Source organism: Meleagris gallopavo, chromosome Z, assembly GCF_000146605.3.
Source record: "Meleagris gallopavo isolate NT-WF06-2002-E0010 breed Aviagen turkey brand Nicholas breeding stock chromosome Z, Turkey_5.1, whole genome shotgun sequence".
NCBI lineage: Eukaryota > Metazoa > Chordata > Aves > Galliformes > Phasianidae > Meleagris > Meleagris gallopavo.
This window is the reverse complement of record NC_015041.2, coordinates 43,486,785-43,540,585: the sequence shown is the minus strand read 5'-3', so window position 1 is coordinate 43,540,585 and position 53,801 is coordinate 43,486,785. Positions and strand designations below refer to the sequence as shown.

The following is a 53,801-nucleotide window of genomic DNA, read 5'->3' as shown; positions in this document are numbered from 1 at the left end:
AACCAGTTGAACAACATTTTAAAAAGACAGGAAAAAGCTATAAAGTGTGTTACTTTAGCAGTAGTAAAAATGCAACACAGTGCCACACAAAGATAAGGAAAAATAAAGTGATAATATCAAGAACTGCAGTAGATATACTCCGAAACTCTAAGGTTTGAACATCCTGCTACTGATGCCTTTTTATAGGCAGGATAGATCTGGAGAAGAGCCTGTAGTACGTAATGCTGCAACTATTCAAAGTTTTTTCATAAGACTTAATCAACTTCTGGATTTATAAATGCACACAAATTACACAGTAAACAAATATTTATGTACCATTTTTGCCTGAAGACCCTAAGAACTGCCATTGTGTTGTAAGTATCAAGAACAACAGAGTAAGAGAAAAACAAATGGCAAGTGAATGACGAAGTGAGAAACAATGCATAGGCCTAGATCCATCACCAGGTCAAATATTTATATTTATGTATTTCAGCAGCATTACATGTTTAAGTTGACATACAGAAGAGCTGGGCTTAACTTTTCTGCACTAGTTTTATACATCAGCAATGCTATTACTCTAAATATAAAAAATCAACTTGAATATTTGCACTACCGATACATGCCAATGAAAGTCTATCAAATTTATTTTAAACTATATATATGTTCAGAATTTCTTTTTCACAACAGGATTATTGCTACCCTAAAGAGCTTGCAAACTAGAGTTCTTTACATTCTTACAAGCTGAAGTCAGATACTCAAGGTCTATCTTCTAAACTCTCTATACCACTCTACTGCATCTAGAGCAGAAAAGTATCAGGCTCAGTCCGTCCAATCATAAGAACCTTATGTTCAATTCTCTTTGATATCTCTCACTGTGAGGGCCACTCTGCTCTGCATTACTTGCCAGCAGAAAGAAGCTCAGTGCTCTCCCAGAAGCCTAGCACTGGGTGGCTTGGTCTCTGCCTATAACTGCAAACATCATGCCAAGAGCTTCCATGAAATGTACCAGAAGAAAAAAAAAAAAAAGATTACATGGGAAAAACACTATCAGTGCTGTTTTGAGAAAAGTTCAGAGCAGAGAAAGGACCCAGGGAGATGTAACAGAGGACCAGAATCAGCCTGATGCTGCATCTGTCCTCCATTAGGAGCCTGGCTTTGCATAGGAATGAGAGGAGATGATCTGAAGAATCAGGACTGGTGTAATAGTATGTTTGAGTGTGCTTGCACAGCATTTGGGTGGAAATTTTACATAAGCTACTGCAAATTTTAATTAGTTTATTCAGATAAGTCATCATTTACAGACCTGGATTTTAAAGTCCATTGACAAAACACCCATGGTCATTCAAATACTATCAACAGTACTGCTGCTAACATCTTTGGGTATAAAATCCTGTGACTAATTTGTAGAGGAAGGATAAGTCTTCACTACAGACTGAAACACAATGGAAATATTTCTCATTAATCATGTTGGTTTTGATAACATACACATCTTTATATATATGAATATATAGTCTACACAGTAAGCAAAGAAACCATGCCGATTGTCAGGAGAATAAGACTTACACTGTAGCTTTTGGGTTATTAGAAAAAGTGTCAGAAAGGTTAATCCAATTCCACAGTATAGGATTCCCTCAAGACTCAAAAGCAAAACTTAAAAATGTATAATCTGGTCTCCTGTGTCTGTTAATCCTTTGCTCCAATGATTAGTTCCTGTTTAGGTTAGCAAATAAAAAAAGATTAAATGAAGGTTAAAGGTTCTCTAAGCTTGTTTCTTTTTTTTCTTTTCTTTTTTTTTCTTTTTTAAATAACTCATTATGCTAACAAAACTTAAGTAGGGTTTTAGAGTAGCTACTGGAAGTCTCTATCTTATGATAGAATGATGTGTTCCTTGGATATATAAAATGCATTAGGCACAGTCTCAAATAAAATCAAAGCTGTTAGGTTACTAGGGTCAAACAAATTAAGCTTTCTTTTAGATTTCCATCAGCATCTGAGCCCAATAACACGCTACTTAATTGAATAGTAAGCACTGTCAGTCAATTCCAGACAAAGCAGCTCTGGTTATGTAATGGTTTTCAATTGTGATTATTTCAGTCTAACATATGGAATATTTCACATCACACTTTGCTAGTTTTGCTTCTACTGACATCTTAGTCTGAAGTGGAAACTGTTTAAAGTCTTATGATCTCTAAAGTGTTCTACAATATAAGCTATTTAAAAATGTATTTCTCAGCAATTAATGCCTGTCAATAAAAATAGCTAAATGTTTTAAATACCACCTCCGAATTGATGGGAAGTAGTTCTGCTGAGGTGGTAAAGAGAAGGTCTAAGAATATACTTTTATTATTTTTTTCATAGAATAATATGATTGTTGAATTGGAAGGCACCTCGAAGGTCATCTAGTCCAACTCCCCTGAAATGACATCTACAGCTAAATCAGAATCATAGAATGGCCTGGGTTGAAAAGGATCACAATGATCATCTCGTTCCAACCCCAGTGCTACATGCAGGGTTGCCAACCACCAGACCAGGCTGCCCAGAGCCACATCCAGCCTGGCCTTGAATGCCTCTAGGGATAGGGCATCCACAACCTCCATGGGGATGTGCATCATTACACTCTGAATGAAAAACTTCCTCCTGATATCTAACCTAAACCTCCCATCTTAATTTAAAACCATTCTCCCTTGTCCTACCACTATCCACCCTTGTAAACAGCCATTACCCCTCCTGTTTATATGATCCCTTCAAGTACTGGAAGGCCATAATGAAGTCTCCCCAGAGTCTTCTTTTCTCCAAGGTAAATAAGCCCAGTTTCCTTTCTTCATAGGAGAGGTGCTGCAGCCCTATGATCATCTTAGCAGCACTCCTCTGGATCCTCTCCAAGAGCTCTGCATCTTTCTTGTACTGGAGGCCCCAGGCCTGGACGCAGTACTCCAGATGAGGCTTCACAAGAGCTGAGTAGAGGGGGACAATCACCTCCCTGTTCCTTCTGGCCACTCTTCTTTTAATGCACCCTGAGTTAGCTATCCAGGCTGCAAGCTGGTTCATGCTCAGCTTCTAGTCCACCAGGACCTCCAAATCCTGGGTTACTTAATCAAGTTGCTTAGAGCCCAGTAGAGTCTGATCTTGAATGCCTCCGGGTATGAGGCATTCACTATCTCTTTGGGCAATCTGTTCCTTTATAGCAAAAAAAAACTTTTTTCTTATCTCCACTCTAAATTTTCCCTTTTAATTTGAAACCTTTTGTCCTCCTGCTAAAGAGTGTGTTCCTTTCTTTCTCATAGCCCCCCTTTGGAGACTGAAAAGCACTACCTGATTTCCCCAGAGCCTTTTCTTCCCCTGGCTGAGCAGCCTCAGCTCACTCAGCCTGTCTTCTTAGGGGAGATATTTCATCCCTTGGATCATTTTTTCTGATCTTCCTCTGGAAATGCTTCAACAAATACTTGCCTCTCCTGTACTGAGAACTTCACATCTTGATGCAGTACTCCAAATGAGATCTCATTAGAGCAGAGCAGAAGGGCTGGATCACCTCCCTCAACTGCTGGCCATGCTTTGGATGCAGCCCACAATAAATTTGGCTCAATAGGCTGAGGGCACATTACTGGCTCACATCTAGCTTGCCATCCAATAGTGCCCCCAGGTCCTTTTCAGTAGGGCTGTCCTCCATGCTTACATCTCCCAGCTTGTATTAACAGTGGATGTTGCCACAACCCACATTCAAGGCCACTGTCAATGTCAGTGATGAAGATATTGAAGAGTATCAGTCCCAGGACTGATTCCTGAGAGACACTACTCATCAGTGATCTCCATCCAGATAAAGAGCCATCTACTACCATTTTCTGGGTACGATCTCACAATCATCCATCTAGCAGTCCACCCATGAATTCCACATCTTTCCAGTTTGGAGAGAAGGTTGTTACGGGAGACAATGTCAGTGACCTTACTGACATCCAAATAGATGACATCAGTGGCTCTTCTCTTGTCCACTGACGCAGTTGCCACCATCGTAGAAGGCCACGAGGTTGCTCAGGCAAGACTTGCCATCAGTGAAGCCACGCTGGTTGTCCTGTATCACCTCCACTCCCTCTCTTCTATGTATCTTAGAATACCTTCCAAGAGGATTTGCTCTATGATCTTCCTCAGGCTGATATGTCAGTAGTTCTCTGGCACATTCTTTCTATCCCTCTTAAAAATGGATGTGGCATTATCTTTTTTTCCAGTCACCAGAAACTCCACCATGGCTTCTCAAATATCATTGGGAGTAACTTCCAGCAGAATCTGTTCAATAGGTGAGCTACCTTTTTTTTTTTTTTTTTTTCCCAAATATTCCCTAAGCCACTCACGTCCTCCAAAAGATCTGAAAGAGCTAAGGTACTTATGAAAATTTTTTTGTAGTGTATATTGGTTTATGGGGCTACTGAATCATGGCCTGAAGCTCTGATTGATCAATTGAGCTGAGCAGTGAGTCAGCCATGGGAGCACAGGTGAAGGCAATTCACCTGTGCTGCAGGAAGGGGTGGAGCCTGGCTCCGCTTCTCCTAGACCCATTTAAGAGCTGACTGCCTGTGGGGAAGGATCTCTTCTGGAGATCCACTCCACTGTAGTCTATTTTGTGAGCTTAGGATAGGGTGAGTGTCTTTCTTTTCCTGCTCCAATATAATAATTACATCAGTCAAACTCCTGGATATACTATACCAGCTGTATGTTCATTGGTTGTACAATTGGTCTGCCTGTCTTTCTGCATAAATATAAAGTTGAAACTTCATGAAGCTATATATTAAAGAAATGAGAAGTTGTAAACTAATAGCATCATTATTGAGAGATCACCCTTTTAATTATATTCTTCTTCCTCTCCCAGTCTTCGTATTTCTGTCTGCAGGAGGTGGGGGAATTTGCTTTTATATTGCACAGTACCTGATACATTGTAAGCAATAAAAGCAAATAAAAGGTAATAGAGATTACAGTAATAATTTCCCTAGAAAAGAAAACAGCATGCCAGGCCTGCTGCATCAGTACATTATAATTCCTAGCAGGAGAAACAGGATAATTTCTCTCCTAAGGGAAAAAAAAAAAAAAAAAAGAAGAAGAAATGCTAGAACAAGCCAAGGCAAGATCTGTTTTAGCACTTAATATCTGCAGGTCATCTGACCACACCTGACAAATTTCAGGTCTGACAAAACATCCAGCATCCATGAAGTGGAATATGTAATAGTACATTCTAAACTACACAAACATCATGCATCGCTCTTTTTTGGGAATATTCTATTGTTTCAGTGCAGCGGCTCTTTTTTCTAGTGTAGGTACATGATCATTGTGACACAGAATGAAGCACTTGCCACTGCATGTGAAGGATTACTGAAATGATAACCATATCTCTCTCTTAGAGATCTTCATAAAACATAAACACTCCCTCGCTGTTTTTTTCTTTGGATTTGCTTTTAAACTGTGCTTTCCTGCACAGAGCAACAGGGAAGCACATTCTACTACATTGGAAAGCCTTTGATGTAAACACTCCAGTCAAAATACATGCACACACAAGGAACTATGAGCTGCTAAAAACATGATCCACAGTATACAAGTGTTTAAGTTTACCCATATATTTTGTGGAACTGGAAATTGGCCTACTCTTCTTTCTGAAAGGGAGAAACAATACCATTCTCACTGTAATTTCCTTCCCTTAACTCATTCTAGCAGACTCTTTAAAAAAAAAAAAAAAAAAGCAATCTGTTAAGGGCATAATGTTCACAAATCAATCAAAAAAATCAGATACTGGTCTCATTTCATTCAACAGACGTTTTGCCAATGGCAGCAGTTGAAGCTGGGTAAGAGTCAAAGATTGTAAAATGCTAATCTGCCATGCAGTCTACTCCATCTTCTTACGGAAAAGCCGCTGTTCCCAAAAGGGATAATACTATGGCTGGAAGGAATACAAAAAAAGCATATGACCATTGCTGCAGTTTGCAAGAAATACCATTTTGTGGGTGTCGTTGAAAAAAGTGTTACCAGTTCTTTTCTACAAAGGCAAGATAAAACCATTTGCTAAAGCAAAATGCTGATTTAACTTGTAAACATCTTTCTGCAGTTACTAATAAAATACATTTTCTGGCTAAAATTGCTAATCGAAAAGAACATGTCTTACATGTTAGCATGCATTAATAAGCAACATATTTGAGTTGCTTCCTGATTCCTGTCTGACTGTGCTTAAAGTCCCATTTCCTTTCTTTAACTTAGCTCTAACATTACTTAAGCATTGCAAATTAACATGAAATTCCAATCTTTTGATCAAATTTCCCAGAAAGTACTCTTCAAAAAGTCTATCTTCATTTCTCAAATTAGGACAGAATGCCAATCTTTTGTTCTAGTGCTGTCAGAGCAGCAATGTACATTGTCCTTTTAAGCTGAAATTTTTATCTGAGATGCGTCACATCCCACAGAACATTGGCAAAGCTCTATCTTCTGTTTCAAATAATATTTATGCTTATCTAGACATTTACGTGTGCTCTTTGATAAAAATTTCATCTGCTTACCCTCCAAAAAAAAAATTTCTTTATCAATAAGTAAACATATTTAATTGATTTTCTTTGTTTTGTTCTATTTTAATTATTCAGCCAATAGTCATTCAGCCATAGTAAATGGCAAGGATGACTCTTTGGCTAGTGCATTTTAATGCAAATCTGACCTGTACTAACGAATGAGGTGTAAGTGTCCCAGTTCTGGCTGAGTGGTGCCAGGCTCCTTAGAGAGCTGAGGCCTACCCTGCACTATGTTGGACACAACCAGTTTCGGATGGCTCCAACAGCTCCACTGCAGAGCACAGTTGATTTAAGAAAGTACTACCAGGCAGTGTGTGATAGCACTGAGAGGAAAAAGGTGTGAAAAACAGACCTGCAGACACCAAGGTCAGAGGAAAAGGACAGCAAGTGTTCCAGAGCAGAAATTCCATTGCTCATGGAATCACAGAACCTCACAATCATAAAATCATTAAGGTTGGAAGAAGCCCCTGAGATCATTTAGTCCAGCCATCAATCCATCACCACCGTGCCCACTAAACTATATTCCCCAGTACCACATCTACATATTTCTTTAACACTTCCAAGGGATGGTGACTCCACTACCTCCCTGGGCAGACTTACCACTCTTTCTGAGAAGAAATGTTTCTTTGTATCTGACCTGAACATCCCCTGGCACAACTTAAGGCCATTTTGGTCCTATCACTAGTTACCTGGGAGAAGAGGTTGACACCTACCTCATAAAAACTTCCTTTTAGGCAGAGGTAGAGTGCCTGGGATTCTCGAGCCTCTTCTCCACACAAAAAAATTCCAGTTCCTTCAGCCACTCCTCATAAGACACCTGCTCCAGGCCCTTTAGCAGCTTGATTGCCTTTATCTGGACATGCTCCCATGCCTCAATGTCTTTTTTGCAGTGAGGGACCCAAATCTAAAAACTACATTTGAAGTGCAGACTCACCAGTGCTGAAAATGGGGAGTTCAAGGTTCTGAGTCTGCTGTTTGCCAGGCCCATATTCCTCAGCATCATGAACTCAATCAGAGAATAGTCACAACAGCCCAGACTGCTTCCATTCTCAAGCTCTTTAATGATGTCCTCTGCACTTGTGAGCAACTGATCCAGTTATACCTTATTTCTGGCTTTTCTGTCCAATATATGAACCAAGAAGTTATTCTCAGCAGACTCCAGGAGTTTCTTGGGCTGCTTGCAGTCCACCATGCTTCTTTCCCAGCAGACATCTGGGTGATTCCCAGTCTCATCAGGTGGTCTCTAACCTGCTCTTTGCCGTAAGGGTTCTACTCCCTCAACTCCCAACTAGAAGTTCAGGGACTTGAGAGACATGAAAATCCTGACTGCCAGTGAAGACTGAGGCAAAATGCTTGCTGAGTAGCTCAGACTGCTGTCACTTCTTCCTTCTCAGTTCTCAGAGGGGGTACTCTCCTTCTCTTTTCTGACTAACATATCTATGTAAGACAACATTCCTCATCCACCTAGCACTGCTCTAGGGAAGGAGGCAGAGTAGTCAGAACCAAATGAATTAATTTGAGCCTAGAAGGAGAAGTTGGGAGGAAGATGTTTTAATTTTTGTCTTCAAGTTTTAGTACCCAATTCTATTCTAGTTGGCAATATATTAAACTTGCCTTCCCTGGGTCAAGTCTGTTTTTCCCATGGTGGTAATTGATGAGTGATCTTCCTGGCTTTACCTTGACCCACGAGGTTTTCATCTTATTTCCTCCCCCTGTCCTGCCAAGGTGAAGGAGAAAGAGTGGGAGTGTGGCAGTCAGTCAATGTCTAACCACCATGATTCCATTTCACTAAAACCAGATGTGAAAAAAATGTAAGCATCCAAACTGACCTTCATATTGATTTTATTTATGTATTTAATTGATTTCTCTGAGAATCTCTGAGAATATGCCACTTAAACCAAACTACAAAAAGAAATTTTGACAAATCATTTTCCTCCAAGGAAATTTTGTAAAACCAACAAATAGTAGGCAATTGATTTTTCTTCCTACCTTCCTCTTCTGCAAAGATTTATGAAGACACACATGCATCATGATAGTCTAGTATTAAACTCGCACTATTTCAGAGCAGGGATAGAGGACACTAAGAGGTCCTGTGGCACTGGTGCCAGCAGTCCTTTGTTACTTATATCATGAGAGAGTCAGCATCAGTCTCTCTGACTGTGGCATATGCAGCAAGAAAGGAAATTTATACACACATGCCCTCCCAGCCATCTGGTAGCAGTACAGGCCCAGAGCATAGATATTCTGTGGTATCTGTGGATTACCCTCCTTAGAATGCTGCAGCCACTATTCAGTTCTGAAACTAATTAAAGATGCAGGTCATGAAGAGTTGAGAGACAACCTGGTAACTACTACTGCTTAGAGAAGCTCTTTGCAGAAGACTAAGTTGAGAGTTTTGACTACAAAGCAATTAAGGTAGATGTCTTCAGATATGAAAATATTGTTGAATCTTACATAACACCCATTTGTACTACTAAAAATTGTTTCAATCCACTTGCAAATAGAGATATGACTACCTGTAGCATTCAAGCTGACAACAACAGCACGCATTTTCACATTGGATTACTCAGAGTTTGCATCTCAGCCTCTATGGCAGAGAATATTAATGAATCTTTTCAAGTATTATTATTATATCTCTAAGTGTCAGATACAGAGAGGTATTTTCACATTTTCTAATCCATCATTTTGCAAGCAAGGTTTTTTTAACTGGCGTCCAATTACACATCTGGGACTTACCAATAACAGAAATCTTCCTCACTGTGCAGCAGAGGAGTCATTAACAAACCCTACTATGCATGGGGCACTCTGATATTCAATCACATGGATGAGCAGTTCAAAAAGTTCACAAGAAAGATAGATAGTAGTCAGCTAAGATTGCTTTATCACAGTGCACTCCCACTAACATGGCTGTTGTACTCTGCCAGTGTACAGCTTGCTGCAGAGTTTAAAATGAAATCTTGTTTTCAGCATAAAGCTCTTCCTGTTTTTGCAGTGGATTCCTTACTTAATTTGAAAACACACAACAAAATCTGTTTTCATTTTCTGCAATTTCATTTTTGTTTCTTCACTTCTTTTTTCAGGTTTTAGTTACCCTTTTCCCTATCTGCTTTTAAAATGGAAAAAATAAATGGAGTGAATTCCAAAAAAAAAAGCAGAGAAAAAGTCAACAAAAGAAAAGGCCATGATAGTGAAAGTACATTCCATTTTTTTATCTAAAAGGCAAAAAAATGAGTTATTTTGATAGTTTGTATTTCTCCCCCCTCCTCTTTCCAGATTTCCAGATTCCCCAAACCATAATTCAAGCTGATTCTCCACTTAATGTGTATTCTGTCAATTGAATGTGACAGCTGCTAAACACATCTTAGATCAAGCAGATATTGTCAGTTATATAACTGTGGGAAGGTCAGACATTGGTTAGAGGTGAATTCAGTTTTCAGTTTTCAGAATTGAATATATAGTATCAACATATGCCTAGGCTTTTTTATTATTATTATTATTTTAGGTAAGAGCATAATGGAACTAAAATAAGAAAAACACTTTAAGGCTTTATGCTTTGGGGAGATATGTTATTATTTTCATACTCTTAAGTTTCTATCTGTATTCCTTTAAGGAATAAAATTGTCAACATATAACAGAATGCTTCTCATAGGCACCAAAACAGACACATTGTCAACAGCTGTGCTAGAAAACAGGTTTAGAGAAGGGCCAGGGGGAAGGGAAAACAGAAAAAGAGGAAAATATGCCTTTTTCTTTTAATATCAGACTAAGAAAGCACTGTCCATCAGTTATTACAGGTGAATACACAGATTTCAATTTTTGTTCTGCTCATTCTGTCCTGCTCTTTATTTGAGAAACATTTCAGCAAAAAGTTTACATCTACAATTAGACTGAGTTAAATAAACATTTTGTCCTCTTCCAGATTTTAAAAGAATTAAAGCTTAACATTTTCTAAAATATAGGCGGATGCTTTTTCATTTATTTTTTTCACAGACTCTTTCTCGTACATGTCCCAAATATTTAAATAAATTTGTACCTTTCTATCAGTTATCAAAGAAATATCATTTTTCGTTGTTCAAACTTTATTATTATAGAGAATAGCTTGTGTGTACTTGTAATGTATGGAGCCAACTAGTTCTGTGTGTTTTCAGGAGTCAATTGTGATGATCCTTGTGGGTCCATTGTGACATGGGATATTCTGGGATTCTATGAGACACGTGCACACACAAACACAGAGGTATACAAAGGTCTCAGTAGTGAGAGAGATACTGACAGCTAAAGATTCTCTATTATTTTAATGTATCATAATGATCATGCTCAACAATTCTGAGACTGAACAAACATATTTTCACACCATTATCTTTGATGGTGCAGGCAGCATAGGATAGAAGTCTATGACTCTGTGGGCCACAAGTCCCTGTATTACATGCCACTCTGTATTTTAACTTTTGTTGTATTTAAATATGAAATATTTTTGTATATGTGTATTCTTATGTTTTCATACTTCTATGTAAATACGCGCACTTATAAATTAAGAACAAACATGATGTTATTAAAAAGTATAGCCACAACCTCTCATTACTTGCAAAGCCACCATACTATTGCACTAACAATACAATCTTTCTCTCATTTGTGTGAGAGTAAGTCATCTCTCCAAGGAATCAGGAAGACCTTGAAAAGAAATATTTCTTTATTTTCTTCACAAATATAAGAATTTTACAGAGGTACACCTCTGCATTTTTTCCTGGGGAAAAAAAAAACAACCTTCGAATTTGATGCTGATTTTATAGAGTAATCATATTTCTCTTTACTGAGAATATTTTGTACCAAGCATAATATTTTTACCTGCAGTAGTATGAATTCCATTTAAAAATGAAAACAAAAACATTCAGACATTGTAATTCCCATATATTCCAGGCTATTGCTAGCCCTCTAACTTCTTGGTTTTGTTACTTCTTTAGTCTTGCTTTGTTTTTCAAAAAAAGAGAAGCTTCCTCAATGGATAAAAATTTCCATATTTTTTCACATAATATGGTACTCAATTCTTCAGCATACAAAATGATATAGTGCCCACTAACGAAAACAGAATGATTCCAGATTTGAATCAACGTGGTAAGTAATGTATTACCATAATTCTGAATTCAGACATGCTATAAACTCAACAAAGGAAATGCATTAACCAGCTTATCTTCAAAAGAGTTTTTGAAGTACCCAATCTGAAAAGGATGACCTAAAATGCAGTATTTTTTTTAAAGTCAATATAAAATATACAATTTTTCACCAACGAATTTGAGGTTGATATATTGCAAATTTTAAGACATGACACCAAGGCTGTTTTTAATATTAGACAGTGCTAGTTACTTGATTACAAATTATTCCACATTGTTGGGCTTTGCATTCTTGTCTATCACACATTAAAACTTACATGCTTTTATTTCATCAGCATGTAAGGATGTATTTGTAATGTGCTACCTGCCTTCAGACTGTGGGCAGAGAAAGTCTGTATTTCCATATCTCATGTAAACTATAGCTCTCTGGGTCCTCTAGAAATAAAAGGGGGAAATGTAGAATAGAGTTTATGGTTGAGCAGCTCTCTGGTGTGGCTAATAAATCCATACAGGGCAAGGATTATCTGCCTACAGGATGTATGACTGTATAATTCCCTAGCCTCCCCTCTCTTCCCAACCCTCAGACTTCTGCCACAACACAGCCCCATGGTTTTCAAAGGACAACAATGACACTTCCATTTTCAAACTGCCCTTACTAGTTAGGAAAGCTCGTGACTTTCTTGGAGATGTGTAGGGTAGCACCAAGGAGAATGTCAGGCAATCACATCTTTGAAAGCCTTTTCTTCATATAGAAGAACTGTCCACAGAACGTAATTCTGTCCTGCTATGATGTACAGCTCTTGTTGTCTTTACGTTTGAGTTTGTAAATCACCATACCACAGAGACTGTGCATCTGAGCAGAGTAGCAAAATAAGAAATTGTTCCAAAGTTTATGATATGGCAACGATCACTGCAAAAATAAGAGATAACAGATTCCAAAATCAGAGATATTCCTTGTATGTCCAAATAGTAAGTTCAACAATAGAAAATAAATAATCAGTATGTATAGATAACAATCAATTATCTCTCCACACATTCTCCTCTAAGCACAGCGATTCTACATGTACATTCAAATGATTTCCTATCAAAAATCACTGCTGTACTTTATTATACAGCTGGGTGTACACTCAAATGCTCCTTTTGCAGTTTCCCTGGGTTAGTAGAATATATGCCAACAGCATGACAGAAATAGCCTGAAGCAATAGGTGGCTGAAAGTAGCAAATAACATGCTAAAGCTGCCGAAGTATTTTTTTAAATATTCTAGTTCTGAGTTTCTGATGTTTAATTTTTCCTGCCAAAGGCACACAGTAGGTGCCTGAAGTGAGAAATTACATTCTACCTAAATTCCGTTGTCTAGTAACCACAATGCAGAGTATAGCTTTGCAACAGTGCTTTAAAAAGAGATTAAAAAAATAACAATCTCAGTATACAATTCTTCTCCACTGTTTTTCTTCCCCACAGCTGTGACTGTTACTTGTAAAAACCCTGGAGCTAGAGTCAGAGGTCTTGATGTGCCACTAAGAATTTAGACTAAAAAAAATAACTTTCCATTAGCAAAAGAAATGAAGCCTAAAATAAGGTGACAATAAGATCCCTTTTAGATCACACAGATAATTTTTTCCTCTTGTTTCTATGCTAAACTATCTTCTTCCACACATCTCTCCTTTCAGACAAAAGAGCATATTTTAATTTACAGAAAATGCAAAATTCATCCTTATGAAGAAACTAAGCCCAGTACAGGAACCACTTCTGTAAACTATGCTAATTAAAATACTGCCAAGTTATTTCACAAGAGCATGCAAACAAATCACAGTAATGAAAATATTCCAAATTTGGTTCACACTATTTGCTAAAAAAAAGAAATTTCATGTGCATTTCAGCCACCTAGCTTCTTTTGCTAGTGGCTTTCTTCTGGGGCCTATATCTCCTTGTGTAGTTATATTCCTTCCCTGAAACACAAAGAATAAATTGGAGTACAGCCCAAGGGAGATAAATATGTTTGTTATTTGCCCGTCTCTGCCCCTCACTTCCTATTTATCGTAACTATTTAAAACTGAAGTATTATTCTTTCAGTATGAGTGATATGCACCTCTTTAAAGAATTGCGTGATAAGAAGGGTTGTTGTTAACATCGGGGATGCTGACCCTAGCGAAGTTTAGGGAACTGTAATCTATACACTATACTGGCACTGAGACATAACAGGACTTGAATAGTAAAAGTTGATAAGCATAGTAAAATGCCTTATTTTCAAAATACCCTACAACTTAGTGCTAAGAACATTTGCTTATCTCAAGAATTGTCTTGCTTGGAAATTTCAAGATGGAGAGGAAAGTAATTTTATTTTTTTTTCTCTAAGTTCTGCGAAGAAATTAACAAAAAAGTGTTCTCTTTGTTAACAAAAAAAATTTCATGATTGTTCTGTAGTTAAACAGTAGATATGTACTATTAAATATTTGGCACTGTTTGGAAGTATGCAAAGAAAGCAGATTTTGATTTGTTTTAACTGAATCGAAGAGGGAGCCATAACACAAAGTGGAGATTGCAGAGTACCAGTTTCTCAGCATCCAGTCTGAGCAAAGAACTACTGTAGAAAGTGACAATTTTCAGATACCCCATTTCCCAAAGTCACCAGTATGAATCCAAAGGGTTCTTCCAATAATTGTAATTGTAGCAGGAGAAATAGTTAATTCTTTCTGCTTCCAGAACCAGACCGAGACAGCAACAAAAAATATTTTGTTCATTTGTCTTGTTTAAAACTCAGAGCTGATCAAAAACTATGGAAGGGAGACTTTCAGTGATTTTTTTTGTTGTTGTTGTCGGAGATTTTGAGTAAGCACACACGAAACACAGTGTCCAGCAGTACTGGGCAAGCCTATAAGCACAGCAGAGATGCCCAAGCACACAACTCCAGAGCTCCCTGCCTGCCGTCCCTTTGCCCACAGCCAGCTGCTGAAGCCTCCATGGGCATCTTCTCAAGGTGCCTGTCCTGAGTCACTGGGATGCTCTCCTTCACATTTCCTTCTGATGCAGAGAAAAGAGCAACAGAGGCAGAGCAATTTCCCACAAAATGAAATTCCCTTCTTTTATCAGTACTTAAAATCTTTGCTACAGCTTTAGTGGGAAAGGTGAGAAGGGATGATTTTTTTTCCTACTTTGTTATCAGCAGATTTTAATTATTTTCACATTCCCCAGACATCTTTTACCCTAAGTACCGATAAAGTGCAAAATCACGGAATGAGCTCATCAGGAATCTGTTTTGAAGCAATATAAAACAAATGCTGGAAAAAAAACAGGCCCTTAAGGTTTCATCCTAATCTGTCTCGAATGCAGCATCCAAAGTATTCTAATGAAACAGGATAACAATCTTTCACAAAGGAATTGGAAGGTTGAGCAGATCAGTAATACTGATAAAAAAGGTCTTTCTAGATAATACCATATACACAGTGTGACAATTCTACCCTGAATAGCATTCCAGCTGTTTTCTGGAAAAGAATATTGAAAACCTTTGTTCATATTAATAAAGTCTGCACTCCGTCTGATATAAGAGAAATTTTTTAGAATTTGGACTCATTCTTGCTGAAACTACGTATTGGTGTGCACTACAACCTATCATTAGAGATGCTTACAGAGGGCAGTTGACAGAACAATCATAAGAAAAACATCTCCCATCAGGCTTCTTCAAATGCAGATGGGAAATCAATTTCTATATTCACAGGAGAGAATTCCAAAGGGCTCCCAGCGAGAAACTCTCCTGCTGTTGCTTTGCATTGGCCCTTGCAAGAACCAGGGAGAATATTAAATTGACAAACTCTCATTTCAGCTACTGCAAGGAGCTTCTTAATAATCTGAATAAAAATAAAATATAAAACTGATTCCAGTTTTCACTTTTTTTTTTCTATTCATGTGCCTGTAATATTTCTAACCTTAATAATGATTCAAGTTACCTCATTTTCAACTAAATCTCCTATGATTCAGATAATTCTTTATTCTTGGATAACTCATTACTGTCTGCCTTTTGCCCTAATAATAGACAAAGTTTAATGGCAATTTCATGTAAAACATACTGACACAAATTCTTCTAGTTTTAGAAGGGCAGTATAATAGTGTTCCACCAAATATGTATAGACATCAAATATTAGTTATTTAAGACCTAAAAAGTTCTTCTAATAACTGCTCTGCTGAATTTTGAGCTGTATAATTTATTTCCATAGGAATCTGGAGAAGTGGAATCAAGATAAAATATTAAAGAGGAAAAAATTTAAAAAATATATAATTTAATTATGGTAAAAACCCAAAGTAGACACTTACTCAAAAGTCAACTTTCTAGTCTGGACTTAGGCTCCAACACAAGTTTCCTATACCTGGTCATTTTAGCCTATCAACTTAACACAGTACAGCACAATATCTGAGTGCTCAGACAAACACAAAATTTTGCCCAGTTTTTGAAAAGCTCTTTTCTGCTGTAACAGATTGTCTTCAAATGAATGAATAATGATATGAGCCTGGGTACTTAGCTATGACATCTGTTATGTAGTAAATTACATTCCATGCCACATGCATAATGAAGAGGAAAGAGGGATTGTAGTTCCTAAAACATGCCTCATTATGTGATGGTGCACGAATACAGGCAGTGACACCCAGGACAGATGGAAAGGCTGCAGTGACATAAAATGTACAAATAATGTTGTTTTTATCATTTGGAAAATGAATGTGTTAACTCTCATGGGGATAAAAAAAAGCAACTCTGTACTGAATAAAATAATAAGAAGTTGTGAACACTGATAATTAAGATCTCTCTCTTAAAAGTTGCTTAAATTACTTTACTTGTAAGAAGTTTGACTTTCTTTGTAAAGAACATGTTCTGTTTCCTTAATTCTCTCATTTTTTTCTTGGTAGCTTACACTTCAAAAACGGGGTGCACACATATCACAGGTAATCATAATATTCAGATATCAGAAACGCTGCTGGAAAATGATTCAGAAGACCAAGGTATGTTTTCCAGACATTTGATAATTTCCTATCATTATACAGTCAATTAGATTAATTGAACAAAAATTATAGTACACACATTAAAAAAAAAAAAAAAAGAAAAAAAAAGGAAAGAAAAAAAATGCAGCTGAAATTTCAAAACTCCAATTCATTTCCACTGCTAAAAATAACGATGACTATAGAAATACAATCACAGCCCATTTAATTAATACTAGCTTCTGAATGACCTACAAGGACAAGTGCCCTATAGTGTCATTTCTGAACTTAACATTAAAATGCAGCTGCCTGTGTTTAAACATTTGGGCCCACGCTCAATATTTAAACAACTGCTCTGGGCACATGGATGACTCTGCCTAATATAAAGCTCACAGGCTTGAAAATTGTGGCCTAAATTGTGAGAGGAAAAAGTTATAGCTCTCATTGAAAACAGTAAGTGATAAAGTGGGAGAGTCTGTTAAGAAATTGTTTGGATAAGGTTAGGAATGTCTAACTAAGCTGTTTTTTATTGCTCAGGGATCAAGATGGATAGAACAGGACTAGGATATTTATGGTATTCCAAGAATGGAAACTAGTAAAAGGAAATTCTCAATTTAATACAGTAATAGAGCTATTTTCAGACTAGGCTCATGCAGAAAACATAAAGCAGGTATAAGAAAGTAATTAGAATGCAGACAAATGTAGATCATAACAAAAAAAAAAAAGGTATACAAAGCTATTCTAATAAATCATTAATAGCATGAACAACAAACAACAGAAAAAGAAATAACATTACTTATGGTAGTTTCAAAAAATTGTAAAGTTAAGAGTGATAACAAAGAAAACATACCCCTTATCCTTACTCAAGAATGTGCATGTATTGGCAGGTATTGTCTTAAATGATGTGAAAACGTCATTCTTCAGGACAAAGAAAAGAAGTGTCTATTAAAGCAGATTTATTATTACCATTAGTTGGCTGGAAAAATTTTTGGAAGTACTAACATCCAGAACTGAAAAAAAATAAAAAAAGAAGGCATTAAAATATTTCTAAAATAACAATACTGTTGTATCCAGCTTTATTTTGCTATTTCCTTCCTCATTGTATTAATACTGCTGGAAGAGCTGCAAAATACGAACAAACTTAAAAGTGATTTAACTTCTTTATTTTAAGTTCTGTAATTCATGCAGCCAAGGAAGTGTATCCTAAATAAAATTTAAGAAATCTGGAGAAACAATGACCCTACTTTCTGCCTGAGTGTTATACTGACAAACATGTATTGCTGCTAAGTTAGTTGCGTTTGTATATCACTGAAGAAAAGAACAACCTATATTCTGTTTTCAATATATTAACGTGGCAAATCAGGAGAAAATTTTTGAGTGCTCACATGAAAGCAACATTGCACAAATCAGAGAAATCAACTCCAGTCCATCACCCCAGCACTGTAGAAGGTGGGGGATACAAGTGGAAAAGAACAGCAAGTAAATCTAAGTTACTCACAATGCTCTCCTTTGCCAGCTTGGTCCTTAGAGAGTGTAAGTGTAGCATCCCAGGAGACTATGAACAGCAATACATAAAAGAAATGTAAAGCTATTTTTACTCTACTTTTCTTGTATGGATTATTTTCACGGAATCACAGATACATAGGGATTGGAAGAGACCTCTGGAGATCAGCTAGTCCAAACTCTCATTTAAACAGGTTCTTTGCAGTAGGTTATATGGAAAAACATCGAGGCAGGTTTAGGATATCTCTAGAGAAGGAGACTTCACCACCTCTCTGAGCAGCTTGTTCCAGAGCTCTGTCATCTTCAAAGTAAAGAAGTTTTTCCTCATAGAACTTTCAGAACTTCAAGATGGAACTTCCTACGTTCCAGATTGTGGCCGTTGCCCCTTTTTCTGTCATGGGGTGGAACTGAGATAAGCCTAGCCTCATTCTCTTGATGTCTAATCTTTAAATACTTATAAGTACTGATAAATCCCCTCTGTCTTTTCCTTCATCAAGTTGAACAGCCTCAGGCCTCTCAGCTAATCCTCCAGGATCCTCACCATCTTTTTTGTATGCCCCTGGACTCTCTCCAGTAGTTCCCAGTCATTCTTGACCTGGGAAGCCTAGAACTGAATGCTGTACTCCAGATGTGGCCTCATCAGGGCAGAGCAGAGAGGGAGAACTTCCCTTGACCTGCTGGCCACCTTCTTTTTAGTGCACCTGAGGATACCATTGGCCTTCTTGGCCACAAGAACATACTGGTGTCTCATGGCCAACCTTTCATACATCAAGACACCCCAGGTGCTTCTCTGCAGAGCTCCTTTCCAGCAAAACAGCTCCTAACCAGTACTGATGGATGTGGTTATTCGTTCTTCCTCTACTCCTGCCTTTGTTGAACCCAAAGAGGTTCCTTTTACATCTTGCACTGCAGCCTAACCAGGTCTCATTGATTAGCAACACAGCCTTCCGGTATGTCAGTCTCTGCTCCTAGCTTTGTATCTTCATCAAACTTGTTGAGGGTGTGTTCTATCCCTTTGTCCACATCATTGATGAAGATGCTAGAGAAGACTGGACCCAGCACAGACCCTTGAAGAATATCACTAGCTACAGGCTAGACTCTGTGCTGCTTACCACAACTCTCTAAGCTCTGCTAGCCAGACAATTCTCAATCCACCTCACTGTCCACACATCCATCTCACACTTCCTAAGCTTACCTGCAAGGATGCTATGGAAGACAGCGTCAAAAACCTTCCTGAAGACAACATCCACTGCTCTCCCCTCATCTATCTCACTTAACAGTTATGTACCATTTTAATCCAAGTCCTTCTCCAGGAAGCCCAGGAAGGTCAGGAAACTTTTCACTTGAGTGGTTTCAAACCAAGACTTTGATCTCTTTGGCAGATGTTCAGCAATCATCTCCATGTTACTGTGCTTCAGTGTGTAGGTCCTAAACTGCTTTTTCTTTAGCACAGGAAAGCCGGCTTTTTAAAAGCCAGGATTAAACACATAAAATTACTTTGTTTTGGAGACAATTGCCCAGTAACTATCACTGCAGCTGGGAAATCAAAAGACTGCAGGAAAGAGGTATATGCAAATGGCTTGACTAACTACTGAAGTGGTTGAATATTTCAGTAATAACTGTGTTTAGAGCCAAACTAAATTTTCAGACATAAGATTACCTCACAGGACTATCTGGAAAAGACCATGAACGTAATGTCAGGCATTAACTGGCCATATGTGTGAATTGAATGTGAGTTAGATCAAACAACAAAAAGAATTAAATAGGCTAAATGAACAGAATTGTACTATCAGAAGTCTATATTTGTTAACCAAAAATAATCATTAAGGACACAGACAAAGCAAGAGTACAGACTAATATTGTCTGTGAGGTCGATGATGGAATAAAAGTCCAAGAAAGAAAATGAACAAAATTTTAATAACTCTGTGGAGAAGTATTATGAGTATATGGTGAGAAATAGCTATCAGATATAATATTACAATAAGTGGCAAAACTATTTCATAATTCAGAATGAACCTGGAGGAAAGTATCAGTATTCTTTCCAACCTGCAAACAGTAAGTACAGTGGAAATAACTATTGTAGAACATACACATATCTGGGAAAAAAACAGTTCCTATTCATGTGAAATTGCTGCTTACTTAACAGTGGGTCATTAACTTATAGATGAAGTTGCTGAGATAAATAGAATTAAACCAAAAATAATCTTTCCAAATGGCAACAGCATTAGACTTTCAGTGAAAAAATGTAAAAACAGAAGGCAAGAAAAAAGAATATGTGTATTTCAGCTTGCACTTTTCTTATAATATCAGGTTTTGAATACGTGGGATGCTGTAAACAAAATCACTTAATTCATCACTACCTCAATACTGAGGATACTTCCAGATGCTAATGTCTTAGCAGATCTGCTAGCCTTAGATTATTCTACTTGCAATGACACCGAAGCCTGGCCGATGTTCCTGATGTCTATGAGCATGCATCCTGAATGCTATTCTCATAGACACAGTTCAGTTCCTTATTATTGTCCAGCATGCTGAATGATCAGTGTACAGCATAACTGGTTACCGTTTCTTAAAACCAAAAAATGCCTGGCTGTGGGAGACGAAAGGAAGACAATGTAGGAAAAGAAGGCACTTTGCTAAAGAACAGTGGAAATATCTTGCCCAAATAAACAAAATAATGACAAAAAAGGTTCTCATTCTTTTCTCTGTCACTTACATCTTCAAATAAGTAGAAAATACACGCATCATGTCTGTAAGAGATTTCAAGATAGAGAATATTTGAGGTCAATTACTGATATTTCATTCTAGTGTGAATTTTTACCAACTGCTTGTTTTCCTCATTCTTTTAAAGTAAAAGTAATACAGATGAAAATACATGTTTTCCTAGTAGTATACCAGAAAGCATAATGAGTGAAGCATGGGCTTCATAGTGTCTGTTCAGTTTCTCCTGAGTGAAAAAGCAAACTGCATTATGCTGTCTAACATTAAATTCAGAGCTTCTACATCTTTAAGGAAGCAATCACATGGTAAAGCACTATTTTTAGCACATTAGCTAATCAATCTATGCCAAACCTTTATAACTTCTTATGGGCTTTTTTTACCACTCTTATATATATCCTTTACATTTATTCCTTTCTAATCCTTTTTAATATATTGTATGTGTTTCACACCATCCTCACACTAATGCTGTGCAAGTTAAAACACTAAAAATTTAATGTTACACAAACTTTATAAGCAGCCATTTCTCTTAGATAAATACACTACTGCTTGTGTTTCAAAGAGATTTTAATAAAATGCCTATTGGGGCACTGTTGCTTCTCTGCCATGTGCATTAATGTTGTTCTTCTCTAGAAGGCAATCCTGCATTTATAAATCATATATCCAACAGCCATTCTCAATTTCATAGCACCTGCGACATAACCACATCCTTGGACACATGCTAAAAAAAAATTATTAAAAATGCATGAAAATGGTCTCTTTTAAAGATATTCATTGGATTTTACTTTAAGTTTAATTTGTAAAGTACTATTATTTCAAAATTCAAATTGAAGCATTCATCCTACTGTCAAATTCTACTACATTAATCAACTGGCAAGAAGTGGGTATGGAACAGTTTTCGACTGTTAGCAAATCAAAAGACCTACTGCTATCTTCTTACAGGAAACCAGTGAAAGAGCAGGAAAGATAAATCATGGTTCCAGGATTACCACTATAACCAACAGTAGTAACAGGGTCTTCATAGAAAAGGAAATGGGCAGTAGTAGGCAACTGGACACAAGTAAGGAATTAGACAGTCAAACAAATTGGACAATATTAGATTGGGTTTCAGGAGTGTCACTTACAGACACGAAAGCACTGCATTTTCTTCAAGAGAAGACAATACCATTACTAAGAATTAATAGTTGATTTTTTAAGACAGAAGTATGCCACTACATCTGATGGAAAGTAAGATTTGTTATGAGTACAACACACCTCTACCAACTGGCCATGATGCTGCTTTAATGTATGCTGCTAGCTTGAAAATGTTCTTTTCATCACAATAAAAATATTTTTACACTCATAAAAAAGGGTATGTTTAGAATGCTGGGATCTAACTTCAAACATGTTGTAAAATGCATTGCTATGAATATGTTACATGTTTCTATGTTTCATGTCTATCTGTCCAGGAAAAAATAATAATATTAATGGTTTGGATTTTTTGTGCACTCCCAGAAAACTATCTCACAGTCACATGAAGTTTGAATTCAAACACCCTGGGCAGGAAAAGAAGGGAGGAAGTACAGGATTGTTCCTAACAAGAGAAGGAAGAACAAGAAGAGGAACCAATAAAACCAAAACCAGAAAAGCCTACCCCCTGTACCAAGGCTACATGCAAAAAAAAGATAAAACAATTATTAACTGTAGATGATCCCTCCCTGCAGGGAACTGAATTTCCAGTTGCTGGACAGACCTTCCTCTTAGAGAAGTCTGTTGCCTCCCTAGATTTTAGGTCACCAAAAAAAACTGCATAGCCAGGTACAGTCAACAAATTACTGCTTTTCCATGTACAGAATGATCAAGGGCTATCAGAAGGGATTTCAGAAACTTAGGATCTCTTTTGAAGGAATCAAGGACACAGTTAATATCTAAATCCCACTGCCTATAGTGAGTAAGGACACTGAAAGAAACAGAAGGATTCGATCCACAAATGTAGTTTCATGGCTAGTGCCACCACCATTGTTTTGGGGTTTTTTACAATAAGATTAACTACAGGCACCAGGCTCACAGTCACCAAATGGATTTTCACCTATCTCAAAGGGGTGAAACTAACACAAGTGACATCAAGATTGGAGGATGCCTGGGCTGTGGTGTCCATGAAATGGTGAAGTTCACACTGCTGAGGAGTATCAAACAAAGTGTAAAATCAGGAAGCTTAATTTTAGGAAAGCCAGTTTCTAGCTCTTCAGAGAATTAGTCAACAAAATCCTGGGGAAACTGCCCTCAAGGACAAGAGAGTGGAGCAGAGCTGGCACATCTTCAAGAAAGTTTTCCTTAGTGCACGAGAGCTCTCCATTGCCAGGTGTCAGGAAATAAAGGCAGAGGATGATCATGGCTGAACCAGTATCTGTTGGTCAAACTGGAGAGCAAAAAGAAATGCACAGACAATGGAAGAATTGACAGGTACACTGGGAAGAGTGTAAGGATACTGCTAAGTTGTGCGGAGACAGTGTCAGCAAGGCCAAGACCCAAATTGAACTGGACTTGGCAAGGAATGCAAAGAACAAGAAAGGCTTCTACAGGTATATCAACAAGGAAAAGGAAGTCAGAGGGTGAATCCTCCCTAGTAACCAATACAAGCAGGTTGATAACAACAAAAGAGCAGAGGGCTGAGGTACTCAACAAAGTTTTTGTCTCATCTTCACTGGCAACTGCTCTACACACACAGTTTGGGTGGATGGACTGGGATAATAATGTCTCTATGTAAGGATCAAGTTCGCAACCACCTGAGGAACCTGAACATCCATAAGTCTATGGATCCAAATGAGATGCATCCCAGAGTCCTGAGGTAACTAACTGATGTAGTTGCCAAGCCAAATTCAATGACATATAGTCATGGTGGTCAGGTAAAGTCTCATGTGTCCTCACCCATTTTTAAGAAGAGTAGAAAGAATGAGCCAGAGAACTACTGACATGTCAGCCTCACCTCTCTGCTGGGAAGATCATAGAGTAAATCCTCCTGGAAGCTCTGCTTAGATACATGGAAGATGAGACAGGACGACCAGCACAGCTTCCCCTGGGGCAAACTGTCCCTGACCAACCTCATGGCCTTCTATGATGATGACAACTGTGTCAGTGCACGAGAGAAGAGCCACTGATGTCATAGAATCATAGAACAGCTTGGGTTGGAAAGGACCTCAAGGATTACCAAGTTCCAACCCTCCTACCACAGACAGGGCCACCAACCTCCATATGTGATACTAGACCATGTTGCCCAGGGCCCCATCCAACCTGGTCTTGAACACCTCCAGGGACATAGCATTCAGAACCTCTCTGAGCAGCCTGTTACAGCACCTTACCACTCTCTCTGTGAAGAACTTCCCCCTGACATCCAATCTAAACCTTCCCTCCTTGAGCTTAAAACATTCCCCCTTGTCCTCTCACAATCTACCTGAGTAAAAAGTGGATTCCTCTCCTTTTTATAATCCCCTTTTAAATACTGGAAGGCTGCAATGAGGTCTCCTCATAGCCTTTTTTCCAAGCCCAGCTCCCTCAGTCTGTCTTCACAGGGGAGGTGCTCCAGCCTTCTGATCATTTTCGTGGCCCTCTCTCTCCAACAGCTTCCTATCTTTCCCATACTGAGGGACTCAATACTACAGATTAGGCCTCATGCAGAGTAGAGAAGGACAGTCACTCCCAGATGTCACCTATCTGGATGTCAGTAAGGTCTTTGACCTTACAGTCCCCCATAAAATCCAAATCCTTCTCTCCAAACTGGAAAGATATGGAATTGATGAGTAGATTGTTCAATGGATGAGGAGCTGGTTGTGAGATTGTACCTAGAGAATGATGGTCAATGGCTCAGTATCCAGGTGGAGATCAGTGATGAATGCTATCCCTCAGGTATCTGGATGTGGGATCAGTGTTCTTCAATATCCTCATCAGTGGCATTGATAGTGGGAATGAGTTCACCATTAGCAGTTTTGCAGATGACACCAAGTTGTGTGATGCAGTTGGCGCACGTGAAGGACAGGATGCTATTCAAAGGGGTTTAGACAGGCTCAAGCAGTGGACTCAGGAGAACCTCATGAGGTTCAACAAAGCCAACTGTGAGATACAGGTGAATGGCAAGCTGGATGTAAGACCGTAATGTGCCCACACAGCCCAAAAAGCCAACCACATCCTGGGCTACATCAAAAGAAGCATGGTCAGCAGTTGGAGAAGGTGATCATGCCTCTCTACTCTGTTTTGGGTGAGACCTCACCTGGAGTATTGTGTCCAGATGAGGAATTCTCAGTACAGGAGAGATGAGGACTTCCTGGAGTGTATCCAAAGGAGAGCCACAAAAATGATCCAAGGGATGGAACATCTCCTCTACAAGGACAGACTGAGAGAGCTGGAGCTGTTCAGCCTGGAGAAAAGAAGGCTTCTGGGTGATCTGATAGCACATTTCAGTATCTAAAGAAGGGCTGTAAAAAAGAAGGGGACATACATTTTAGCAAGGTCTGTTACGACTGTTGCAGACTGAAAGAAGGAAGATATTGGTTGGATGTGAGAAAAAGAATTATGATGAGGGTAGTGAAGCACTGAAACATACTGTCCAGAGTGGTGGGGGATGCTATGTTCTTGGACACATTCAAGGTCAGGCTGGATGGGGCTCTGAGTAATGTGATCTAGCTGCAGATATCCTCTATTCCTTGCAGAGCTGGTGGACTAGATGACCTTTTGGGTGTCTGTTCCAACTCAAATGATTCTATGATTCTAGAACAGAAGAAAAGAAAAAGTTTGGGGTCAAAGAAAAACAAAACTGGGTTAACTGCATTGTTTTGCAAGTAGACTATCCCACATCAGTCAATTGCCAGCATAGAGAAAAAGAGGCTGAATTTCTCAGATCCTTACCTTTTGTAGAATCGTCATATGAAGAATGAATTTCTATCAGAAGGCTTTTCAATAGGATTGAGGTTTTTTGTCTATTTCCTTATTTGTTTTTAACTATGTTAATCAGCTGCTATAACTAATAAGAGTCCAGCTCAGATTATTTCATCACAGAAAAAGAAAATTGTTTCTCTGGGAACAATTTTTCAGTTGATACATGGGTGTGGGCTTTTTTTAGAAACTGAGAGATCTGAATCTAGCATTCAGTGGTTCTTGAATAATTAAACATCTTAAAAATACCAAAGTGGTGGGTGACAGACTCCTTGTGAGAGCACTCAGAAAGTATTGCTGCTCTTTTAAGGAGGAAAAGAGAGTGGGGGGAAAAAAATGTCAAAAACTCAAGAGCATTTCATTGTTGTGAAAACCTGAAGTGAGAAGTCTTGACAAAGACAGTGTCTGCAATCTGTCATATAAGCATGTGTTTTAGGAATGTTGCTTGCTTCAGTTTTGTGGGGAGAGAAAGTTTCATTAAAAAAATCTAACATTTTAAGTGTCATTTGATTTTTTTTACTTTTCTTTGTTGTCCATCTTCTGGCAAAAATATCCAGGAAAGAAAAGAAAAACAGGAAATTAGGCAAAATGTTTATTCCAAATAAACTACTCAATGAACAAAGTTGTTCAGACACTATTTATTACCTCTTTCATTATTGTGATCTTCAGAGTTTCTGAAATTATGCATGCAGTAGGTGTGCAGGAATAATTTATATCCAGCTAATGTAAACATAAAGTGTAGATAGGATTTTTTTTATTGTACTTTTTTTTTAATTACATAGAATCACAATCTATGTGCCATGTGTCATAATGCAGTAGGTAATAGTAATTCATTTCAGTAAAGCAGCAGATGCAGTTTTGCATAAAACATTATTATAGATCAAGAACCATTATATATCAAAACTAGTAAAAGTCTGAAGTGATAATATATTCCTCTTTATCTAATTAAAGTGAGATAAACTCTTGTAGAGCAAATCAATTCTGATGTGCTGTATTACGATCACTTGCTCAGTACAGTAAGCCAATTTGAAGCAACCAATCCAAGAAGATCAGATCAGATTTACTATCAAAGGACTTTAATTTTTATTTAGAACCAAAATATCTTCACTGAAGTTTTGTCAGAACTTGATACTAACCTACTGATAATATGCCAAATCTTCAAAGAGAAAACCATCCTCTGTAAACACTGCTGGATTATCCTGATATTTCAAAGACTTCATCATGCTAGTCTCATTAGTGAAAAGATGAATCTCAAATGGTTAAAAACTCTTAATCTGCAAAGATACAGAGCACTTCCTAGAGATATATAAATCTATAAAAAAAAAAAATAAGTTTTGGTTATAATTATATGTTATAATTATATGAATGAACAAATTGCCTTTCATTCAGATTTCAGCCCAGCAAGGATGAGACCTTTTTTGCCCATTTCTAACCATCAGAGTTTTTTAGATGGCAATTTCTTTAAGCCATATCTACAAGGACATTAGGCTTTTTCTTTTTCCCCCAGAGAATGCTTATTTCTGCTGATGAATATGTACTTGACCACCTCTGAACTGATCATAAATGCTCGCTTTGGACTCCACTGATAATTCCAGACTTCTCTAAAATCTGCACTTACTTTCAGGTTCTAGAGAAAAATATATATATATTCTCACTTAGTTGTAATGGAAAGAAATTTCAAATTAATTTTATTTTAATTTTGAAAAGTTTCATCAAGATCAGAAATAAAATTCTATGCATGGGTTTGTTCCTTTCCTCACAAATAGGCAAGCCATTTATTCCAGACATAGATAAATCTGTACTATGCAAACTATGCAGAAATTGAGTTCTATGCATCTTAAATATGCCTGCATGCATAGTATAGCACATATTCCATAAAAATTTTGAGCCAATTGTCTCCTTTCCTTCTTAGCTGAAACCAAAACAAACAAAATGTTCAAATTCATAGAATCACAGAATCACCAAGGCTGGAAAAAACCTACAAGATCATGCAGTCCAGCCATCCACCTACCAACAATATTTCCCCACTAAACCATGTCTCTCAATACAATATTTAAATGTTTCTTGAACACCTCCAGGTATTATGACTCAAACACCTTCCTGGGTAGCCTGTTCTGGCACCTGATTGCTCTTTCAGAGAATAAATTTTTCCTAGTATCTAACCTGAACCTCCCTTGGTGCAACTTCAGACCATTCCCTTTTGTCCTCTCGCTAGTTATACAGGGGAAGAGGCTAACCTCCTTGACATAATTCCTTCCAGGTAGTGTAGAGAGCTATAAGGTCTCCTCAGAGCTTTCTCATCTCCAGACTAAACAATCCCAGTTCCCTCAACCACTCCTCACAGGTCTCACCCTCCAGAGCCCTCACCAGCTTCATTGCCCTTCTCAGGGCACAATTCAGGGCCTTAATCTCTTTCTTGTAGTGAGGACCCCAAAAGAGAACACTGCACTCAATGTGAGGCCTCACCAGAGATGAGTACATGGGATCAATCACCTCCATGCTTCTGTTGGCAACACTATTTCTGATATGAGCGAGGATGACATTGGCCTTCTTGGCTATCTGGCCACAAAACTGGCTCATGTTTAGCTGATGCTTGAAATCAGATCAAAACAAAACATTATATTCCTCTTTCTCCATGTCTTTTATTTTAACTCATAGCCTGCATATAACCTGCCCACCACTTCCTAGAGCTGACTTCAGCATATTTCTAAATATGAAGTAATGAATATCCCTAGAGGGTTTGAAATACACACTACATACTTCACTGTTTCCTGTGTCTTGCATCCTTCCTTGGCAGCAACCATATTTGAAAACTTAGAATTCTGAAGACAGAAAACCTTGAATGAGATGACACAGTTTACCCCAAAAATGTGAAAGGCGGTTACCTTTCTCATTATATTAAATTACACAACTGTATCTATTTTTATTGGCCATAAAGCTATTTAGTCATTTCATTAATCCAAACAGGAGCTTCCTTGTTTTGTTATGATCCTATAGAAAAATGAATGTAGGTTTAAATAAACAATGTATAGACAAATCTCCTTTTTTAATTTATTCTGCTGTCTGGTGACAGCAACAAAGTAATTCAGAGTGGTGCAAACCTGTAGCTGTTTCCTAATCTGTACTACTGCTCAATTGCTGGCATTTAAATTAACTTCCATAGGAGAAAAAAAAAAAAAAAGAAAAAAAAGAAAAAAATGGTTTCATATTCAAATCATAGTGAGGTGCTCTAGGTTTGGGGATAGGAACCAGCGCTTTTTTAGAAGGCCACTTAATATGTCACATTCAGAAGTCTAATATCAGTGGCTCAATGTGCAAATGGAAACCAATGACAAGTGGCATCCCACCAGCATTTTTTAACACTTTTGTTAGCAACATGGACAGTGGGATTAAGCAACAAGCTTGTGAGTGACATCAAGCTGTGTGGTGCACTTACCGCAGTGGAGAGAATGAATGCAATCCAGAGGGACAAAGAGTGGTGGTCCCATTGAAACATCATAAGGTTCAACAGAACCAAGTCCGCGGCTTGCACCTTGGTCAGGGCAATTCCAAATAAAATTTTAAATTAAAAAAAAAAAAAAAGCAGCTGTGCTACAAATGGATTGAAGGCAGATCTGCAGGGCACACGAGTGTCATGAATAAAAAATTGAATGTGAGTCAGCAGTGTTCACCTGCAGCCTAGAAAGCAAACTTAATGCTGGGTTGCATCAAAAGAATTGTAGGTAGCAGGTCAAAGGAGGTGATGTTATCTTTCTACTCTACTCTTGTGAGACCTTATCTGATCTGTCTGTAGTCTGTTGTAGTCAGTCCAGAGAAGGGCCATGAGGATGCTCAGATGACTGAAGCATCGCTCCTATGAAGATAAGCTGTGAGATGAGGTGTGAATAGAAAACTCGGGGAAGATCTTATAGCAACCCTCCAGTAATTGAAGGGATCGTAAAGAAAGATGGTGAGGGATTATTTATCAGAGACTGTAGTGATTTAACAAGGCATAACAGTTTTAAAATAAAGGGAGATTTAGGTTAGAAATTGGAGGAAAGTTTGTTACTCAGAGGATCGTGAGCCATGGAATAGGCTGTCCAGAGAAGTCATGGATTCCCCATCCCAGGAAGTGTTCAAGTTTGGATAAGACCCTAGGCAACCTGGTCTAGTGGAAACTGTCCCTGCCCGTGGCAGGGGGATTGGAACTAGATGATCCTTATTGTTCTTTCAAAACCACCCTGTGTTTCTATGATTGATCCTTTCATCTATGTTGATGACTTGGAGAGGGAGCCTTGAGTGCTAGGCTCCCATGACAGTCCTGCTGCCTTTTTGAACAGAGTCTTGCAGACAACTGGGGCAGCCAGAATGGATCATATTCTTGTTCAAAGTCATGCATCTGCTTCTGCTTGTACCCTGGAGCATACCCACAGCCCTGCCATGACGAAGGACATCTCTTATAAGGAGGGGCAGGAGTAATGCAACACCAAGTCTTTGAGATTTCTGAACTGACCTACCAAAACTGCTACTTTGGCTACAGCCTGTCAAAGAAAATAAATGAAATATTTACTCTGATACTTTGGATATCAGATACTGTGATTAATGCAGGAGGAATACTTAAATCTCTGTAGATAGTACTATGTTTTACTGCATGCATATCTATATCAAGGTTTTTCATGCTTAAGCAAGTGATATGTTTAGAAAAAGTGTGTTTGGTGCTTCATCCACTTTTGAGAAGAAGGAATTAATTGAAGAATATATTATAAAGAAGGGCATAAAAAGAGGAGAACAAAGTAAAGTGAATACTTACAGACAGCTTTTCCTAGTCATGGGGAATTCTTAGGCAAGTAGACATGGAAAATGGAAGCTAGCATCCCCACCAGGGTGGAATCTGAAGTCAATGTTTTGACAATGAATTGGTATATTGTTAGAATAGGTCAGAAAAGCCTTTGAAAGTTAAGACAGGCAACTTAAGTTGGATACGGTAGATAACAGGAAGCCAGATGGTATGTAAGGGACTTTGCATACATGGTCAAAGTGACAGACTGAAGTTATCACACAAAAATGGTCCTTTCATAAGCATTCAGTATGGATAAAAGCGGGAGAGTACTGTGTTTCTCAAGGCTGGAGAAAAATATGTTTAAGGCGAGCTTATAAAAAGAAGGGAGACTGACTTTTTGCAGGATCTGAAAGTGATTGGAAAACTGGGAATGGTTTTAAAACAAAAGAGGGGAGATTTAGATTAGATATTAGGAGGAAATTCTTTACTTAGAGTGCAGTGAGGCACTGGCAAAGACTGCCCAGAGAAGTTGTGGATGACCTATCCTTGAAGGTATTCAAGGCTAGGGAGCTGGCCAGCTTGATCTGGTGTGTGACAGCCCTGCCCATGGTAGACAGGTTCAAATTAGATGATCTTCAGGGTCACTTCCAACCCAAGCCATTCCATGATTCTACCATTCTATGATTTTATGATTCTATATGGCTAGGGTGAGAGTTTGAATGAGTTTTTCAGCTTTGTGGGAAGCTAAAGAGCTGTTTCTTGATGTCATTAGGCAGAAAGAATCAATAAGATGTAGAAATGGCTCAGAGAGGATGCTACTATGAATGTAAAATTATACTCCAATTAGGTGGCTGATTTAACTACCATAATAGCAGATTACCTAATCTCTGGATTAGATTCAACATTTATAAAACAGAAGGGACTATGGCAGTAATTCCAAATGGAATGAAAGCTCATGTCCCCAAAACATGCAATATTAAGATTTCTAACAATAAAGAATTCTGTTGAAATCTTGATAAGTCATTTAGTTTTCTTCACTATTAGAGGTAGTTCCTTTGCAGATATTAGTCTGTATTTTAACTAATACATTAATACATCAAGAAAGTACAAACAGACCTAGTCACTCTTCTTTTGTTAAAGTGAAAGAAGTTTGAATTTTAACCCTTCAGGTTTTTATCCTGGCATTTGACTGGCAAACTAAAAGATGGGAAGCAGAAAAGACAGAATGAAGCCTTTTTTCTTTAAATTGTGAGTGAAATAATGCTATATAGTTAAGGAAGAAGAAACAAATCTTACTCCGTAGAAGGCTGAAGCAGGTACCAGGGAGATGAAGTTTCTGCAGTGCAGAAATCAGCTATGTATTAGAGAAGAAATGGAAGATGAGGTCTTCAATCTAATTGTTATTTCTGTAACAAACTACAACATCCTCAGACACTGGCTTTGCATTGATGGTGAAAATCTTTCAAGAGACATTAAACAAGCACTTAACTTTTTCTTGCACAAAGTAAGCAGAACAGCCTTCTCTTCAATTTTCTTGACAGAAAGAAAAGAAGACAGCTTTCAGTATATTTTGCCTGATGATGATGACAACCAGCACAAAATTTGCAGTTACCTTGATATTTGATGGTTGATTCAGAATTATAAGCCGCTTATTCTCTGGGGTTTATTTTTCTCCTTAATTTCAAAAATTGCAATGCCTGAAGACATCAGAGAGATAATGTCAAATTCTGTATTTAAAACCTTGTAACAGAAATTGCCTGGAAAATGTTACTGATGTAGTAAAAGAACCTAGAATCTCCTAGCCAAATAAAACATTCTCAGCATTTATTTACTATTTTAGCAGCAGTAAAATCACTTTTCAGACAGTCCCAATGTGAGCATTTCCATGTATGAAATCAGCTTTCTTTATACCCCTCAGCAGGACTTTACTCTTCAAACTAAAGAAGACACAGGAACCTGATTGTCTCTGTGTGGCTATAGTATTATCATCCAACAAATATTCAGGTGACTTAAATTGCAAAACTTACCCAAGTGTATCAGACTATGTGGCTGGGTTTGAAAGACAGTGGAGCAGGGACTTCTGAGGCCTCAGTCAAGTCAGGCTGGGCCCCACATCAGAAGTAGGCACACTGAGACTCACACTCACTGGCAGAACCCTCTCCTTATGGGTTTTCACCACAGGGCTGCCCTTCTCTGAGTATCCTTGAGGTCCGAGTTATAGCCCCTGTATCCTGAACAGATACTCCTCCACAGGCACAATCCTCCACAGGCACTTGCCAGTTGAAAAAGCAATGCAGTTTGCTAGAAACTTCTTCCAGAACAGCAGATAATTCATATCGCTTGCAACTGGAGTGAGATGAAAACATTCACACAGGCAGTTAATATCAGTTACCATGGCTCCGCTGATGCACTGAAACATGTTAATCCTTTGCAACTCAGTTGTGTGCCTGGGCTGTAGATCTCCACCGTAAGTAAATTGACATACTATATAGCTAATACTGTCAGCACTACAAGGAAATACAAATGCAGTGATCAGACATAATAACACAGTCTTTGACTATTTTAATGAGAACTGGAGACTGCTAGTTCTCTGAATAGCAGTGTGTCAGACTGAAATAAAAATTAACTTAGGGTTGTCATGACCTGAATAGAGGTCACTCACCATCCCTTACATGCACTTAGCTGTTTCACTTTGTTTCATGATTGACACTAGTAGAAAACAAGAGGAAGTGGAGGGAAAAGGGGAAAAGGAAAAGGGGAGAGGGAAGGGGGAAGAGGGGAGGGAGAAGGGAGAAGCAGAAGGGAGAAGGAGGAAGGGAATGGGAGGGGGAAGGGAGAAGGGAATAATAGCACCATCTAGATCCCTTAAATATCAGCGGCAGATACGCTTGATGTGACTTTACTTGAATTTGGATCAGGCCCCAGGCAACATTTCTTATTAATTGAAATATGAGCTGCAGTCAGACTTAATACATTTGAAACATGAATGCTACCAATTTGTAGTCAACATTTGAAAAATTTTATACTACTTGTTTTAAAGAATGAGTGCAATAGAAATTCTTCATGCATCGTTCTGCTCATCCACTGAAACAGCAGGTTTTATATGCTCTATGCTGAACTGATGCAACTTGCAGTGCAACTCAGTCATAAACATATATAATGATATAATTTACCAGTATAAATAGTAGAATATTTTCCTATTCCTAGTTTGGGTTAGATCTATGTTTTAACAAGGGCAAATAATCTAATACAGCCTCAATAAAAAGGCCTGGAAGCTATGAGACACCTACTGGGCCAAGAGATGATTAGTTAGTAATAGAAAAGCTGTGAGCTACTGAGATAGGCAATAATTAGAATTACACTGAAGTACAATAACAGAATCCAGGTGAGTGATTGAAGGACCTCAGATCATGTGACAAGAATAGAAAGCACTCTCATGCTATGAAACCAATTTCTTCCTCCACACAAAGCACATTTAAACTTAATCATCATTAGTTTCTGCAGATGGCCTTTTCTCCAGAATTATTTCCATGAAACCAATAGTTCATGGCTCTCTTCACTTTTACTGTTACCCTCCTTAAAGGGGGATGTGACAGAGAACATCCCATCTGTGAGCATGGTCCTGTTTAGTATCTCATTTGCAGGTAATAATTACTTTCTGAGGATAGTTAATTTCCCTGTCTTTGATACTATATCATCAGAAAGCAGAAGTTGTGAGCTGTATGTATTCTCTTGAGAGTTATTAAGTTTTAGAAGGTGAAGAAATAGAACACAATGGAGCTTGTGGTTGTTTTCTTGATTTTTGGTAGAAGCCATTCTCTACTGCCAGTCAGAGAGAAGGGACTGAATCATGAAATAAGGGCAGTTGATACATATACATGTCTTCTGTATTTTCTACTTTTCACATCGATTCTTTACAGTTATGTGCATTACAGCTTCTTATTGTTGTTTTTTTTTTTTAATCTATTAAGTAAAAAATAGAAAAATATGTCTGACTAAAATATCTAACAACAGAAGACGAAGTACCAAATACTGAGGAATTAGTTTCTTTTCAACACACACACACACACACACACACACACAAAGACCAAAAATTTTATTAAAAGAGATTAATAATTAATTACTGATACTATAATTAAATTATAGATGAAATGTATTATCAATTCTTAGTAATTCTTATTATAATGAAATGACATACAGTGTGTAATGTAAATATAAAATATGTACTATGACAATAACAATGATAATAGTGATCAATAGAATTTAAAGGATGCTTGGTTTCAAACCATCGTTCTGCTTTCTGGGTAAATCTTGTGTTTATATCCTAAATAATCTTGAGGTGTATTGAGAACATTTAATTCCAATAACTGGCACACACTAGGCTTGTCATGTGTGTGACTCATCCACAACACACTAACTGCAGTTCCAGTGGCAGTTCTGAGGAGATACACACCTCTTTTCTAGATACTGGGGAAATCAACCTGGCTAAAAAGCCATGAATGCTTCATATATCCTCTTATTTCACAATGCAACTATGTAACAGTGAAATTGCATAGGCAAACAACAAGAAAAATTTTAATCAACTTCATAAGCATAATTTTCTTATTTTCTGATAAGCAATTTGGGGTCCCATAACTATGTAGTCTAAAAGTTCCATAAGTTGACTCTAATGTTTTACCTTGATTGTTGCAAAATTCCACCTGGCTTCTTCTATCTGGAAATTACCAGGAACTGGTGCTTATGTGTAATAATCTACTTTCCATAAGGATTTTGGGGAAGTGCTGGGTGGGGCAGGACACATTCAAAGCATATTCCTGAACTCTAGTAAGATAAAAACATTACAAATAAAAAATGTCTTTTGGGACTACTTAAGAGAAACTATTCATGTCTCAGAGGATGTGGAATGCTTACAGATTGTAAATTTAAGAGGATGGTCCTTCTTTTAATGAACATGAAATGTCATTCAGCTCAAATTTCTGCTTTTAACCACTGGCTGTGCTGAACAACATTAATATTTCATAGGCAAATACAAGGATATTGAAACTCATCTGGAAGAAAAGATAAAAATTACATTAAGTCTGAACTATGTCCCATTGCATCGTGTATAACAGGTTCCAGCAAATCTGTGAATGTTAACATCCACTGACCAATGGAACATCTCTGTCTCATCAACGAGGGTAGTCCATACAGAAAACAGTTCATTACTTTTCTTTCAAGAAGCATAAGATCCCTGTACATACAGCCCCTAATGGCCTAAGTCCTGGACTGTGTCATATTCCATCAGGAGCCAGTGTGCAAATAACATATTTCCATCTTTAAAGTCTGAAAAATGTCAGGAAAAGCTTTTGGCATTTACATGACTCAGATGATCACTCTTACACACTCTAATTCTCTCTGCAGACAGTTTCTAGTGTTCAGTATGTAACCGCAGCAGGATACTAGGAATAACTATTACAGTAAAAACTAAAATTCTGCAGCATAACCATTAAAGTGCACCAGACTGCAAAAAGAAGTATTTTAAATGATGCTATTGACAGCTACTGATTAATAAAGTGAAAATTGAAATTTAATGCACTTAAACAACAAATAGTCTTAATATATGGGACTAATTTACAAAATTTCATACTTGTAACTTGGCACAAATTAATGTATCTGCATTAACGAGATTTTCACATGTGCCTCAGTGGAAAGAAAAAACAAAAACAAAAAAAAAAAAGAGAAGTAGCTCTGTCTTCTTTCATATTACATTTCTTTATCACATTCAAAAAAGGTGTGATATTTTGCATTTTCTTTCCCTGATCCTTTATAAGAAGCAATATACCATTTTCATATCTGAATCTGATATGAAAACAACATGGTACCCATATCAGTTGTATATGCCATGTTTTGAAATTGGACCGACAGTGGTCCCCTTTATGAATTCACAATCACAATACAAAATGAGAGCCCAACAGCTGGAATTCTGTCCTGATGGCATAGAAGGAGAGTAAGAGAAGGTTGTCATTAGAAGGACAAATGTGAGGAAAAGGAAGTTGCTGTCAGATTGCAAACAACAAAAGATCTGTTCTTACAGGGGTGCAGTTTTCCATTTAGGATGAGGAAATACCAAGTGAACCACAGCCATTTAGTTTGGGAAGAATTTGTAGGCATTACTGTTCTCACATCTTCATTCTAGGAAAAGAACAAAGTAGAAAAACAGGAAAGCATCTGAAGCAGGGTGCAAAGACAATGAAGAAATGTAGCATGGCTGCAACTGTGGGAGTATGTCTGCATATGCATTGATGAGGTGGAAGGACTAATGTAAACTCACAGCTGCACTGCCAGTATTACCAGTCACTAAAAAAAAACATAGCAGGCATACTTCAGAGAAAGCAGAAAACAGTTCTCCCTTGTTAGCTTGCCTCAGGCATCGTCTATGCTTGCCCAGTATGTTTCTGCTGATATGTACTTTCCTGATAAAGGTATGATTAGGTCAACAAATTTTAAGACTCTCACTAGTGTTCTGGATCTTTATTTTAGGGATTAGTGAGCATGTTTTTAATTTAAGACGGAAAAGGACTTGAGAGTATTTTGAAAAGCTGAAGTTCAATTTAGATATCCCACTCAGAGAAGCTACTTCTTTCTGAAAGGGGTTGCTCAGATTTTTAGGTGAGTTCTTCTTTAGGCATGTAAGAGATTTAAGGCATCTACCAATTAACTTTACAAAAGGTAACCAGTGTGGAAGAAGCAATAAAGACATAAGGATAATTCCCCCAGTAATTATTCAAAACATTTTCTTTGAAGATCATGAGTTGACTATTAGCATACCTACTGTTAGCCACTGATGATGATATATATACAAAACAGAAAAGTTTTGGTTACTCAATGTATTTGGGAATGAAAATCACAAGCTGCAAAATGCAAGTAGAAGAGAGAAACTGATTAAAGATTCCAGATGTCAAAATAGCTAAAGAACATCAACAATTCATTCGGCAGCCATTCTTTACCATTCAGTAGTTGCCTAAGTTTATCAATAGTGACAATATTTAACTGTTTCACTTCTATCTCTGTGAAGGGAAGAAGGAGAAACACTTCAGTAATATGAAGTATATAGAAATTATAGCATGTAGTAAATGTAAACAATGCTTCAGAAACTCTGAAAAGACAGGCACAAGATGGAGATTTATAAGTGTGCATATTGCAATCAATTTAGGCATTTCTTATTGTTTAGACAATTAACACTTGAGCCCTGTTTTGTAGCATCAGTAGTAAAGGCAGACAAAGGTTGTGTTACGATTTTGATTTGACCAAAAGAAAACAAATTCCTAATTTCTTTTTTTCATTTGAAGGACTTAAATCACGTGACAATAATATTTTTTTTTCTGCTGATAGAGAGTAAGATCATAAAACCTAAAAATTTCATGTTTTATGCCAGCTGTATTGTTGCTGGAAAGGAACAATAAAAGTGGCATATATGTGACTGAGAGTTACAGCTATAAAACACTTGTCAAGACAGAATCTTCCCAAATTTATGAGACTATTATAGTCCTTTACATGATAGCCATCTCATGAAAACATTCAAAAAGAAGCAAGAGGATTGAAAGACATTAGAAAACATGCAAATATCAGGCTTCAGTACATCAGCTCTCTCTTGCAAAAATATGCTACATAGTCTGTGTCTTAGAGCCAAGACTTTCTGAACTGGACAGCCACATTCTAAAGCATACATAGCCTTATGTCCAGAAGGCTAAAATTGAATAAGGCAAAGAGATATTTTTATTATCACAAAGTTGAATTACTGAATTCAGTAAAATGCCTGTGTGATAGTTAGATTTGTGTGATTTCCTGGCCATTAAAAAGGCTGTGCATAAAAATAGGTCAGTTTCCAAGACAGCACATAATCACGTTAGTAAATTTTAGGAGGGGAAAAAGATACAGAAATTTGCACTAGCCTACAAACTATAGAAAATGTACAACTAGACAAAATCAAACATAAAAGACGTGAAAGAATTTGCATCCATAAAAAGACTAATTATACATAACAGAATAATGATTTTGATGTAATTCTTGCTTTGCTTTACTGTTGAGAAACTTGTTACAGACAGTACTCACACCGCTTTTGATTGATGGAATCCACCAGAGTAAATTTAGAAGCAATTCTAAAATAAAGGAAGCCTCTGAAGCTTATGCTAATTGGGACAAGCACCAGTTAAATAAAGATTTTCACTTATACGCAAGCACTCTATCAGTACTCATAATATAGCATAACCCCAGATGTAAAATCAGGAATACAGAACTGAATTTTGTAATAGGCAGTGGTAAGTTACATATAGTTTGTTTTTATAGAGCAGTAATAATTATTTAATTATAGTAAACTGTTACTTAAAGCATAGTGCCTTGAAATAGCACAGTGCAAAGACACAAAAGTCTAAACAGATCAGTCACCCAGAATGATTTATAGCAATGCTGGTAAAGACTTTAAAAGGAAGAAAAACAAGTCAATTGGACTGCAGTTCTTAAGGCAAATAATCCCATGAATTTGCAGAATGTAGAAATAACTTAGAGGTCTGCATCAATTTTATGATTCAGTTTCATTCATACGTGATTACATGTTATCTTTTACCAGAAGATTTGACCCTTCAAAAATTAAAATACATGCATGTTTTTACACAGATGAATATTTCTAGGCAAATGCAGTGCAAAATTAATAGGTGAAGAGATAATCTAAGACACCAGTGCCAGGTTTCTACAAATTCTGGACATAATAGAGAAGAAGGAAAAGCCCAAGAAATTAGTTTTGAGGCTTGTAGTAACATAGTTAAAACACTTGTCTCTTTTAGCCTTATTTCTCTAGGAAAGGAGGGTTTTGTATACTTGATATCTGTCTGCCATTCACTTTGGAGTGTAAAGCCATCCAAATTAATCTAAGTAGTAAAAAGCTGGAAAATAACGAATGCCCTAGAGTCATATGGTACTGGGCACCTTGCATATTGCAGAATCCCTGGGAAGAAAGTGGCAGGGAACAAGCCGTTATCTTTCCACTAACCCTGACTACGCAGCAAACATGTTCTTACAACACAGATATGAAATATGTGTCAGGAAGGAGGTGAATAATAATAACACTCTGAAACACATTATACACAAATCTGCGCAACAGCAGATGCCATTAGACGCAAAATACATGGAAGAAGCTGTTAAAAAAATCATGTTATAAAACATCTACTATTCCCTCCAAATTCAGGAACAAGCTGTTCAAATTATATCATCTGAACAGTTTAGCGAAATCAGATCCTAATCATTAATACAGGCAAGTCAGCCTCAACTTCATCCCTGGAAAGGTGACAGAACAACTTGTTCTGAAAACCTTTTCCAAGCAATTGGAACAGAAGGAAGTTATCAGGAATAGTCAACATGGATTGACCCAGGGGAAATCTTAACCAACCTGGTAGTCTCCTGATACGTCATCAGTGGCTGGATAGATGGGTAGAGCAGTGTACATTGTGTACCTTGACTTCAGCAAGGTATTTGACACCTTTGTGGGAGACCCACAACATGCTTGTTATGAAACTTTGAAAGCGTGGGATAGATGAGTGGACGGTGAGGTGGATTGAGAACTGGCAGACTAGCAGAGCTCAGAGAGTGTCATCAGTAGCACAGAGTTTAGCTGGATGCCTGTAACTAGCTGTGTTCCTGAGGAGTCAGTGCTGAGTCTGGTCTTGCTCAACATTTTCATTAGTGACCTGAACGAAGGGAGACAGACCACCCTCAGCAAGTTTGCTGATGATACAAAACTGGGAAGCATGCCTGCCACAGCCGAAAGCTGTGCTACCATTCAACAAGATGTGGACAAACTGAAGAGTTGGGCAGGGAGGGTAAGGTTTAAAAAGACCAAGTGTAGAATCTTGCACCCGAGGAGGAGTAACCACATACATCAGTACAGGGTAGGGGATGACCTATTGGAGAGGAGCTCTGCAGAGAAGAACCTGGGTGTTCTGTTGGACAACAGGTGGGCTGTGAGACAGCAGTACGCCTTTGCAGCTGAGAAGAACTATGGTACCATGGGGTGCATTTAAAAGAGCATGGCTAACAGGACTAGGGAGGTGCTTCTCTGCACTATTTTGCCCCAGTGAGGCCACATTTAGACCACTGCATCCAGTTCTGGGATCCTCAGTTCAAAAAAGATAGGGTTCTCCTAGTAGGAGTCCAGCAGAGGGCCACAAAGATGATAAAGGGCCTGAAGCACCTCCCTTATGAGGAAAGGCTGAACAACCTGAGTCTGTTCAGGCTGGGGAGAAGACTGAGAGAGCATCTGAAAAGTGTTTATCTTATGGGAGATGGGAGGCAGATGGATAAGGCCAGGCTCTTCTCAGTGATGCCTAGCAATATGACAAGGAGCAGTGGCCTAAAACTTGTACATAGAAATTCCATACAGACATTTGTAAAAACTTATTTACAGCAAGGGGTGACAGAACATTGAAACAGGTTGCCCAGAAGAGGCTGTGAAATCTCCTTCTATGAAGATATTCAAGATCCATCTAGATGCCTGTATGACATACTGTTGGGAACCTGCTTTAGCAGAAAGTTGGACTCAGTGATCTCTTGAGGCCCCTTCCAATCCCTGCAGTTCAGTGATTCTGATTGATTCTGTGGCTAATACTCAATAACAGTGACAAGGTGAGGGCTAGGTGAAAAACGGATCATGACAGAGAAAATGCACACAGCCACTGTCTTTGGGGTTTGAGGCAGGCTAAGGTGGGAAGGTGTGGGCTTCAGTTTGTTTGTTTGTTTTTTTTTAAACAAGAAACAGGTGATAAAGATTTAAAAATATACCTTATCAAAACAAAAACAATTTAGTATGTTCCTGACATTGCTTCATGTGGGAAAAAGATAATTATGTATACCAAATTATTACCTGTATCAAGGTACCAATTTCAATTGTTGAGCGCTTCTTTCAGTTGGTCTTCCCTTCTCACATTCTGTGACTGGCAGTTTTTAAATTAATAGCAACTTTATATCATACATAAAAGACAACTGAAAAAAATAAAAGCATACAAACGTGTCCCCAGTTAAGGAGTTTGACCACACTGTCATTCAAAAAAAAGAGCAATATATATCTTGAATGTCCTACGGGCTTCAAGAAATATGTCATTTTTCACTCCTCAAGACACAGAAACTATAACTCACAGATTAATGCAAGACACTCGCAAGCTTTCACACACAATATTTGGCACAACATCCTAAAATATTGGTTTTGTTTATTTTTACTGTCAAGTTGCCAAGAATGAAATTCTTTTTACAACACAAAATTTAAGAGTTGATAATATTTTTTTTCTTTAGTTTGATGTCTTCAGCTTCTGACAGTAGCTTTAATTTATTATAACAGTTTCAAGGAGCTACATCTTAGCACTGAATGCCGTAAGTTAGCACTAGACACAGAAGCCTACAACTCTAATTCATTGAGAATTAGATGAGAGTTCTTTTTTATTCTGATGTGGAAATGCTTGTGTCCTTAAAATAAATCCAGATTTTGTGACTGTTAGGCAAGCTTTTAATCAACTTTTTTTTTTTTCAAAGTGCATATGTGATGGTCAGGGTGGAATAGGGCATCTTCACTGTCCTAAGGAGAGTAGTCTGCCAAACTGTGAAGGATTTTGAGAAAAGCTTGTAGTCATTGTGATAAAAGCCATTTAAAGTAGTGAGAAAGGGGAAGGGAAAAAGGAAAATAAATGAGAAAATCTGTCACTTAATCTGAGTTACTGTAAACAACCATGGAATTCTTCAATATGAAATAACATTTTACAAAGTCATTTTTTTTTTTTCTGCTCTTTGGGACAAGAACATTGGTGAAGAAAAAGCCATGGTGTGACTGAACAGTCTTCTGAAAAGAGATATCTCAGCTACCAAAATATTATTAATTTTTTTCCTATATCCTTTCCCTTTCTTCCCAGTGTAGACAGCCTTGGTCTGCATAGAACAACAAAGACATACTTTGGCCAGCAGTGACTGGCAAGAGAGATATCACATTCTGCTGAGGCCAGAAAATGAAGTGTGAGCTGTGTCATCAGAATGACAGTTTAAAACCAGTGGCAGTCCTTCTCATTGAAGCAGAGTGTAGGTGACAAAATAATTTTAATGGATGAGTTTTGTCTTTTTCCCAGTTTAAATGTACTCTTACATGCCTCATGTCTATGACACAACAGCTGAGGTGAAAACTACTTCAGTCACTTTCTCCTCTCCACAGTAGATATTTTTACACAAACATCAATCTGCATTAGTCAGAAATAGGGAGAAAAAAATATTACCAATTATGCAGATGATTCTACAAATGATATCAATATGAGTCACGTATTGCATTATGTTAGCAAGACTGTTGTTAACCAGTGGATGGAAAGCTGTCAGCTTCCCCCCTCCATTTATTTGGCATTTCTGAGGATAAATCTAGAGTGCTCTGTACAGTTCTGGAATCTCCAGCACAGGAAGTATATTCGTTGACGCAAGACCAGTAGGTACAGAGGCATTCAAAGAGTCAGATTGTATGATGCAGGATGAGAAATGGAGAGAACTGGGATTTTTAGCTTGCTGACAAAAAGAGTAAAGAGGACAATATTGCCTCCAAAAACTACCTAATGGAACAATACACCTCTTCAAGGTGCGCACTAGAAGGATAGGAGGCAAACAGTCAAAGATTAAAAATAAATAAATATATACAATCTAATGAGATATTGTGAGATAAATTAGTGAGGCTGAATTGAACACTGAAGCAGGTACCCTAACATTAAAAACTTGATAAGACTAAGCCAAAGAAAGATAATTTTAGCTGGCCTTGCTTCCGAAAAGAGTTTGAACTAAATTGTTCTTAAACATTGAATACATTTAAATTTATGTATACTTTTATTTATTTTATATATTTACATAATTTATAAATAAATTTATTTTATTTATTCTATAAATTAACACAAAAAACAAAAGCCTCACAGGAAAATTAGCTAACATAAAATGCTTTGTCAATCAATTTCATAATATACAATTTGCCCAACTGTGTGGCAACTCCCTAGTCTAATCTCAACCTCAGTGAGTTTTAAGACATGAATTCCAAATCAAACCAGGACTCCAAATCTTCTAGATTTGACTCTTGTTAATTACATAATGTCATTTTACTCATCAGACTGTCACAGCATTTAAATCACTAAAAGTCCACGTGTGACTTAAACACAGATGAAGTTATGATCTCATTAAACACCATTTATAGTCACTAATAATAAAGATACATTTATCATTTTAGAAATCACTATGTAGTTCACATATCTAGTATATTCCGGATACCATGATTTCCCATTATGAGGTGTGTGAAAATTTAACAAATATTTTTCTTAACCTGCAGAAGTAATGACAGATACCTATTCTGGTTTCATGAAAGAAGATTATTTGATATCAAGGCAGAAATATTTAAATGACAGTAAATATGCTGCCATCATAGCCCTTTGAAAGAGAATCTTGTTTCTCATTTCATTTTCCAGTGATGTTGGTGTTCTTTTTATCTCAATTGGCCCAGCTGTTCAACAGTCTTCCTCCTAAACTTGTTCAATAACTATTGATAATTATCCATCCTTTCCCACTACAATTATTGCCCAAGAGTCCTGATTTCACACACCAGTGTGCTATTACTGAGTGATGGGTGCGCACCTAGGGCTGGGCCAAGCTGAGCTGTTCAGCAGGGAAGAGTCGCCACCATTACGGAACAGGAGCAGGAGGTAGGTTGGAGCAAGAATATCTGGCCTAAATTAGGTAATGTGTTTATTCCACACCACATGATATCATGCAGAAGGCTGCAAAGCTGTGGGGAATTGGCTAGAGGAGGCCACAGGAATTGTGTGAGTGTCAATCTGTAGCAGCTGAGACGTTATACGTCAGACGTTAGTGGGACACTGGTCAGTGAGAAGTTGTGTTGTTAGCTGGTCAGCAGGTGCCAAGTAATTGCACTGTAGATATATATAAAAACATATATGTATATATGTATATATCATTACATTTTTATCTGTTTTCCTTTTCTGCCTTAGAAAATAATTTTTATCTTAACTCACAATTTCTGTTTTGTTTCCAATTCTTTTTCAGCCCATACAGGTGATAGTGAGCAAACAGCTCTGCGATGCTGAGATACCTGCCAGCTTAAATCACAACAATTGCTTTTTGCACCCAATGTGAGGCTCAAAATGTGGAAATAACAGCAGATCTGACCAAAGCATGTTAGAGCAAAACTGTATAAGTGTTGTAGCAATTTAATAACTGCAAGTCATAATGTCATTTTTATTATCTGAGTTCTTTCAGATTTTTTTCATTCAACCATTGTATCTAATACCTTACTTGCTGCATATGATCACTCTTATGTTATTTAACATCTCTTGGGACTGGATTAAGGCTATCATTTTTCTGTACTGTGTAACAGAAGACTAATCTGGTACTTGTATTCCATATTGCAGTCATCTTCATACTTCAGGAAACACATCTTGGGAAATCTTAATAATTTTGCTCTTTAGTTTGTCTCTTTGAGTGCCAAGCTATGGAGGAGACAAGGGAGAACGTTAAGATTAATATGTTCTGATTGCTAGATTTTGCTTAAAATTAAACAACAATTTAAGAATATCAGATCTGCCCCAAAGTTGGATAGTTCTGAGTGGCAGGAACGAGAACTGTGGGCGCTCTCAATGTTCTAAAACTTCAACTCTGAACAAATACAGAATTCTGAAAAACTAGTAAAATATTGAAAAAAGTATGCTGTCACCCTGGCAATTCTACAGAAACACAAATCACTGCAGTGTGCTGGGGCCTAATGATGCCCACCAAGTCCTGTTCAACACTAATCACCCTAAAGAGGAGATTTCATGCTGATGACAAGTTGCTACTTGGGCACTTCAGTCCCTGCATGGTTGCTCAAGCTTCTGTGACACACTTTGCAGTTCATTCAACAAACATCATAGAATAAATCTGTGTCAGTAACAATCACCCCTATACACAAGACAAAAAATAAATAAATAAATAAAAAGGCTGTGAAAGTCATCTTATTACTGAGGAAAGAAACTGCTAAGATGAGGATGGAAGAAGAAATGGGGATGAAGAATGGGAGGAGTAAGAAGGAGAACTAATGAATTAATAGCTGTCTGACTCCTGAGTAAAGATGAGCTACAAGATATCTGAAAACACTTCAGCTGTTATCCAAACAAGCATATTGTCACCTACCTGCTCTGAAGCTGGGAAAATGGGGCCTGCAGCCTGGACATAGTGGAGAGAAATGCCAGGCAGTTGGGATACTTTTCTACAGAAGAGGACATTGTGAACAATTGGAAAAGGGACACAAGTCTTCACTTCATGAAGGAAATCCTTTTCAGCTGTGAAGGAAAGATACCCCTTCAAGGAAGATCAGATATGTTAACCAGGCAAGTAAAATACCATGGAGAAAAGTATCCAGTAACTGCATGAATTAGATGTGCTGGAGGAGATTACAATATTGACCTGGATGATGATCCTTATCCTAAGATCCTGATCATTATCCTAAGATCCTGATGACATGACATCTGCATGGCAGATATTTTTATAGAGTTCACCATTATCATGTGTCAACACGCTGGCAGTAATGGCCTGGAAAGTTGAAGAAAATCCAGCAGTGGATGAAGTGGCTAGCCTACATGGACAATATGAAGAAAAAATGTCTTTGTTCCTGTGGGCTTGTGTCTCAGCTGTGGAGATACTCTCCTGGGCATTCTAGCAATTCAAAGACAATATGCTCTGCTCTCCACCTGTATGGAACAGTATCTCAGCCATTAAAAGTAAGTGTTCCTCTGCTCGAGACACAGGCACACACCACGTGCTACCCTGTAGTTTCACCTGCATGACCATGGAGAAGATATGAGGAAATAGGATGGAAAATTTGTGTTGACCTTAGAGGTACAGGTATGTAAGTTACAATGAAGAACAAGCAAAAAAGGGGGCACTTCCAGGAAAATGGCCACACCTGATCCTAGTAGACAGTCTCCCCAGAATAGAAATAAGTTGGCCTGATCCTATTTCTGACATTGATAATGAGGCTTTTGGTTCACATTCACAAGAAGTGAGTGACACATACAATAGGAAGAGTAAGAGGCTCTGCCTCCAGCAGGACAGAGGAAAGGGACAAGCAGGTTTATTGGACTTTATGGCCTGGCACATCAGAAGCACAGGTGAACAAGGAAATGGCTGCAAAACTGCATTTAAAGAGTGATAGTCAATGGCTAAGTGTCTGGATGGAGATCAATGATGAGCGGTGTCCCTCAGCAGTCACTAGTACTGAGTCCAATGCTCTTCAATATTTTCATCTACGACATGAACTGGGACTGAGTGCAACCTCAGCAAGTTTGCAGATGACATCAAGATGTGTGGTGCAGTTAAAACACCTGAGGGACCAGATGCTATTCAAAGAGACCCAGACAGGCTCAAACAGTGAGCCCAAGAAAATATCATGAGGTTCAACAAAGCCAAGTGTGAGGTCCTGCACTTGAAATGCAGTGGCAGTCCCCACTACAAGCTGGGGGATGAAAAAAATGGAGTGTAGGCCTGTCAAAAAGGGCCTTGTTGAAGTGGTGGATGGAAAGCTGGATGTGAGTCAGTAACGTGCCCTTGCAACCCAGCTGTAACCTGGGCTACATCAAAATAAGCATAAACAGAAGGTCACAAGGGGTGATCCTGCCACTCTGCTCTGCTTTGGTGAGATCTCACCTGAAGTATTGTGTCCAGATGTGAAATTCTCTGTAGAGGAGAGACATGGATCTATTGAAGTGTATCCAGAGGAGGGACACAAAAATGATCCAAGGTGTGAAACACTTCTACTACAAAGACAGGCTGAGATGGCCGGGCTATTCAGCCTGGAGATAAGAAGGATTCAGGGAGAACTGACAGTGCCTTTCATTATCTAAAGAGGAGCTTACAGAAAGAAGGGAATATGCATTTTAGTAGTGCCTGTTGTGATAGGAGAAGGGGAAATGGTTTCAACTAGAACAGGGGAGACTTAGATTGGACATAAGGAAAAATGTATTTAAGATTGTACAATCAACAAATGTACAGGTGTTATAGTAATGTGATGTACCAGAGAGCTTAGCTACCCAATAATTACACCAAAGCAGAAAAGATAGGATACTTACCCATATCCTGGGCCCACTTATAAAACTCCAGAGGAGTGGATCTCCAGAAGAGATCCTTTCCCACTGGCAGTCAGCTCTTAAATGTGTCTAGAAGAGGTGGAGCCAGGCTCCACCCCTTCCTGCAGCACAGCTGAATTGCCTTCATCTGAGCTCCCATGACTCATTTCTTGCCTCAGGTGATCAATCAGAGGTTCAGGTCGTGATTCAGTAGTTCCCATACAAAGATAAAGGTTGTGAGGCACTGGAACAGGTTGTCTAGAGAGGTAGTGTTATGTCCCATTTGTGGGGACTACCAGGCAAGGTAGACAGTTGCTTAATGTCCTCTGTCTCTAAGGCAGCTACACCAAAAGCCAACTAGTATTCTTTTAGGTCCTTGAAGTACTGTCTGCTGAGGTAATCTATACCAAGGATGCATGGAGCATCTGAGCCATTTGCAATGGATCACTTTTGCCATTCATTCCCCTTTAAGTTCACTTTGTCCACTAATGCAGCAGGCTAATTTTTATTCCCTCCACTCCAGAAATGCGTATGGGTTCTGCTCCATTATAACTTGATACCACTGAAGTACGCTGTGCTTTATACAGCTTTATACTCGTAGACTTATAGAATTGTTTGAGTTGGAACGAACCCACAAAGGTTGTCTAGTCCATGTAATGAATAGGGACATCTACAGCTAGATTAGATTGCTCAGAACCTTGTCTGGTCTCTCAGAAAACCATTCTGTTTTGGAGTTGCTCAGACAAGAAAAACAACAAGGGCCAGCTCTAACACAACGGTGCACCAGAGTCACTATCAGGACTCCTTGATTCTTGTCCATAAGCAGATCTTCAACTGGAGAGCAAAGGGGTTATTCACCAAGACTCTTTAACAGTCCCATATGGCCAGTATGAAAGTCCAATGGACAGTGGAGGCTAACAACTTGCAGTCACAACTCAGAGATCGACTGGAGATCAGTCTGCAGATAGTGAAACTTTGCTAGCAGGGCATCCATCAAAAGTTGTATTGTGAACTGAGTGTCAGGCAGCAGGTGGCAAGCAATTGTGTTGTGGATATATACGTGTGCGTGTTTGTAGTTACTGTTAACATATTTTTTTTCTGTTTTCCCTTTCTGTCTTATTAAATCATTTTTATCTCAGCCTACAAGTTCTATTTTGCTTCCAGTTCTCAATTCTCTCCCTCATCCCATCTGGGAAGTGGACTGTGTGGTGTTTAGTTGCCTGCCAGGTTAAACCATAACAACTAAGCTTTTATGAATGACTCACACAAAAGGAACAGCAAGCATGTGCATTCATTCCTTCTGTTCTATGAAGAACCACTTTGCCAGCTGTTGACGTAAAGCACTTGTGACAACCTGTTAGAAAATGAAATTTACCCAACAAAGTTCACAGAGAAAAGACTATCAAAATAGTCATCAAGAAGGAGGAAAAAAAAAAAAAATTGGAATTCTTTCATATATTTCAAGCCATAGCAATCTCTATTCAAATTTATATGTCATGGGCAACATAAGCAAAGTGTCACTCAAGCAAAAGAAATGGTGCAAAGGCACAAAGGAAGTTTCATGTTTCTACTCACCTCACTGCCAATACTTGGTTGCCTGTTTTGGGAAAGGGATGTAGTGGGAGAAAGTTTTAACTGAGTCAGATCAAAGGCATGGAAAGGAAACTTGTGAAATAGGCCCCTGTCTGATAGAATAAAATATAGAAAATGTTTCCCTATACGTCAGTATATCAGCTGTGGCTGTTCCACAACAGTACTTCCTTACAACAGGTGGTTTTATGGCTGCACCAAGTTCTCTGCCCTTTCCATGAAGTCACTGAGGCCAGAGAAGTCCTCAGATTAAACTGTAGATGAATACAGTCACTGAACAAGCCTGAGGATGCTTTGACTACTGGGGACACAGAGCACCTTCTACTGCAGTGCAGTACAGAACATATACAAGTACAACAACATGGGTTCCTAGAACCACAAATTGGTTCTTAATGAAATAATAGAGCTTTAAAATTTTTTCACATAAAATACAGTCTTTTTACACATTTCATCTCTTTATTTCCACACACTGTGTAGGCATAGAACAACTTGGTAAACCACAATTATTTCGTTTTGATTTTCATTTTGACAGCATAAAAAGAGCATGGGATGCATTTATTTACTCTCACACATTAGTTGAGACAGATAAGTAATTGTCTGTCTGTACAGAACTGATCTGTATCTACCAAGCTTCAGATAAAACACAAATCTAATCAGACTGCATGTCAGTAGTTGGAGAATGCTACAGACCACTACTACAGTATTACATCAATACCAATATAATAAAGTTATAAAGTCATATCAATACAGATATAGATTTTTCTGAAACCACACAGATTACTGTATACTCAAGGACTCCAATAAATTGTATTTCAGATTGTTTGAGTGAACTCCAATGTCACAATCCTACCAGTTATATATGTTATGCTACAAATGTATTGAAATCAGAGAGGAAAATATTTTGTACCACATCATAAAGCTGTCATTCACTTTTGTCTATTTGGCAGTCTCTTTTCAAGAGAATCCCACACACAAATTAATAAGAAACTTCAAAATATTTGCAGAGTGCCTTACAGTGCCTCATATCTGCCCTAGGTTATACCTAAATTAAATCAGTTCTCTTAACTTCCTTACATATATGAGCAAATCACTTACAAATGAGAGAAAAAAAGGAAATTTAAAGCAAGATTTAGGTCATCATTTCTGAAATTACATTACTGCCCATAGTAACACTTTCAAAGATAAGCAAAACATATGTGCATCAAAAAACAAAACAATGTCAAGCAACAGTACACATAAAAAAAGAGCTGGTTCGCCTTTCCTCTGATTTCTGACATACATAAAACTTCAGAGAGAAACACGAAATCCAGACACAATGTAAAATACTTATTAAGCAATGAATGGCTATCTATTCATAGAATCTTTAAGGAATTTGAATATCTACATCATAGTAACTAAGCTCTCAATTACTGATTTCCTTTTTTCTATTTCATGAAACATAATTTTCATTGGATTCCATGGTAGTTTATTTGATACTTAAAAACTCCTCCATCCATCCATAGTTGTTGTGTTCTCCCATTGAGTTCAAAACTTCTGAGTACATAATACACTGTTATTAAAGGAACCTAGATGGTAGAAGATATATAGTATTTAAAACGTCTTAAGAAGTACTAGGAAATGAAACCTGCTCTACATTAGAGAGGCTCAGTATTGTATGGAGTATGAAATATATGTCTCCATGGTGCACCTTCATATACTATGGAATATATGGTATTTAAGGGAGTGGGTTTTTTTGTCTTTTGCTGTCTTTTGATGTTTTTGCTAAAGGAAGAGCTGATCTTTTGTGCATGTTTTTTAGAAAAAAAGGAAGGGAAATGAAGGGGAAGAGGGAGGGAAAGGGGGAGAGGGAGGGAGAGCGGAAGGGAGGGAAAGGGAAGGCAAAAGGCAAGGCAGAAGGCAAGGCAAGGCAAGGCAGGGCAAGGCAAGGCAGGCAGGGAGGGAGGGAGGAAGGGAGGAAAAAAGAAAATATATAAATTACATTTTGCTTCCCTTTTTGTGTTAAAATATAAAATAAAATGTAACATAACTGTTGATGGAGTGCCACATGCTTGTTGATTGAGGGTGACAGATGTCTCATAAATCTTACAAAAGAAATGATTGTTGCATGTTTAGCATCCCAAGCACTGGAGTGACCAAATCCACAAAACAAATGTTCTGCAGACACTGCTTTAACAGATAAAATATTCCAAGGCTTAGAGTCTTCTCTTGACCCATCACAACCACTTTTGTGCAGACAGAAAATACATGCAATGAAACTAGTCCATGGAGCAAAAATGGTCTCATTACACCAAGTAAAAGCAGAGGTTTTTTTCAAATGTTTGCAGAATGTGAATATGGAGTAATCATCTCAGGAAATATTATATCAAGAAATTCCCTTTCTGAAAAGTGTCTAGAAAACTTCAAATAATTTTGCAGTTTTTTTACTTGTCATAACATTAATTCTCAAATTGTTTTTGTGAAATATCAGAAATCAAGCAGTTTGTTCATTTGATGTGTGCTTAGTGGGTAAGAATGTGTGCACAAAACTCAATGCATTATGTTTGCTTTACGACTAAGAATCAAATGTTCTAGCACACACTGGTCATCTGTCTGTTGTTTAGTCATGCAGACGATATCCTTCTTACTCAGGAGACTCATGATGATCAATGCTTGGGCTGAATGAAATTTAGAGATTAAGACATAAGGGTAGAGCAATCTTGGATATTGTCTCATTTGCAACACTCTCAGTGAAACAGCCAGGAAGTCATCATTGGCATCACAATGATAGCGTAGTGTGTGAGAATCAGGAGGAGCTGTTGCTCTTGCTTTTGGTTTCAGATAAGGGATTTCAGACAAAAAGAGGTGGAGTGGCTAACAAATACATTAAAATGCTTTATTCACCAGATCCTTCAGGGTCTACTAAAAAAATACAACTGGGAACATTACAAAGGTAATTTTATGTAGTTTTTATTCTATTGTCACTGCTTTGAGTAGCAGAAGTAATAAGATTTTTTTCTCCATCTTAAATATACAAGTATGTCAGGGCTGCATTACATTGGAGGGGAAGGTGTAGCACCTCTGTTACTAGGTTCTGAGGAACATTAAGGCCTGAATTTTAAAACAGTCTTGAGAAACCTCCTGGAAGAAAACTCTGCTGGAAATGGAGTAGGTCCAAGGGGGCAACTCACTGTAAAATCAATCTAGGTCGTATTCAGTCTCATGCAAAAGGACAGAAGGATTTCCATGCATTTACCTATGAAGAAACAGGCTAAGCTGAGTCTTTAATAACCCATACTTTCAGTCACCATAAACTCCTGCAGCTCTTAATTCACTGATTTCATCATTTAAAAAAAAAAAAATCAATCCATCTTTCCTAATTTGGGAAAATGGTCCCACTGCTGGGCCCTATTAAGCAATAATTTTCACAATACAAATATGAGATAAGTGTAATAGATTGTTGCTGTTTTGCTGCCACACTATTTGTGGCAAAATTACATCATATATCAAAGACTGAATGAATAAAATTATATATTTAGAAATGGAATTCAAGGTCTTTTGGCTACTGTTACCTGACAGCAAATTCTTCATGTCCATCCTATAATAAAAATTAAAATCAAATTTTTCTTGTATCAGTAACAAGAGATTATAGAATAATTATGATGTTACAAATTCCCAGGCTGTTTTTTTTACATCTTAAATATATTTCACATTAAATCAGCTTTGTTAGTTTATTCTACAGTTTGTAATCAGTCAATAACAGATTTTTGTGCAAGTGTCCTATGACGAAAGGTAAGGAAAATGTTTTTAAACAAGGAAAAATAATGAGTTTATTAAACCACAAAAATTGATAGAGAAACACAGAAATAGATCCAATATCTTTAAAAATTGATATGAGATGTCAAACTGATAAGAGTTTCTTCAAATCTCAGAAAGTACTATAGATGAAAGGGAGTAATTCTGGAAAACTATAAGCCAGTATATTTCTAACACCATTGGCACATAGTGGTTATCTCACATAAATTAGCCCTTTGGAAAACAGTATGATAGTTATCAACTGAAATGGTATACATAATAGTCATAAAAGATTAGATATTGTTGTCATGTTTTTATCACAATGTAACACCAGAAAATAATTTTTAACACCCACAACAGTACAAATTGTTGTACTGACAAGTGCTTAGACATCATATTGAAACCCTATCACGAAACAATTTCAATAACATGTGATATTATTATCTGAAATTAGTTTTCTGGGTCTTCTCTCTTCTGATTTTAGAGAATATAAGGCTATACTTTAAGAATGTTTATTTAAGTAATTTGAAATACATACTTTCAGGGAAAACTGAAGTTTTCTCCATTTGCAAAGTTGTGGGGGGGAGATGTGAGAAGGAGTGAGCAATGAAATTTTAACTGAAAATTAAAAGGTACATTCAGTCAGAAATCTCTAATAAAGAAATATACACTGCAACTACCTTAATTATGCAATATATATGTAGTTTATGCAAACTCTACAATGTTTAATTTAAGCAAGACATCAACCAGAAGCATATTTTATAAATAAGAGTTTGCTTATGGTTAAGTATTAAAAAAAAAAAACCCAGAATGTTCAACTCAAAAAAA

At 37.7% G+C, this 53,801-nt stretch overlaps 1 long non-coding RNA gene across 1 annotated transcript; it reads left to right on the top strand.

Annotated features, from left to right (window-relative positions):
- Positions 1 to 11,243: 11,243 nt before the first annotated feature.
- Positions 11,244 to 17,615, top strand: LOC116217543. Its single transcript, XR_004162211.1, has 3 exons — positions 11,244 to 11,621; positions 16,515 to 16,607; positions 17,471 to 17,615. It is a non-coding gene; the product is annotated as an uncharacterized LOC116217543 (long non-coding RNA).
- Positions 17,616 to 53,801: the final 36,186 nt, after the last annotated feature.